This window comes from Suricata suricatta, chromosome X (genome assembly GCF_006229205.1).
Source record: "Suricata suricatta isolate VVHF042 chromosome X, meerkat_22Aug2017_6uvM2_HiC, whole genome shotgun sequence".
Taxonomy (NCBI): domain Eukaryota; kingdom Metazoa; phylum Chordata; class Mammalia; order Carnivora; family Herpestidae; genus Suricata; species Suricata suricatta.
This window is the reverse complement of record NC_043717.1, coordinates 65,087,312-65,159,400: the sequence shown is the minus strand read 5'-3', so window position 1 is coordinate 65,159,400 and position 72,089 is coordinate 65,087,312. Positions and strand designations below refer to the sequence as shown.

The 72,089-nt window shown below is 37.2% G+C and overlaps 1 pseudogene; it reads left to right on the top strand.

The window, feature by feature from the left end:
* Positions 1-47,725: 47,725 nt before the first annotated feature.
* Positions 47,726-64,073, top strand: LOC115283437 (annotated as a pseudogene).
* Positions 64,074-72,089: the final 8,016 nt, after the last annotated feature.

Here is a 72,089-nt window from a genome sequence, read left to right as displayed (position 1 = left end):
AAAATGATATTCTTTTCAGACTCAGAAAACAAAGGCAGAAGACTCATCATTCTGTTGTTAATTTTTGTTTGATAACTGAAAATGGCACTGTACTTTGAATTTCGTGGCCCATCTGTGAAAAGAACCTGCAATGTTTATCAATGTCTGATGAATGTTTAAAAAATGAACATAATAAAAAGATAACTTAAGTTGGAGTGTTCTCTGTAAATGTAACTTGACTGGAAATTCTCACATTTGTAGTCAAAGTAGGTTGAGGCTAAGAAGCCAGGCTGCCAACATGGGTAACCTCTCACCCATATCTCTCCCCCTGACTGGCTATACACATTTAGACTGCCCATTGTCCTTTGTTGTCTATGCCCCCTCTTTGTTTTTCTATTCTTCTTTTCTTCTCTTTCTTCTCCCTTTCCTTTTCCTTTTTTACCCTTTTTGATTTGTTTGTTTGTTTGATTTGTCTGTGCTTTTGCATGCTTCTATTCCCTCTGTGTTTGTCTGTCTGTTTCCCTTCTTAGGGCTACCCCAAGAAACAAGCCAAAGTGCACATGACAGTGAGTCCCAAATATCTCTGAGTAGGGAAATAAAATAATCAAAGGCACAACAAGAGAAGCTGAGAGACACCATTAAAAGAATATTTCCTGAAATTACAGGCCCTGGACAGTCAATAAGCCTCCTTTAACAGAGCAATATTAACACGTGCACAGTGCACGATGAGTTTTTTAAAACTGACAAGAGACAGAAAACTAGCAAAAATGTCAAAAGGAAGGAACTCTCCCAAGAAGAATCTCCAGGAAGAAATCACAGCCACAGAAGTGCTCAACACAGACCTAAACAAAATCATTGAAAAAGAAATAAAAAAAAAACTTGTCATAAAATTAATTGCTGGGGTTGAAAAATGCATCAGAGAACCAACTGAGACAATGACTAGGGACTTTGAAAATAGGTGTGATGCGTTAAGAAGGGCTATAAATGAGGTGAATTATAAAATGGAGACAGCAACCTCAAGGATTGAAGAGGCAGAGAAAAGAATAGGTGAATTAGAAGATATAATTATAGCAAAAGAGGAAACTGAAGAAAAAAAAAAGAGAGAGGAATTGATCCAGGAGCAGGAAAGGAGAAATCGAGACCTGAGTGATACAATAATCTTCATAGCAGCACTGTCAACAATAGCCAAATCAGGGAAACAGCCTAAATGACCATCATCTGATGAATGGATCAAGAAGAAGTGGTATATATATACAATGGAGTATTACATGGCAATGAGAAAGAATGAAATATGGCCTTTTGTTGCAAGGTGGTTGGACCTCAAGGGTGTCATTCTAAGCAAAATACGTCCAGTGGAGAAGGACAGATACCATATGTTTGCACTCATAGGGCTAACAGGAGAACAGGAGAAACCTAATGGAGGACCAGGGGGAGGGGAAGAATGAAAGAGAGTTGGGGAGAAAGAGGGATGCAAAACCTGAGAGGCTATTGAATACTGAAAATAACCAAGGGTTGAAGGGGGAGTGGGAGGGGGGAAAGAGGTGGTGGTAATGGAGGAGGACGCTTGTGGGGAAGACCACTGGGTGTTATATGGAAACCAATTTGACAATAAACTATTTTAAAAAAAAGAAATATAAAATGCCTTTTGGAAGGATGAAATAACAAATAAAAGAAACTACAAAAAAAGAAGATGTATTAGAAACACTAAGAACATTTATCCATTTCTTCTCCTCCACAATCTCTTCCATCTTCTGTCAGATACTTGAAATCTACCACTAGACATTAATGGCATGAATGGGATATTAGAGTTTTAGATTTTTGGCTTGTGGTATTGATATATGTTAAATATTTTAATGATGCTGAGAAGGGTAATTCAAGTGGTTTGCTAAAGTCATTTAGCAATTACTGAGAATACAGACTGTTGTAAGAGTTGGAATAGAAAGAAAGAGGACTCTAAGTGCTTGGGGAAGAAGGAAGACTGAGGACACTGAAAAAATTGTGCACAAGTCACAGTTTCTCCTATAGCCAGCCCTGCTACAGTAGTAAAACAACACCATGGTTCCATCAAAATATTCATTTCTTTGTCTCCATGTAATTCCCATTTCTACTCACAGCTTTTTCCAAATTAGGATGCAAATGAGCTCTGGGGTTTTTATTTCTTTTTGTGAGCATTTTTAAAATTTTATTTTTAAGTTTTTATTTAAATTCCAATTAGTTGACATACAGTGTAACTAAATTAGTTTCAGGTGTACAATATTGTGATTCAACACTTCCATATAACACCCTCTGCTCAACACAAAAAGTACAGTCTTTAATCCCTATCATCTATTTAACCCAGCCCCCCACCTATCTCCCCTCTGGTAAACATCAGTTGTTCTCTATAATTGAGAATCTGTTCCTTGGTTTGCCTCTTTCTTTTTTCCTTTCGTTCATTTGTTTTGTTTCTGAAATTTCACATATGAAGAATATTACATGGTATTTATTTGTCTTTCTCTGACTTATTTCACTTAGCTTCATACTCTCTCGCTCCCTCCATGCCATTGCTAATGGCAAGATTTTATTTATTTCTATGGCTAATAATCCATTATATGTATACCACATTTTCTTTATCCATTCATCAGGTGATGGATACTTGGGTTGTTTCCATACTTTGGCTATTGTAGATAATGCTGCTTATAAACATCAAGGTGCATGTATCCCTTTGAGTTAGTATTTTTGTATTTTTGAATAAATATCTAGTAGTGCAGTTGCTGGATCATAGGGTAGTATTTGTATTTTTAACTTTTTTAAGAACCTCTATACTGTTTTCCAGATTGGCTGCTCCAGTTTGAATTCTCACCACCAAATACTGCAAGACAGTTGCCCTTTCTCCATATCCTCACCAACCCCTGTTGTCTCTTGTATTTTTGATTTTAGCCTTTCTGACAGATGTGACGGGGCTATCTTACTGTAGTTTTGATTTGTATTTCAATGATAATGAGTAATGTTGAGCATCTTTTCATGTGTCTGTTGGCCATTTGTATGTCTTCTTTGGAAAATTGTCTATTCATGTCTCCTGCCCAGTTTTAAACTGGATTGTTTGGTTTGGTGGGAGTTGAGTTGCATCAGTTATTTAGACATTTTGATACTAACCCTTTATCAAATATGCCATTTGTAATTATCTTCTCCCATTCCATAGATTGCCTTTTAGTTTTGTTGATTGCTTCCTTTGCTGTGCAGAAGTTTTTATTTTGATATAGTTCCAATAGTTTACTTTTGCTTTTATTTCCCTTGCCTCCGGAGACAAATCTATAGAAAAGTTGGTATGGCTGATGTCAAAGAGGTTAATGCCTGTGTTTTCCTCTAGGATTTTAATGGTTTGCCATCTCACATAAAAGTCTTTAATCCACTCTGAGTTTATTTTTGTGTATGATGATAAAAAGTGGTCCAGCTTCATTTTTTGCATGCAGCTGTCCAGTTTTCCCAGCATCATTTGTTGAAGAGACTGACTTTTTCTCATTGGATATTCTTTCCTGCTTTGTCAAAGACTAATTGACCATATAGTTGGGGTTCATTTCTTGCTTTTCTATTCTGTGTGTGTATGTTTGTGTTAGTATTATACTGTTTTGATCACTACAGTTTTGTCATATAACTTTAAGTCTGGAATTGTGATGCCTTCAGCTTTGTTTTTCTCTTTCAAGGTTGCTTTGGTTATTCAGGATCTTTTATGATTCATACAAATTTTAAGATTATTTATTATTTTGATAAAGATTACATTAAATGTGTCCATTGCTTTGAGTAATGTAGACATGTTAACAATATTTGTTCTTCCAATCCATAAGCATGGAATATATTTCCATTTCTTTGTGTCCTTTTCAATTTCTTTCATCAGTATTTTATATTTTTCAGAGTACAGGTCATTGACCTTCTTGGTTAGGTTTATTCATATTTATCTTATGGTTTTTGGTGCAATTACAAATGGGATTTTTTCCTTAATTTCTCTTTCTGATGCTTTATTATTGGTGTATAGAAATGCAAAATCTTTCTGTACATTGATTTGGTTCCCTGAAACTTTACTGAATTTGTTTATTAGTTCTACCAGTGTTTTGATGGAGGCTTTCTGGTTTTCTATATAAAGTATTATGTCATCTGCACATAGTGAATGTTTTACTTCTTCATTGTCTATATAGAAACCTTTTATTTCTTTTTGTTTTCTGATTGCTGTGGCTAGTCTTTCCACTAATATGTTAAATATCAATGATGAGAGTGGACATCCTTGTCTTGTTACTGACCATAGAGGAAAAGCTCTCAGGGTTTCCCCATTGATGAAGATATTAGCTGTAGGCTTTTTGTATATGGCCTTTATGATATTGAGGTATAATCCTTCTAGCCTTACTTTGTTGAGAGGTTTTTTTTTAAATTAAGAATGGATATTGTATTTTGTCAAATGCTTTTTCTGCAGCTATTGAAAGGATCATATGGTTATTATCCTTTTTTTTATTCATGTGTTTTATCACCTTGAATTACGAATGCTGAAACACCCTTGCAGTCTAGGAATAAATCCTACCTGATTGTGATAAAGAATTTTTTAATGTATTGTTGAATTCAGTTTGCTCATATTTTATTTATAATTCTTGCATCCATTTTCATTAGAGATATTGGCTGTAGTTCCCTTTTTGGTGGACTCTTGATCTGATTTTAGTATCAGGGTAATACTGGGTTCATAGAATGAGCTTGTAGTTTTTCTTCCCTTTTTCCGTTTTTCAGAATAGTTTGAGAAGAATAAATATTAACTCCTCTTTACAGAAATGTTTGGTAGAACTTACCTGTGAAGCCATCTGGCCCTGTACTGATATTTTTTGTGTTTTCTGATTGCTGATTTATTTTTTTTAATGTTTATTTATTTTTGAGAGAGTGAAAGAGAGAGAGACAGAGAATGAGCAGTGGAGGGGTAAAAAGAGTGGAAGTCACAGAATCTGAAGCAGACTCCAGGCTCTGAGCTGTCAGCACAGAACCCGACACAGGGTTTGAATCCACAGTCCGTGAGATCATGACCTGAACCGAAGTGGTACACTTCACCAGCTGAGCCACTCAGGTGCCACTGATTACTGATTTAATTTCTTTGCTGGTTATTGCTCTGTTAAAGTTTTCTATTTCTTCTTGTTTCACTTTTGGTTGTTTATATACTTATAGGAATCCATCCATTTTTTCCAGGTTTGCCCATTTGTTGACATACTGTTTTTTCATAATATTCTTGTATAATTGTTTTTATGTCTGTGGTACTGGTTGTTTTTTCTTATCTCTCATATGTGACTCTATTTATTTGAGTCCAGCTTTTTTTCTTTTTGGTAAGACTGGCTAGAAGTTTGTTAATCTTCATAATTTTTTTAAAAGAACAATTCCTGGTATCATAGATCTGTTCTATTTTTTTAAGTTTCTATGTCAGTTTTTTCTGCTCTAATCTATATTATTTCCTTCCTTCGACTGGCTTTGGTTTCATTTGTTGTTATTTTTCTAGTTCCCTAAAGGAGAGACCAAAAATAACAAGTTAAGAAAGGATAAATGTTTCTCCACCTGCTCACTTTCAATCTGCAAGTGTCTTTAGGTCTAAAATGAGTCTCTTATAGACAGCATATAAATGGGTCTTTTTGATTAAACTCACTCAGATTATGAGTCTGTTTTCAAGAAAACCACAGAAGAGAGGATACATATACTCTCCTCAGTGAACCATATTATTCCTTCTGTGTTTATTAGTTTGAAATGGACTGCAAGAAAGAACTTAACTTTTTTCTTTCTTTCTTCCTTCCTTCCTTTCTTTCTTTCTTTTTCTTTCTTTCTTTCTTTTTCTTCCTTTCTTTCTTTCTTTCTTTCTTTCTTTCTTTCTTTCTTTCTTTCTTTCTTTCTTTCTTTCTTTCTTTCTTTCTTTCTTTCTTTCTCTCTTTCTTTCTTTCTCCAGACATTTACCTATATTAGTATTGACTTCTCTAGTCTCATTTTATTCTATTGATGAATCCATTGTTATAATTTCCTTTTTCTTTAAATTGTCTCAGATTTAGTCAGTGGAAGTCCTTCATGTTGGATCTTGTGTCCTCTCTCATTTTCTACTTCCTCTGCCCCAGCTTTAAAATCAGCTCCAAGAGGCTTTGAAACCTTTTAATAGAATTGTATATTTAGTAGCTAAGATTGGACACTAGTTTTGCTCATTATTATGGGGTACTATTGTTTCTATCCCTTTTCTACAAAGATAGGAAATATATTTGTATATACATATATACACATATATATGTATATGTATAAATATATGTATCTGTCATCTTTCTATCATCTATTTATGCATCTATAATTTATCACTTACCTGTCTAATCTATGCTACCTATCTATCAAAAGACATGAGTAAATGTCAATACCTTTACTTCCAATCCAATACCTCAGAGTTCATTCTGCTCTTCCCCCTTTCTATATTTGACCTCTTTTCTACAGTGAAAAAGTCTCATTATCCACAATACATTTACTTCTTTGCTCCATCCTAGAATATGCATAAAGTGTTTTCAGATTTGCTAATTATAACACTGTGAAGAAACAAACTCACACAACAAGGTTTCCTATTTATTTTTAGTTCTTTTACTTCTAACTGGAATGTATGTAGTTGAAATAATGTATTCAAATGTTACATAGGTTTGTTTGTTTTCTTTTTCCATTCAGAGTGATTGCCTTATTCATTCGAAATGACATTAAGTTCATTTATTTATGTTTGTTGTGGTGAACTGCCAGAAGAACAAAGATCTGCCACCTGCAGGCAGGGCCCTGTTTTGGCCCCTGAGGCGCTGTGCTGAGATTGCAGTTCCGTTTCCCCTTAATCAATTGACCCTGTTTCCTAGCAACTGACCTAGGTCAGCTGCCTTGCTTCCCGCCTTGAACCTTTTATAAGATGTGTGTATTTTCTCAATAAATGAGGCTTGATCAGAGACTTTGTCTTCCCTCCATTCTCTGTGCTCCCTGCCCTACGCCATTCTCACTCCCTCCCTTAGGAACCTGCATTGACCGACCTGCTGGGGGGCAGGGGGCAGTTTATATTCCAATTTGGGTTCTCCCATATTCTTGTTGATTTCATTTATTTATTTTTTGACCATGTGAAACATTATCATTGTTGCAAGTGAGAAATCTACAAAAAAGCATATTAGAGTTGTGACGCCATTTCTTCTATTTCTTTCTCCTCATCCTTCCTACCCCATTAACACATCCATCTTCTAGGTAATAAATAACATTTTATGTTTTATTTCTGCATTTCCTTTTGCACAAATTAGTATCCTAATGTCTATATTTTTTTCATGGATACAGAATGGAGGGTAAAAGCTTACTTTTTATTGTTCAATTTAAAACTCTTGGATACTCTCCTAAGTAAACTCTTTGCCTGAGTTCTGTAATCGCTCTCTTCCTGGATACCATTAGGGCTTGAACACATGGGCATGTTCTAATCTGCTTATTATAGAGAGCAAAGACAGCCATGCTGCTTTCCATCTTGGCCTCACTTAAGGCTAATGTTTTTAGTAAAGATGTACACAAGGCAGCCAAGACTTTTTTGAGGCAGAAATGATCCAAATTACGAGAGTTAAGCAGAATAAAAACTAAAAATCTAACTAACTTCATTCAAAAAGATATAAAATTGTATAAAGCAAGTAAAATGAATCATAAGAAATGAAACTGCTTTTGACACATGTCACTTTCCTTGTATTTAAATATATTATTTATTTTGGTAATGGCAGCTCTTATTTCAATATTAGAAAAATGTTATTTGTTTTAAGCATAAAATAACTCTCAGGTGGAGTTGACACATTGATTTTTTTAAGTGGATTTCAAATAAATCCAAATGTCTTCTTAATGAAAACACACAACATTCACCAGAACGTAGTAGTTACATAGACCAGTTCCTTCCAAAGGAAAGAGAAAATTGCATTTCCTTCTCTTTCATTAGTTTTTGTTGAATACAATTTGTCCATTCCACTTGACTGGCCAATTGACACTAGTGTTCTATAACTCAGTTAGGTACAATATAGATTCACAGGCTTGACTTAGGAAAACCAAGCCCATACAACACAATAACTGGATCCACACATTAATTAGATCCAGAGATAAACCTCAGCTTATTGTCACTGGACACTGGGCTAAAGGAATCTAGAGATAGGATGTTCGACTGACTGTGTACACTATTTGGTACCAGAGAGCAAGTTATGAGAAAGCATAACGTCTGTGCAACAACCACAAACGAATGCAAATGTCTAGGAGCCTCCACAACAAAATAACAATAACAAAGAGAGTAGAATGATGTCCATTTTGATCAATAATAGCGAATCTTGCACAATGGAGAATTTTCATGCACACTAATCACTATGAAAGCTGTTTCCTTTTTGTCAAATTGAAACATTCAGTGTATAGGTATGGCATGCAGGATTTTATTAATCATGCAGCTAAATGATCTGAGTCTCCAGTGAAATTATGTAAAATAACACCATTTCTTTTTTTTAATGTTTTATTTATTTTTGAGACAGAGAGAGACAGAGCATGAGGGGGGAGGGGCAGAGAGAGAGGGAGACACAGAATGTGAAGCAGGCTCCAGTCTCTGAGCTGTCAGCACAGAGCCTGACACAGGTCTTGAACCCATGGATGTGAGATCATGACCTGAGCTGAGGTCAGAGGCTTAAACTATTGAGCCACCCAGGCACCCCTAATATCATTTATGTATGATTAATTAATTGAAAGTACCTTTAAAAAGAGAAGTGGGGAAGGACGCCTGGGTGCTTCAGTTGGTTGAGCATCTGACTTCAGCTCAGGCCATAATCTCACGGTTTGTGGGTTCGAGCCCCTCATCAGGCTCTGTGCTGGTAGATCAGGAGCCTGCTTTGGATTCTGTGTCTCCCTCTCTCTCTGCCCCTCCCCCATTCACACTCTTCTCTCTCTCTCTCAAAAATAAGTAAACATTAAAAAAGTTAAAAAAAAACAAGTGGGGAACAAAATAGTTTATGCTCTTGCAGTGAGACTATATTGTAACAGGTTCACACTACAGTAGTATAAAATATATATAATGCTGATGGTGGTAAAAGTATTCACAGATGGGTATCTGAGCATGCATCCAAATCCTCAGCTAATAGTTTCATATGTCCCTTTATTTTCTGCTCTCAGTTCAATGCATTTTTCAGTAAATATCTTTTGAAGACTTACTATGTGCCAGGTGGTTGTGCTATGTACCCCTTTGGCTAATATCTTGTTTTATTGGATGCATTCTTGATGTGGTTACTAGATCAATATTGTCAGAACACACTTTGATTATTTCAGAATCAGCCTCAAAAATTTTGCTGACTCTCTCAGCATGGATCTGCTGTATTGGTAAAGTCTGTGAGCCCGAGCTTAGGCTTGGCCAGCCTAAGCCCGTAATAAAACCACCCTTCCTTTGCTTTTGCATTCATGACTCAGTCTCCCTGGTAGTCTCTGTTTCTTGGGGCGATACTAAAGTCTGGGCATAACATAATGGAGGCTCGTCCAGGATTACCACCCCCCCCCCCAGAGCTCCAGGGACCCCGACACGTTGTGCCTAATCGCCGGCTGGTGAGTGCACTCATTTTCTTGTCCATCTGTGTCTATGTCTTTCTTGGTTGTCTGGATCCGTTCTTTGTGTGCACGGGCCCAGGCAGGAGGTGGCTGAAACGACCTCTGTGGGGCCTCAAAGGAGCCAGGTGGATGTGCCGCAGAAAGCTCAGGGCTGTGGGTGCCAAGAGAGGTCTTGGACCTACTCTGAATTGGGTGAGTGGGATCTAGGATCCCACCGGGAGGCCAGAGAGCCGGCTCATCCGTCTGAAGTAGGTGAGTGGGGTCTAGGATCCCACCAGCAGGCCGGAGAGCCAGTTCATCACCTATAGTAGGTTGGGTGAGTGGGGTCTAGGACCCCACTGGGAGGCCAGAGAGCTGGTTTGCCTGCAGGGGGTTTCGCTGGTGGCAGCAGCAAGACCCCATTAGGAACAGGGGGAGACTGGTGTAAATCTCCTCTTGCCAGGATTCTGGTGGCTCTGAAACAGGTCGCACTAGCCAGCAGCGACAGGAGAAGACTGGGTCCCCCTGTCTCTCTGTTAGGAATCCTGCTGGTGGCAGCAGTAGGGTTTCCTTTCTGTTGGAGACTCTTGTGTATACCTCTCTGTGTATCTGTTTGCTGTGCATCTGTTTGTCTAAGTCCTCCATGAGAGGGAGGCAAAGTGTGAGTCCTCACTGGGACGAAGGCAAAGTGTAATTATCTGTTGGCTGTGCGTCTAAGTGTAATTTTGATTGTGACTCTGACTGACAAGGACATGGGACAATCTACTTCAAATGCCTAGATCTTTTTTTGCAGGAACAAATGGCTGACCTTCAATGTTGGATGGCCAGAAGATGGAACCCTCGACCTCCCCACCCTGGTTAAAACCTTTTCTTTCTCCTAGGATCTTAGTGGCCAAGAAAATTACTGCCATCCGAGAAACCAAAAGTATTGGAGCTCTTCAGTAACATTTCTGGCTTCCCCTCCCACTCTTTGTTTCTGCACCTACTTGGGTATGATATGCCTCATTGTCTCCTCCCAGCCTCAGGGGCTAGGAGCAAAGGCACTCCCAAGGACATCTAGGTCTTAGGAGCCAGGGAGACACTTTTGTCTTTTCTGCCACCCTGAAAATGGCACCAGTAGTCTGTAAAAGTCACCTGTTAGAACCTCCAGAAGTAAGCTAGTTTATCATCTAAATTTTAAATGCACATGTGCTTTTGTCTGGGGTATTAAGTGGAAGCTTGGACATGCAACTTCCCACCCCAAGGCCACACAGAGACTTTAGTCGGCCTTTTAGTAAATCTGTAAACCTCTGTTTTATGGCCACTTCTGTACTTGTTTGTCCAGTTGTTATTGTCATTGTTTTTGGTCTTGTCTGTGGAAATTTTTTATAGGAAGGAATGTAGTAACCTCTGGTGTGTATGTGAGTGTAAATGTGCGGCTCAGTCAGTCTGGCTTGCCTGCCGAGTTGAGTCTGTGGCTCCACGAGTGGGCGTCCTTAAGATCCCCAAAAAGCCTTCGGGATTGTGCAGAGAAGGCGATCTTATTGGTCTGACTGAGATAAAATCATACTAAAGGGGACACTGACTCTCTGTGTTCCTCTGAAAAGTTTAAAACTGAAAACTCTCCTCCTCTGCCCCTCTTACTCTCCCTTCCCCCATTCTTTCTTCTGTGCCACCTGGGTGGGGAGAAGCCAATTTGCATAAATTGCCAGAGGCAACAGGTTCCCCTCCCTCTTCCCTAGGTAGTAAGAAACAAAAGACCACAGAAGTCAGATTTTTGAATCAAATTTCCAGGTCAAAATTAACTAGGGAACAAAGTGTCTCACATGGGCTCATCCAGTGTTTGAATTAATCTAAGTCTGTTGGTTTGCTACAGTAAAAATAAGTTCCTGTTATCTCTGCTCCAAATGGGTAACAAAGTAATAGTTAATTTGGTCTGTCTCCGTTTTCATGAGTAATTGTTAAGATCGTTTTAAAGGTTCTTGGTAACTTAAAATGTTAAGGTTTTACTTCATAATAAATTGAAATTAAATTCATTGGCTGTCTAACAAGAAAAAAACTAAAGCACAAGCCACAACTAGTGATTGGTATAGGATGAGGTCTGTAAATGCTTGTGCTTTGGACTTGTGGCAAAACAACTGGGGATATTTGAAACTGTTAAAAAGCTGCTTTGTACTTAATTGGTTAATAAAATTACCATCTAAGAAAACTCTGGTATAAACATCTTTCAGTTAGTTACTAAGTCCTCAATTGGAAACTAAGTTTTCTAAGAGTTAAAATTCTGCTAAGTGTACTTCAAACTAATGGGAAAATAAGAAAAGCAACCCTATATGCAGAAAATTGGGGATATATAAGTAAAATATAAAAAAATAAAAGTACATTTTTGTTGAAGGTAAAAGAAAGTAATTTTGTTGTAAGTGAGACTAATTGGAGAGAAATGAATGGTTTTGGGAAAAGTTTAAAGGCCAAGGAAAGTTGCCGAAGGTTCCTGTAAGGAAATCATTAAAAAGAAATTTCATGTGAGAGGTTGAGATAAATGGAATATTAAAAGTATATTATTGTAAGTTTGAAATTCTGCTTTTCTCTCCATTCGGAAGACACGTTTTTCCAGACCTTTGGTCTGCTCTTGTTAAGACTATGTAAATAAAGAGTTTCTCTTTTGTTAAGAAGACAAAAACTTTAGGTCTTATCCTTATCAGGTCTTTGATTGCTTAGTTAAAACTTCTCTGAGGTTACAAAAGGAGTTAGGTTTTGCTAAGGAATCCCAAAGGAAGATCTTTTATTGCCACATTGGTTAAATAAATAAAGTTTTCATATTTGTAACAATTTGTTATTCTATTTAGGATGTGCTTTGTAATTTCCTAAGGTTTTTAACAAATTTCCCAGTATTCATATGGTAGAGAAGTCTTTTGACCAATTAGGCCCTTTCATTTAGGATGCCAAGTTACTTGAAAAGCACTATTGTACAGTAGTACACCTTAGATTGTATTGCATGGGTAAATGCTGCAACTGCTCAAATATATGTGCAGTTCCTAAAGTCTTAATGTTTTGGTATAGGATCATTACTTAACACCTTTAGCAATCAAAATGATAAGTGTCCCTAAATTTCTTTGTTAAAGTGCATCATAATGATCTTTAACAATGTCCATTTCTGAGATCTTGTCACAGAACATGTTTCTTTTTCAAGGGAAGTTATAAAGGGGACTTCTGGGACAAATACAGTATTTGACACTTTTTAGGTTAGTACTAAAATGGTTAGAAACTTCCAGAGCTAGAAGCTGCATTGAAGCTAAACAAAAATTAGAAACATAGGAGATTATAGTTTTGTTACTCTTGTTGGAAACATTGTTGTTCCTTTAATGTTTGCTTATCCAGATTAAGAAACTTTCTTGTGAGATATCTGTGATATTCAGAAGTGTCAACGTATTTGTTTGTCTAGAGCATTCAACTTTTCTCTCTACTTAAACCATCTGAAATTCAAAAACTCACTGAGTATTCTTTCTTTCATGGCCATTACAATTGTTTGCATAAGTTCAATAAGAATCTGTTTGTTTTATAGTAGGACACCATTGGAAATAATGGTTGTTTGACCAAGGCTTTGACTGGAATGTCCTATTTGAGAGCCATGCATAGGCCCAGATATGACGTGACAGCTTTAAGGAACTAAGGTTAACTTTATAGAACACGGAGCCATAAAGCCTTGTGGAAATGTTGGCTGGATACCTTGCTCACAGAGTTCCCAGCAGCCTCCCCAGGTGAGTAAGGAAGGTCACTTCCTGGCAGGTGCAGGAACCTCAGCATATGTTGGGAACCTCGGGAAGAGGAATTGGCCCAATTTAACAGGTATTGCAGGCCTGTCTGATGGAAAGTGCTGGCTTGGCTAGGCTTCTGGCCCAAAGTGGCTACTAAAAGATCAACCCTTATAAAAGGACCCAGCAAAGTAAGCTTTATAAAGTCCTCATGAACAATCTTTATTCTTGCTGAGCTTATGTAAATAATTAGGCCAGGATTGTTAAGATTGGACTCATTCCACCAATGCATTAGTCTTGATTTGGCTATCTCTGATAATGGAGGTTTTTTTTAGAGAGAAAAACTATGTTTCAGCAACACACTACTGTAAATGTAATTCTAGTTCTGAGTGTCTTTAAATATGTTGTTGGATCTCAGGCTTGTTAGTCTGTGAGGATGATATTTAAAATGGGGTTACGCCAAAGATTTAAAAGTGGAATTCACAGATATGCAACTAAACAAAAAGTTCAGCCTCTATTAAAGTTTCTGGTATCTCTCTGGAGTTAAGTGGACCAACTCAGAAAAACCCTCAACCTGGTAAGGTGATCCAGATCCAGTCAATCAGCTTGAACTGATCCTCAAAAAGACTCTGACTCCAGGGATCTCCAGCCCTGCTCCAGGCACACCCCAGAAGCTGGCTGGTCTAGCACGGCAGAAGCCTGAGGAATCATCGGTCCAGTAAAATAAACTGTCTTGTCTCTTTGCCATCGGACTGGCAAATGTTGCCCCAGAAAGCTGGGGAAACAGCAAAAGTTCCTGATAGGATGTCCTGTTGGTATTAATTGCCAATGATCTGGGCATGGGATTTCAACACGGCAAAAGGTAAGGGGAGCCTACGCCTCTACCGTCAGACTCTAATGGGGGGTACTCAAGTGGCCACTAGATGGCCCACCAATTTGGCTAAGGTTAGTAATGTAGAAAGAATTATAAAGGCGTATTGCACTTATACGCCCAAGGATCCTAAACAAATTGGCTGTCATTCTTACTTTTGTAAACCAGGCAGCACCAGATATTAGAAACCCTAAAAGAGACCCTTACCAAATTAACCATGGAGACTGGCGGAAATTGGGTAAACTCTCCTTCCCTATGCCCTTTGCAGGGTAAGAAATTCCCCTTACACCACGGAGGGATATGCCAGGCTTTAGGGGTACAATGGTAACTCAGCTGACCCAGGATTGGGTCAGTTATAAGACAGGGGGGAATTTAAGGATGCAGGTCTGAAACTGACTCCATGAGACAATAGAACAGCACACATTGCCCAAGGCAAGAGGGACCACCCTTGTAATGCCCAATCAGGAAAGGCCAGCTAACACCCTTAACATTTCTAAGGGCAGACCTAAAGATGGAGGCTAAGACTAGTCACGCCCTACGTGAGGATCCTGGGCCCACTCTGTGATTGGTCAATACTCTAAATGTTGTGATTGGGTCCCGCCAAAAGTAACCAATACTCTAGGCAATGTGAATGGTTAAACCTGCTGTCAATAATATTGTATAATAATAATTGGATCACTGTACCATGTCACAATTTCCTGTAACTCCCCTTTCCCAAACTCATAAAAGCCCTACCCCCCCTTTGTTTGGGGGCTCTCAGCATGGATCCGCTACGTTGGTAAAGTCTGTGAGCCCAAGCTTAGGCTAGGCCAGCCTAAGCCCGTAATAAAATCACCCTTTGCTTTTGAAAAAAAAATTTTTTTTAGTTGACACTCCATTGCCTACCAATATAATCCTAACATTTTCTCTTGACATTTGTATCTCTGAGATATGTTTCTTTCCAGTTTTAGCTCCACAGTTTTCTCACTAGACTTAGTTGAGGTTTAGTTAATTTTAATGAATATTTATTGAGTATTTTCCATGACTGTTGCGTGTGCTAAGCAAAAGAAACACATGGTAAACGAGACAGGAAAATTCTTGTTATTTTGGAGGATTCTGACACAGGAATCAAATACTTAGAATACAATGTAGCTAAGAGCAATAATAAGACTTAGCAGAAAGTACTAAGGGAACCACAGATTAAGTGCTCCTAATTCAGCATGGGAGTTGGGGGAGGGTTTCTTAACGGAGTACAGACCCCACATCTTATTCAACTTTACATTCCCAGTGTCTAACATAATTTTTAGCACATAGTAACTTGAATACATCTATGATCCTTATAGACTCATCTTTCCCAAACAACTGTTTTTCTTTCTTCTCTTTGCCTTTTTATCAACATCTTTGCCTTTCAGAAGTCCAAATCAAATGCTAGGCTCCATAAGAGCTTTTTGACTACTGAAATCAATAAATAGTCATAAAATAAGAGTATTTTCTAAAAAAGTAAATCATTAAAATTTGTTTAAAGTGGATAATATTCACAATCTATAGAAGTAACTGAACAGATTGTCATTAGTGGGCCTGAGTCTCTCAAGTAGAGCTCACTAGCCTAGCCTCTACCCTGAACCGTAGATATGCATATTCAACTGCCAACTTGTATTTCCATTTGGATATCACACAAGCAACTGAAATTCAACCTATCCCAAACAGAACTCATTATCTTTTCCATCCTACTAGTCTGTGTTTGTCCCAGTGTTTAACACACCAGTGCATAACATGACCCACCCAGTTGTTCAAGCCAGATACACAGAGTCATTTTAGACTATCTCCACACCTGTATTCAATTAGTTGCCACATTTTATAGATTTGATGCTTAAATATTTTCTTTTTGTTTATTGTCACTTCCCACTGTCACTTCTTGCCTGGAGAATACTATAAGAGCCCTCTGTCTGGTCTCCCTGCCTTCAGTCTTGTTTCCTTCTAATACCCCTCCAACCTGCAGCCAGAGTGATCAAAAAATGAAAAATTGATCAAGTCAGACATATCCATAAAACAATTCAACAAGCTTCAGTTGGCTTCATTGCAAAGTACAAAATCTTACAATGGCTTATACAACTTCTCAGATCCAGCCTCATGCTTCTCCACTTTCTGCATCACTCTTTCTTTCTCAGTCATGTGAGATAGGCTTCTTTGAGTTCACACTGAGCAATTTCTCACAACATGGCCTTCAATCATGCTGGTTCCTCTATCTGAAACACTCTTTTTTCTTTATCTTTGTGGTTGATTCTTATTTATCCTCTAGATCTCACTGCTTCAGGAAGGCTTTCCAAAAATTCAGAGACAGTAGCTGTCTTAGTCTGTTTGGGCTACTATAGCAAAATATCAGAAACTGGGTGTCTTATAAACAACAGAAATTTATTTCTCACAGTTTTGGAGGTTGGAAACTGGCATGGTTGGGTTCTAGGGAAGGTACTCTTCTAGGTTGCAGACTTCTTATTGGGTCTCCCATGGTGGAAGGGGGGTTAATTCTCTGGGGCTTCATTTATAAGGGTGCTAATTCCATTAATGAGGGCATTGCTGTCATGACCTCATTCCCCTCAAAAAGTCCCACCTCTTGATACTATCACCTTGGCCATTAGGCTTTCAATGAATTAATTTTGGTAGGATACAAACATTCAGACTGTAGCTAATAAGATGACCCAATTAATTCTCCTATTACAGGCTGCATATTCACCTAGCAGCCTCCAGGTAATGATAATAGCTTACCTTACATATTTTTCTTCATCAAACAGACTAAGATATTGTTTAAAATTTCTGGAATATTTTTTCTAACAAAAACCAAAATTTTCAAGCCTTACATTGTGGTTTATGCATCAGTCTGTATAAAATGATTCAGGTATCATCTCTATCTTGCTTCTCCCTATCTTAACAAATTACCTCAACTAGAAGTGATTCTGCCTTCCTCACCACTTTGACAAAACATAGCTTGTAGCACCATTCCTGCCCTTCTTTCTTGCCTTAGACATCTTGTTTCATTTTTATTCTTAAGCAGGGACATCTTGTCTTGCTCTTTTTTGTATAAATAGAATGCATATGTGCTCAATAAGTATCCATCGACTTAATAATTAGAAATAATTAGAAACAACATACCTAACCTCATTGATTCTACTTCCAAACTCTATTCAGTGCTTTCTCTCTTCTCTAGCATCACTGGCACTACTTTCAGGTCTCATCCATTCTCCTCATGGGTTACTATAATAGTTTCTTTACTGGTAAACATGCCTATAATTTGTCCCTCTAATAGTGTACTCTCCTTCCTGATATCAGGGTTCTTAAATCACTTTCACCACTTCTTATTTTCTTAAAAAAAATAAACTCATCAAAATGGCTTCTAAGGACCTTCATGATCTGTTCCCTACTTATGTCTCAAGTCTTACCTCCCCCAAACCATTTTCTTATTCTTCAGCCATACTGATACTTGTTTTTTAAAAAAAATGTGTTCTGGCATTTCATAACCCACATCTAGAATAACATTCTCCTGTCTCTGGACATAGTTACATACACATTTTTTTTTAATTTTTAATGCTTATTTACTTTTGTTTTTAGAAACATAAAGAGAGAGCATGAGTGGTGGGGGGGGGGGAGTGAGAAATCAAGACACAGAATCGAAAGCAGGCTCCAGCCTCAGAACTGTCAGCACAGAGTCTGATGCGGGGCTTGAACCCACAAGCCATGAGATCATGATGTGAGCTGAAACTGGACACTTAATTGACATAGCTACCAGGTGCTCCATAATTTTATATACATTCTAAGACACTGGTCTAGATACAATTACTCTGGAAAGTCTTCGCTGACCCACTCTCACTTCACAAAAGCTGTCTTATGCTCTTACTGTCTTAGACTTTGCTGCTAATTTCTATAACTCTTACCATATCCATCTTTTTCTCTTTATTTACATCACTCCTCCTAAGAAACAAAACCAAACTGAACTCTTCAAAGTTAAGGACCATGTCCATTCTGTTTACAAATGGAACTCTAGGACATACTACAACACACAGTATATACTAGGTTCATTTGATGAATCAATGTTTTTTATTCTTTTTTTTATCTTTTCAAGTTATTTTTGAGACACAGAGAGAGAAAGACAAGCAAGAAGGGTCAGAGAGAGAGAGGAAGACATAGAATCTCAAACAGGCTCCAGGCTCTGAGCTAGCTGTCAGCATAGAGCCTGACACAGGGCTCAAACCTGTAAGGTTAAAGTTGGTGGAGTAAAAAAGTCACAGAACAGAGACTAGGAAAAGAAATCAGAGCATCCTTTATTATAGAGCTCTCGGGTGAGGTTCCCAAGTCCGGACAGAATGGACCAAGGAAGTTGCACAGGAGAACAAAGAGCTGAGACTTATACGGGACAGCAGCCTCTGATGTGTTTCCAGGAGAGGAGGACCCCTGTAAGGCAGAGAGACACAGCCGGAGCAAATTACATGCTTCCAGAGAACCAGCAGCTTTCAGAGGGTGGCCAGGGCAAATGACATGCTTCCAGAAGCAGGCAGCCAGCAGAGGGCGGCCACAGTAAACGACATGCTTCTAGCAGCAAGCAGAGAGCAGGTGGGTGCTCCTTTCCCCAAGCCTGCCAAACCTGTCAAAACCCATGAACTGTAAGATCATGACCTGAGCTGAAGCCGAACGCTTAACCAACTGAGAAACCCAGGCGCCCTGATGAATCAATGTTCTAGAGTGCTGGTGCTTTACGGTAGGAACAAGCAGTTCTAGGAAGTTAGAATAGAACATAATCAAATGTGTGGTATAGGAACAACAAACCAGCAACCATACTAGGGCTAAATAGTTGATTCTAAGATGTATACTCTAGTAGGGCTGGTTTGGTGATCCTAAGAAGGACTATATGAGAAAAAGGTAGCAAGGAATATAAGACACCGGAGACATCAATACAAATATGAGCCATACAGAGAACACAATGAATCTAAACCCACATTTTTCAACAATAACACTGACTGTAAATGGACTGAATGCTCCAGTCAAATGACACAGGGTAGCAGAATGGATGAAACACCAAAATCCATCTATTTGCTGTCTACAAGACACTCACCTTAGACCTGAAGACATCTCCAGATTGAAAGTAAGGGGATGGAGAAATATCTACCATGCGACTGGACCCCAAAAGAAAGCTGGAGTACCCATACTTATATCGGACAACCTGGACTTTAAAGTAAAAGCAGTAACAAAAGATGAAGAAGGACATTATAAAATAATTACAGGGTCTCTACATCAGGAAGAGTTAACAATTATAAATATCTATGCGGCGAATTTGGGAGCTCCCAAATACATAAAACAACTAATCACAAACAGAATCAAACTTATTGATAAGAATGTGCTAATTGCAGGGGATTTTAATACCCCACTTACAACAATGGATAGGTCAACCAGACAAAAAATCGCTAAAGAAACAATGGACCTGAATGGAACACTAGAACATATGGAATTAATAGATATATTTAGAACTCTGCATCCTGAAGCTAGGGAATTCACTTTCTTCTCAAGTGCACATGGCACATTCTCTAAGATTGATCACATAAAACAGCCCTCTATAAGTATAAACAAATAGAGATCATATCATGCAGACTTTCAGATCACAATGCTATGAAACTTCAAATCAACTACAGGAAGAAATCTGGAAAACCTCCAAAAAAGTGGAGGTTAAAAACTACCCTACTGAAGAAGGATTGGGCAAACCAGGCAATTAGAGAGGAAATTAAAAAATATATGGAAACAAACGAAAATGACACTACAACAATCCAAACTCTATGGGACTCACAAAGGCATTCTTAAGAGGAAAGTTCATTGCAATCCAGGCCTATTTTAAGAAACTAGAAAAAGCACAAACTCAAAACCTAACAAAGCACCCAAAGAAACTAGAAAGGGAGCAGCAAGAGCACCCCAAACCCAGCAAAAGAAGAGAGATAATAAAGATCAGGACAAAATTAAATAAGATACAATCCACAAAAACAATTGAACAGATCAATGAATCCAAGAGTTGGTGTTTTGAAAAAATAAACAAAATTGATAAACCTCTAGCTAGGCTCCTCAGAGAGAAAAGAGAAAACACTCAAATAGACAAAATCATGAAAGAAAATGGATCGGTTACATTTTCTGAGGATTACAGATCCCTTGGAAATATAAGCAAACATCAGAGAATACTATTAAAAATTATATGCCAACAATCTAGAAGAAATGGACAAATTCCTAAATGCACATACATTACCAAAATTGAAACATGAAGAGATGGAAAATCTGAAAAGATCCATAACCATTGAAGAAATCGAATCAGTTATCAAAAATCTCCCAAAGAATAAAAGCCCAGGGCCAGATGGATTCCCAGGGGAATTGTACCAGGCATTTAAAGCAGAATTAACACCTATCCTTCTCAAGTTATTCCAAAAAATAGAAATGGAAGGAAGACTTCTGGACTCATTCTACAAAGCACATATCACTTTGATTTCTAAGCCAGACAGAACCCAACCAAAAAAGAGAACTACAGGCCAATAACCTTAATGATTACAGATGCAAAAATACTCAACAAGATACTATCAAATCGAGTTCAACAGCATATAAAAAGAATTATCCATTATGATCAAGTGAGATTCATTTCTGGGTTACAAATATTCACAATCCATCAATATTTGCTGGTTCAATATTCGCAAATCCATCAAAGTGATACATGACATTAACAAAAGAAAAAAAAAAACATATGATCCTGTCGATTGATGGAGAAAAAGCATTTGACAAAATACAATATCCTTTCTTAATAAAAACCCTCCAGACAGTTGGGATAGACAAAACATACTTAAACATCATAAAAGCCATTTATGAAAAGCCCACAGCCAATGTTATCCTCAATGGGGAAAACTGAAAGCTTTCCCCCTGAAATCAGGGACACGAGAGGGATGTCCACTCTTACCACTGTTGTTTAACATAGTGTTGGAAGTCCTAGTATCAGCAATCAGACAACAAAAGGAAATAAAAGGCATCAGAATTGGCAAAGAGGAAGTCAAACTTTCCCTTTTCGCAGATGACATGATACTCTGCATGGAAAACCTGATCGACTCCACCAGAAGCTTTCTAGAACTGATCGATGGATTCAGTAAAGTTGCAGGGTACAAAATCAATGTACAGAAATTGGTTGCATGCTTATACACCAAAAATGAAGCAGCAGAATGAGAAATCAAGAAATGGATTCCATTCAAATTTCCACGAAATATCATAAAATACCTAGGAATAAACCTAAGCAAAGAGGCTAAAAACCTGTGCAGTAAAAAAAAAAAAAATAGTGAAAACTTATGAAAAAATTGAACAAGACACAAAGAAATGGAAAAACATTTCATGCTCATGGATTGGTGGTATACACAGTGTGAAAATGTCCTTACTACCCAAAGCAATCTACACATTCAATGTAATCCCCATCAAAATTGCACCAGCATTCTTCTCATATGTAGAACAAGCTATCCTCAAATTCCAATGGAACCACAAAAGACCCCAAATAGCCAAAGTAACATTGAAGAAGAAAAGCAAAGTGTGAGGAATCATAATCCCAGACTTTAGCCTCAACTACAAAGCTGTCATCATCAAGACAGTATGGTGTTGGCACAAAAATAGGGGACTAATGGAATAGAACAGAGGGCCCAGAACTGGACCCACAAGTGTATGGCCAGTTAATCTTTGACAAAACAGGAAAAAGGATCAAGTGGAAAGAATACAGCCTCTTTAACAGGCATTGTCAGGAGAGCTGGACAGCAACGTATAGAAGAATGAAATTAGACCACTTATATCTATAAAAATAAACTCAAAATGGACAAAGGACCTGAATGTGAGACAGGAAACCATAAAAACCCTAGAGGAGAAAGCAGGAAATAGCCTCCTTGACCTCAATGGCAGCAATTTCCTCCTCGACACATCCCCAAGGCAAGGGAATCAAGAATAAAAATGAACTATTTGGACCTCATCAAGATTAAAAGCTTCCGCAATGCAAAGGAAATAATCAAGAAAACTAATAGGAAATCGACAGAATGGGAAAAGATAGTGGCAAATGGCATATCCGATAAAGGGCGAGTATCCAAAATCTACAAGGAATTCACTAAACTCCATACCTGAAAAACGAATAACCCAGTGAAGAAATGAGCAGAAGACCTGAACAGAGACTTCTCCAAAAAGGACATCCCGATGGCCAACAGGAACATGAAATGATTCTCAGCGTCACTCATCATCAGGGAAATACAAATCAAAACCACACTGAGATACCATCTCACGCAGGTCAGAGTGGCTAAAATGAACAGATCAAGAGACTATAGATGCTGGCTATGATGTGGAGAAACAGGTACCATCTTACACTGTTGGTTGGAATGTAAATGTTTGCAGCCACTCTGGAAAACAGTATGGAGGTTCCTCAAAAAACTGTCAATAGAACTCCCCTATGACCCAGCAATAGCATTGCTAGGGATTTACCCAAAGGATACAGATGTGCTGATGCATAGGAGCACATTACCCCAATGTTCACTGTGGCACGTTCTACAACAGCCAAATCATGGAAAGAGTCGAAATGTCCATCACCTGATGAGTGGATCAAGAAGATGTGGTATACACACACACACACACACACACACACACACACACAATGCAGTACTACATGGCAATGAAAAAGAATGAAATCTGGCCATTTGTAGCAAAGTGGATAGACCATGAGGGTGTCATGCTAAGCGAAATAAGTTAGGCAGAGAAGGACATATACCATATGTTTGCACTCTAGGTCTAACAGAAGAAACCTAACAGAGGACCATAGGGAGGGGAAGGGGGAAAGAGAGTTGGAGAGAGAGGGACACAATTCATGAGAGACTATTGAATACTGAGAACGAATCGAAGGCTGAAAGGGGAGGGTGATGGGGGAAAGGGGTGATGGTCATGGAGGGGGACACTTGTGGGGAGAAGCACTGGGTGTTAAATGGAAACCTATTTGACAATAAACTATTATAAGAAAATAAGATGTATACCCTAACAAGTCAGAAACTTTCATCATCTGTCATCCCAACACAGTGCGAAAGGAAACTGGAAAAAGAGCCCTATTTTATATGTTTTTAGTAACCAAGAAAATAACAACAGTCATAATAATAATAATAATAATAATAATAATAATAATAGCAGCCACAACCACAATAACAAAATGTATTAACAGCATATTTGGGACTTGGCTTTTTAATACATACTATATGTTGATTACATAATTTAATTCATAATTTTATGACATAAGGAGTATGATTATTCAAAGTTTACAGAGGAGAAAACTAAATCTTGTGGTGGAGGATAAATGTTTCCTCTAAGCTACACAGCTAAAGCATGGTAGAGCTTTGCTTAAGTCAAGTTTCTATCTGAATTTAAATCCCAGATTCTTCAAACAGAAGTATATGATATATTCAAAGAGCTGGGTAAGAAAAATCTGCAAACAAGAATATTGTATCCAGCAAGGTTATCATTCAGAGTAAAAGAGATAAAGTTTCCCAGAAAAAGAAAAACTAAAAGAATTTGTGACCACTAAACCAATCCTTTTGGAAATATTAAAGGGAATTTTTTAATGTGAAGGAGAGAACAAATGTGACAGCATAAAGGTAGGAAACAGAAAAGCACTAAAAATGAATTTTTCTGTAAAAAAAACAGTCAAGGAACTCACAAAAAGGATATAAAACATAATAACTTATACCTAAAATGTGGAGAGAGGAGATAAAAAGTATTCAAATTGAAGCAACCATCAACATATAGAGACTGTTATATGCAGAAAAGACTAAATACAAATCTAACTGTTATCATATATTGAAATCCATAAATTAACATGCAAAGAGTAAAGAAGTAATCCAAATATATCACTAAAGAAAATTAGCAACATATGGAAGAGAGAAAGAAAAAACAGATCAGAAAATATATTCAGAAACAACAACACAAGTAATAACATGGCCATAAATATACATCTAGCTTCAATTACTTTGAATGCAAATGGACAAAATATTCCAATCAAAAGACATAAGGTTACAGAATAGATGGGGGGGGAAAAGACCAACATATATGCTGCTGAGAGGAGATTCATTTTACACCTAGGGACACATGCAGATAGAAAGTGATGGGACTGAAAAACATCTATCATGAAAATGAATGTCAAAAGAAAGCCAGAGTAACAATACTTATTTTGGACAAAATAAAGTTTAAAACAAAGACAGGAACAAGAACCAAAGAAAAAAACTATATAATAATAAAGAGTACAGTCTGAAAGAAATAATTGTAAGTATTTATGCAACCAGTATAGGGACACTCAAATTCATAAAAGGGTTAATAACAAACATAGAGGAACTAATTAATAATAGCACAGTAACAAGGGACTTTAACACCCCACTTACTTCAATAGACAGATCATCTAAACAGAAAATCAACTAAGAAACAATGACTTTGAATGACACACAGGAACTGAGAGATTCCACATATGTGTTTAGAGAATTTCATCCTAAAACAGCAGAATACACATTTTTTCCAAGTACATGGGGAGCATTCTCTGGAATAGATCACATAATATTCCCCCAAACCAGCCCCAACAAATTCAAGATTCAAGTCATAGTGTAGTGTCCTGCCCCAGCCAGCAGGGCAGAAAATCCTTGTGGGTTCTTGATCCTGAGGGAGGGAAAGAAAGGGCAGGAGGGAGACGCACAGAGAGTAAAGACAGGACACGGTATCTGATCAAGCCTCTCTTTTTATTCAGAAAAACTGTCTCTCATAAAGGTTTTTTAGGCGGGAGAACATGGCAGCTGACCTAGGTCGGTTGCTTGGAAACAGGGTTAAGGGATTAAAGCTAGGGTAAAGAAGGAAATAAACTAAAGTTTTTAGCACAGCACTGAAGGGCTGATACCACCCTGCCTGTAGGCAATTGATCTTTGTTCTTCTGGCTTCTCCTGACAGGGAGTTGGGCTCCCCTGCCTATTTTTGCAACTCCCCTCAGGGAGTGACATATCTGGCTAGCAAATGGCCAAACAGCTGAATCTTTGCCGCTTCCCACATCATAGCATACACCTTTTCTGACTATAACATGATGAAATAGAAGTCAATAACAAGAAAAAATCTAGAAAGACCACAAATACATGGGGTCTAAACAACATGCTACTAAACAATGAATGGGTCAATCAGTCTATGGTTATAGAAGAAATAAAACCATACATGGAAGCAAATTAAAATGAAAACACATTTGTCATAAACCTTTAGGATGCAGCAAAAGTGGTCTTAAGATGGAAGTATATAGCAATCCATGTCAACCTAGAAAAGCAGGAAAAATCTCAGATAAACAACCTAATTTCACACCTAAAGGATCTAGAGAAAGAAGAACAAACAAGCTTAAAACCAGAAGAAAGATGGAAATAATAAATATTAGAGTAGAAATAAATTATATAGAAATTTAAAAATAGAATAGATCAATGAAACCAGTTGCTGATTTTTAGGGGAAAAAGTCAATTAAATTGATGAAACTCCTTTTGGGTTTATTAAGAACAAAAGGAGAAAGAACTCAAGTAAATAAAATTTTAAATGAGAGATAAAAAGTACCGACCAATGCCACAGAGATAGAATTATAAGAGAATATTTTGAAAAATATATCCCAACCAATTGAAAGATGTAGAAGAAATGGATAAATCTCTAGAAATATATAAACTACCAAAACTGAAATAGGAAGAAACGGAAAATTTGAACAGACTGATAACCAGGAAAGAAATTGAATTAATAAAAACAAAACAAAACAAACAAAAATTCTCAACAAACAGTCTAGGATGTCTTTACAGGTAAGATCTAGCAAACAATTAAAGAATAGTTAATATCTATTCTTCTCAAACAATTCCCAAAAATAGGGAGGAAAATATAGCTTCCAAACTTATCATATGAGACCAGCATTAGCCTGACACCACTACCAGAAAAAGACGCCACAAAAAGGAGAACTACAGGGCAATATCTTTAATAAGCATAGATGCAAAAATTTCTCAACATAAAATTAACAAACCAATCCAACAACAGTTTTAAAAAATTGTTCAGCACAATCAAGTGGGATTTATTCTGGTGATGCAAGGATGGTTTAATATTCACAAGTCAATGTGATACATCACATCAATAAAAAAGATAAAAGTCATATAATAATTTCTTTTTTAAATTTTTAGGTTTGTTTATTCATCAGAGATAGAGACAGACCATGAGTGAGGGAGGGGCAGAGAGAGAGGGAGACACAGAATCTGAAGCAGGCTTCAGGCTCTGAGCTGTCAGCACAGAGCCCAATGCAAGGCTTAAACCCTGGAACTGTGAGATCATGACTTGAGCTAAAGTTGGATGCTTAACCAACTGAGCTACCCAGGCGTCTCCATATTATGATTTTAATAGAATCAGAAAAGCATTTGACAAAGTACAACATACATTCATGATAAATGCCTCAACAAAGTAGGGGTAGTGAGAACAACCCTGAACATAATAAAGGTCATATATGAAAAACCCACAAATAACCTCATATTCAATGGGGAAAAATGAAAGCTTTTCCTCTAAGGTCAGGAACAAGATAGGGATGTCCAATCTTACCACTTATATTCAACATAGTACTGAAAGTCCTAGCTATAACAATAAGAAAACAAAAAGAAATAAAAGGCATCCAAATTAAGAAGGAAGTTGTCAAACATTCACTATTTGAAAATGACATGATATTCTCTATTAAAAAACCCTAAAAGACCACCAAAAAGATTCTAGAACTGATAAAGAGCTGATGGAGTAGAGTTGCATGTTACAAAATCAATATACAGAAATATGTTGCATTTCTATACATTGTTAATGAAGCAGCTAAAACAGAAATTGAGAAAACAATCCATTTACAATTCCAACAAAAATAATTAGAAACCTAGGAGTAAATCTAGCCAAAAAGATACAAGACCTATACTCTGAAAAATATAAATCAGTGATGAAATACATTGAAGAGGACACAAAGAAATGGAAGAACATTCCATGGTCGTAGATTGGAAGAAAAATATTGTTAAAATGTCTACACCAAAAAAACAACACATGTACTGCAATCCCTATTAATATATTCACAACATTTTTCAAAGATCCAGAATAAATAATTCTAAAATTTGTAAAGAGCTACAAAGTCTCCTTCAATAGCTGAAGTATCTTTAAAGGGGAAAGAAAAGGTGAAACCATCACAATTCCAGTCCTCAAGTTACATTTACAAGTTACAATTACATCCTGCAATTGTAATCAAAGCAGTATGGTACTGGCACAAAAATAGACACATAGATCAATAGAACAGAATAGAAAACCCAGACATTAATCTACTACTATATGGTCAATCTTTGATAGAGCAGGAAAGACTATCCATTGGGAAAAGGACAATCTTTTCAACAAATGGTTCTGGGATAACTTGTCAGCAATACGCAAAAGAAAAAGTAGACCAGTCTTACATCATACACAAAAATAAATTCAAAATTCATTATAAACCTAAATGTGAGTCATGAATCTATAAAAATTATAGCAAGGGAAATAAATAGTAACCTCTTTGACGCCAGCCATAACATCTTTTTTCTAGATCTGTCTCCTGAGGGAAGGGAGAGAAAAGCAAAAATAAACTATTGGGATTACATCAAGATAAAAAGCTTCTGCACAGCAAAGGAAACAATCAATAAAATTAAAAGGCAACCTATGGAATGGGAGAAGATACTTGAACATGGCATATGTGTAAGGGGTTAGAATTCCAAATATATAAAGATCTGATAAAACTCATCACTCAAAAAACAATCCAATTAAAAATGGGCATTAAATATGAATATGTTTTTCTAAAGAAGACATGCCAACAGGCACATTAAAATGTTAATCATAACTTACAGTAGGGAAATGCAAAACAAAGCTACAATAAATATAACCTTTATAGAGTGGTAAAACCAACAAGACAAGAACCAACAGGTGTTGGTGAGAATGTGATGAAATGGGAAAACTCTTGTGTTGTTTGTGGGAATGCAAACTGTTACATCCACTCTGGAAACAGAATGGATGTTTCTCAAAAAGTTGAAAGTAGAACTACCCTATGATCCAGCAATCACACTTCTAGGTATTTACCCAAACCACTAATTCAGAGGGATACATATGCCTCTATGATTATAGCAGCATTATACATAATAGCCAAGGTATGGAAGCAGCCAAAGTATCCAGTGATGGATGGGTAAGGAATACACACACACACAGAGAGAAATATTATTCAGCCATAAAAAGAATGTACAGGGACCTGGGTGGCTCAGTTAAGCATCTTACTCTTGATTTTGGCTCAGGTGTCGACTTCAAGATTTGTGAGTTTGAGCCCCACGTCGGGCTCTGTGCTGATGGTGCAGAGGCTCCTTGGGACTCTTTCTTTCTCCTTCTCTCTCTGCCCCTCTGGAACACATGCTCTGTGTCCCTCTTAAAATAAATTAATAAACTTTAAACAAAATTTAACAAATAATGTAATCTTGCCATTTGCAGCAACATGGATGGATATAGAGAGTATAGTGGTAAGATAAGTAAGCCAGTCAGAGTCACCAATGGCATATGGTGAATTTATATGGAATTTGTTCCACTCATATGTGGAATTAAAGAAACAAAACAAATAAGCAAAAGGAAAAGAGAGAGAGAGAGAAAGAGAGGAAAGGGAGAGAGAGAGAAAGAACAAACTGATCATTATCAGAAGGAAGGTTGGTGGGGAGATGGGTTACGTGGGTGAGAGGATTAATAAGTGGACTTGTGATGAGCACCGGTTCATGTATGGAATTGTTGAATCACTATAGCACACCTGAAACTGATATAACATTGAAAAAATAAGAATAAAGTTTTTATTGCACCAAACACACACACACACACACACACACACACACACACACACACACACAGGTTCTTAATTGCGATTCTGTATTGTCTATAAAACTTTAATTTCAAAGCACTAAAACAGGAACATATACACACAGCTACATACACTGTGCTGCTGAGAATGCCGTAAGGAAAATCCAGACCTTACCTTCTAGCGCTAGTCTCCTTCCTACTCATTCCTTTAACATGGAACAAAAGAAATCTCTAAGGACAGAAACTAGAATGGTCAATGTGCAGTTTCTTTTCTAACATTTTTTCATATTTATAGCTTCTTGTTAAGTTGGTTTCCATATAACACCCAGTGCTCTTCCCCACAAGTGCCCTCCTCCATGACCATCACCCCCTTCCCTTTTCCTCCTCCCCCACCAGCCCTCAGTTTGTTTTCAGTATTCAAGAGTCTCTCATGATTTGTCTCCCTCCCTCTCCCTAACTCTTCCCTCCCTTTCCCCTTCCCATGGTCCTCTTTTAGGGTTCTCCTGTTAGATCTATGAGTGAAAACATATGGTATCTCTCCTTCTCTGCCTGACTTATTTTGCTTAGCATGACACCCTCGAGGTCCATCCACTTTGCTACAAATGGCCATATTTCATTCTTTCTCATTGCCATGTAATACTCCATTGTATATATATACCACATCTTCTTGATCCATTCATCAGGTGATGGACATGTAGGATCTTTCCATGATTTGGCTATTGTTAACAGTGCTGCTACGAACATTGGGGTACAGTAGAACTCCCCTATGACTCAGCAATAGCACTGCTAGGGATTTACCCACGGGGTACAGAAGTGCTGATGCATAGGAGCACACGTACCCCAATGTTCATAGAAGCACTGTGAACAATAGCCAAAACATGGAAAGAGCTTAAATGTCCATCACCTGATGAATGGATCAAGAAGATGTGGTGTATATATATACAATGGAGTATTACATGACAATGAGAATGAATGAAATATGGTTATTTGTAGGAAAGTGGATGGACCTGGGGGGTGTCATGCTAAGCGAAATAAGTCAGGCAGAGAAGGACAGATACCATATGTTTGCACTTAGGTCTAACATGAGAGCATGAGAAACCTAATGGAGGACCATGGGGAGGAGAAGGGGGAAAGAGAGTTGGGGAGAGAGAGGGACGCAAAACCTGAGAGACTACTGTATACTGAAAAGGAACTGAGAGGATTGAAGTGGGAAGGGGAGGAGGAAAAGTGATGGTGGTAATGGAGGAGGGCACTTGTGGGGAAGAGCACTGGGTGTTATATGGAAACCAATTTGACAATAAACTATTTTTTAAAAAATCCTGGCTTAATAACCTGGCAGGGAAACTTGTCAAATGCAGTCTCTGTTTCTTTCTCTCTCTCTCTTAGTGTCTGTTTTTCTCTGTCTCTGACTCTCATTCTCTGTCTCTTGGATAGTCACAGCATATGCCATCTAGTCAAGGTATATGGGCGTGCTGTTGGGTATGAGTGTGGGTCCAAATTACATTCCCTCTTACGTATTGAAATTATGTTTCCTCCTTCGTACTCAACTTCCATATTCCTTGACTGTTTCAATTTTCCACTTTCCTTTATGACTTCTCACTTTTGTATGTCAGTAATATACCAGAGAGTACTTATTTATGCCATGGCTTGAGCTATAAGATTTATTGTTGTGGAGTGCATTTAAATGTAAGGAGGATTTCAATATTACTGCAGTCAGCCAGTAGAGAGGTGAGAAGAATTCAAAATAAAGATTTGATTCTGGAAAAAGAGAGGGATAAAAAGTTGCAAAGGGTATTTTCTGGAAATCTTGCTTCCATATTCTGTACTATTTATTTTTTATATGCTATCACAGTTTATTTTTTTCAATTATAGTGAGATATTTTTACATACAACTCATTATTTTTTTATTTAAATTCAAGTTAGTTGACATATAGCGTAGCATTGGTTTCAGGAGTAGAATTTGCTGATTCATCACTCACATCTAGCACCCAGTGCTCTTTCCAAAATGTGGCCTTCTTAATGCCCATCACCCGTTTAGCCCATTCCCCAAGTTTTGGAAAGAGCTATTACAGTTTAAAACTAGGATGACCTTAATTGAGAAAGAATTGCTGTTTAGATACTTGACAAGAAAATCTGGATGCACATGAAATCCTGCTGCAACAGACAATGCTAAGCATCTTATTGTACTACACACCAGCATTAAGGGAACCCAGCTTAATAGGGGTCCTTAGCTGCAGATTGGCCATTTTGGTGTTTGGCTCTCTATTGTGATGGTATTATAATAGTATTAATTGAAACCAGAATTGCCCTGAAGCAGTCAAAATGTATCTGGCATTCCTGTTTTTTCTTTAGAGTGTAAGCCTCCATTATGAGCATTCATTTATTAATGTGATAAAGAGGGATGACTTTCTCATTACCAGAAGAAAATGGCCAAAAGTTGTGACACTGGGCAATTGTGCTTTTAATGGATAAGTGAAAGCATCAAATAAACTCCTTTCAAATGGAAGAGATCATCCTCAAAAATATGCTGTTGGCCTCTACTCACAGTTGCTGAAATATGATATTTCGTACAGGTCATTTTAAGCTCTAATTACATTTAAAAATTGAGGATAAAATCACCTAATCTGAACTATTATTTGTAGACAATGTACAAACACATTTCCTCCCAAGAAAAATATAAAAAGAAAATATGTCTCATTTTTAAATTTTATTATTTTATTTTATTTTTTTACTTTTTAGATGTTTATTTATTTTTGAGAGACAGAGACAGCCAGAGTGCAAGTAAAGGAGGGGCAGACAGGAGACACAAAATCCGAAGCAAGTTCCAGGCTCTGAACTGTCAACACAGAGCCCAACACGGGGCTCTAAGTCACAAACCATGAGATCATGACCTGAGCTGAAGTCAGACGCTTAACTGACTGAGCCACCCGGGTGCCCCAAGTCTAATTTTTTTTTTTTACTGTATTGGGGACTGGTGAATGAAATCAAGTATCATAATCAGAAAGAAAATCTAAAGAAATGGAGGGGCACCTGGATGTCTCAGTCTCTTCAGCGTTAGATTCTTGGTTTTGGCTTGAGTCATGATCTCACTGGTTGTGGGATTGAGCCCTGTGTTGGGTTCTGTGCTCACAGCATGTAACCTCCTTGGGATGCTCTCTTCCTATCTGTCTCTGCCCCTCCCTTGCTTGTGCACATGCGCATATAATCTTTCTCTTTCTCTCAAAATAAATAAATTTTAAAAATGAAATGGTAAGAAGATATAATTCAATATTAAATAGCTAAATTATTGGACTCAGAAGTTCCTATTTCAGAAAGACCTATTTAAATATGAAATGCTAATAATTATATATTTGCCTACTCATGGTTCTGTGGCTACCTGTGACCAGTCATCAGTCATACAGAGACATAAGTTAGATTCTAGCTTTGCCCTCTGGGCAGTCTTTAGCAAATTATTGAGAAAGTATGAATGCTGAGACTGTAAATGACTGGAAGAAGAGATGACTGGGGAATACTAACAAGTCATTCAAGGATATGATAATCATAAAACAAGAAACCTGGCAATATTCTTTTAAAAATGTCTCCATTAGGGTTTATCCCTAAGTTAAAATTAAGAGACATAATGTATATATATCTAAAAGACTTTAAAATATGCATGCTTTTTGATCTAGAAATTCCATTTTAGGAATTTATCTCAAGTAAATAAATAAAGGTGTGGGCAAAAGGAGAGTTATGATCAAGTTTATCACAGGATGATTTGTTATAGCAAAACCTTGGAAACAGCATGAAAGTATATAAAAAAAGGATCAATGAAATAAATTATGGCATAAGCATAAAATAGAATATTAGGGAGTCATTAAAATTATTATGCTAAAGTTTTTCAACTGAAGTATATATATAATATAATATATTAGTTACACGTGTACAACCTAATGATTACTACAATAAGTTTAGTCTTTCCTCTCACCATATACACTTATGCAATATATATTGATTATAATCACCAAGCTGTACATTACATCCCCATGAATTATGTATGTATGACTAAGAGTTTGTACCTCTTTATCCCTTCTCCCATTTTGCCCTTGTTCCAAACCCCAGGTAACCACCAATATGTTCTCTGTATCTAGGAGGGGTTTTTTTTTTTCATTTTTTTTAGGATCCACATAGAAGTGTAATCATATGGTGTCTATTTTTCTCTGTCTTATTTCACTTAACATAGTAACTTCAAGTTCTACCTATGTTGTCACATGGCAAGGTTTCATTTTTTTATGGCTGGGTATTTTCCACATTGCATATATATGTATATGTATATATATGCATATATCATGTTTTTTATCACTTTATCCACTCACTCATTGATGGACTTTGCAATGAACATATGGGTGCATACAATTTTTTGAATTACTGTTTTCATTTTCTTTGGATAAATACCTAGTACTGTATTTGCTGGATCATATTATAGTTATTTTTTTCAGTTTTCTTTTTCTTTTCTTTAAAAACTCATTTATTTACTTTTAGAAGGAGGGAGTGCAAGTGGGGAAGGGGCAGAGAGAGGGAGAGATGGAATCCCAAGCAAGCTCCACGCTGTCAATGCAGCGCCAGATGTAGGGCTCCAACTCACTAACGTGAGGTCATGACCTGAGTTGGACGCTTAACAGATCAAGCCAGCCAGATGCCCCATTTTTTAGTTTTCTGAGCAAACTACATACTGGTTTCCATAGTTTCTGCAACAATTTACACTTCTACCAACAGTGCATAAGGGGTGACTTTTCTCCACATCCTCACCAACACTTGTTTCTTGTCTTTTTGATAATCACCATTCCAACAGGTATATGGCAATATCTCATTGTGATTTTGATTTGCAATTCCCTGTTGATTAGTGATGCTGAGAATCTTTTTATGTGCCTGTTGCACATCTGAATGTCTTTATTAAATGTTTTATTTATTTTTGAGAGAGAGAGAGAGAGAGAGAGCATGAGCAGGGGATGGTCAGAGAGAGAGGGCGACACAATCTGAAGACAGGCTCCAGGCTCTGAGCTAGCTGTTATCACACAGCCTGATGCAAGGCACGAACCCACGTATTGCAAGATCATGACCTGAGCTGAAGCCAGATGCTCAACCGACTGAGCCACCCAGGTGCCCCATTGATCTGAATGTCTTTGGAAATGTCTATTCAGATCCTCTGACCATTTTACAATCAGATTGTTTTTTTTTCCTGTTATTATGTTGTAGGCATTAATTATATATTTTTAATATCAAACACTTGCTAGATATATGATTTCCAAATATCTTCTCCCATTCAGTAAATTGCAGTTTTATTTTGTTGATGGTTTCCTTTGCTGTGTAGTAGAAATGTTTTTGTTTGTTGTCATCTGATTTATTCATTTTTGTTTTGGTTGCCATTGCCTGTGTACTCAGATTTTTAAAAATTCACCAAGTGTGATGGCAGGGAGCTTACTGTCTATGTTTTCTTCCAGTAGTTTTATGGTTTCTGGTGTTATATTCAAGTTTTTAATCCATTTTGAGTTAATTTCTGTGTATTATATAATATGATGGTCCAATTTCATTCTTTTACATATGTCTGTCCAGTTTCCCCAACACTATTCATAAAAGAGACTATCCTTTCCTCATTGCATACTCCTGCCTTTTTTGTCATAATCTAATTGACCATATGTGCATGGGTTTATTTCTGAGTTCTCTATTCTGTTCTATTGCATACATGTCTGGTGTTTTTATTTATTTAAAAAAAATTAACATTTACTAACTTTTGAGAGAGGGAGAGACAGAGTGCAAGCAGGGAACAGTCAGAGAAAGAGGGAAACACAGAATCGGAAGCAAGTTCCAGGCTCTGAACTGTAAGCACAGAGCCCCATGCAGGGCTCAAACTCACGAACTGTGAGATCATGACCTGAACTGAAGTCAGATGCTTAACTGACTGAGCCATCCAGTCACCCCTGTACATGTCTGTTTTTGCACCAATACTATACTGTTTTGATAAGTACAGCTTTATAATATAGTTTGCAATAGGGGAGCATGATGCTTCTACCTTTGCTCTTCCTTCTCAAGATGCTTTAGCTATTCAGGATTATTTGTGGTTCCATTCCAATTTTAGGACTGTTTGTTCTATTTCTGTAAAAAATCCCACTGGAATTGTGATAGAGATTGCATTAAATTTGTAGATAGCTTTGGGAAATATAGACATTTTACAATATTAATTCTTTTAATCCATGAGCACAAAGTATCTTATTTATTCATGTCATCAGTTTCTTTCATCAGTGTCTTGTAGTTTTCAGTGTACAGTTTTTTGTCTCCTTGGTTAAATTTATTCGTAAGTATTTTATTCCTTTGATGCTATTGTAAACGAAATATTTTTAAATTTCTGTTTCTGATAGTTTGTTGTTAGTGTATAAAATGTGATAGATTTTTGTATAGTGATTTTGTATCCTACAACTATTAATTTTTTAATCAGTTCTAACAATTTTTGTTGGAGTCTTTGAAGTTTTCCATATATAAAATCATTTTGTTCACTAATAGTGATCACTTCACTTTTTCTTTTCCAATATGGATGCTTTTTATATCTTTTCCTTGCCTATTGTTGTGGCTAGGACTTCTGATACTATATTGAATGGAAGTAATGAAAGTGGTCATTCCTGTCTTGTTCTTAATCTTAGAGAAAAGGCTTTGAGTATTTGACCGTTGAGTATGATATTAGCTGTGGCCTTAACATACATGGTGTTAATTATATTGAGGCACATTTACTTTATACATGCTTTGTTGAGTGTTTTTTTATCATAAATGGATGTTGAATTTTGTCAAATAATTTTTATGCATCTATTGAGATTATTGATTTTTATTTTTCTTTTTGTTAAATGTGCTATATTACATTAATTGATTTGCAGATGTTGAACTATCCTTGAATCCCTGAACTAAATCACACTTGATCATGGTGTATGATCTCTTTAATATATTGTTAAATTGGTTTGCTAATATTTTATTGAGGAACTTTTCATCAGGGATATTGGCCTGTAAATTTGTGTGTGTTTGTGTGTGTCTGTGTGGTGTCCTTTTTTTTTTTTTTTTTTTTTTTTTGGTATCAGGGTAATGATAGCTACAAAAAAATGAGTTTGGAAGTATTCCATCTTCTTCAAACTTTTTGGGAAAAGTTTGAGAAGTGTAGATATTAAATCTTTGAATGTTTGAAGTCAGTAAAGTCCATTTGTCTTGGACTTTTCTTTGTGAAGAGGTTTTTGATTCCTGATTCAAAGTTTTTGTTGGTAATCAGTCTATTCATATTTTCTATTTCTTCATGATTCAGTCTTAGAAGATTGTATATTTCCAGAAATTTATCTATTTCTTCTATGCTGTCAATTTATTGGTGTATAATTGTTCATAGTAGTCTTTATGTTTCTTTGGTATTAGTTGTAACTTGCTTGCTTTTATTTATCATTTTATGTACTTGAGGCCTGTCTCTGTTTTTCTTAGTGAATCTAGCTCAAAGTTTATCCATTTTATCTTTTTAAATAACCACCTCTTAGATTCATTGATTCTTTTTAAGTAAAGCTCAGTTTTGCTTTCTGTATTAACAAACATTTAAGCTCCAAACAAAACAAGTGGACCCTGAGTGCCCAAGGGTCAGTACCGGCAGACAATTAGGCAGGCGCTCAACCTCAAGTGTCAGCTACTGCAAGAATCACTGCCCTAGTAAGGACGCACAGCTTAAGGAGGGACACAAGGTTAGACCTCAGTCCCTTTTCTTCAGCATAGGCTTAGGGACCCCGAAGCACTGTATGGTCCACATCACCAGGGAAAGCGGGTGAAGAACGTTGACAATGGAAGTTTGCAGGAGGCAAAGACTTTCAGTTCTCCAGTGGACTGCCAGGACGCAGCTGCTCAGTGTGAGATGCTTCTCAACATCCCCTCTGTGGGGTTGGGCATCTGGGACCAAGGACCCACAGGTGATCTCCACCTCCAAGCCAGAGGGGAAACATGCAGAGGGCAAATGCGTGTGCTTGTTCTCTGGCCTTCCAGCCATGGAAATGCCAGCTCCAGGACATGCTGTGGTCTCACGACTTGTGGAACTCTGCAGGCCGCTGCCTCTGGTACTCCTGGCCCACATCAGGACTGCCTGTGTTGCTGCCTGTGCCTTAATCCTGTTGATTTTTTCTATTAAAATGTTAGTTTCTCTTTCATTTATTTCTACTGTGATTTTTATTATTTATTTTCTTCTACAAGCTTTGGGCTTTGTTTGTTTCTCTTTTCCTAGTTTGTTAGGTGTAAAGTTATATATATGTGCGTGCGTATGAGCAGGGGAGGGTCAAAGAGAGAAGGAGTCACAGGATCCGAAGACAGGCTCCAGGCTCTGAGCTAGCAGTCAGCACAGAGCCTGACGGGGGGCTCGAACCCACGAACTATGAGATCATGACCTGAGTTGAAGTCGGACGCTTAACCAACTGAGTCACCCAGGTGCCCCGATATTTTTCTTGTTTCCTGAGGCATGCCTGTATCACTATAAATTTCCCTCTTAGAAGTTTTGTGCTGTGTCTCATAGATTTTCATATGTTGTAGTTTTATTTTATTTTGTCTAATGGTATTTCTTTTTTTCTCCTTTGATATCTTTGTTGACTCATTGGCCCTTCAGTAGCATGTTGTTTAATCTCCACCTATTTGTAATTTGTTTAGTTTTATTTTTGTGTTTGATTTCCAATTTCATAGCATTGTGGTCTTGAAAGATGATATGATTTCAATTTTCTTAGATTTATTGAGACTTGTTTTGTGGCCTAATACATGATCTACTTTGGAAAGTGTTCTATGTGAACTTAAGGACAATATGATTTCTGCCAGTTTTGTATAGAAAGTTCTGTATATGTCTATTCAGTGACCTGGTCTAATGTGTCATTGAAGGCCAATATTTCCTTACTGATTTTCTTTCTGGATGATTTAACTATTGATGTAAGTGGAATATAAAAATCCTCTACTATTATTGTATTTCTGTTGATTTCCTCCTTTATGTCTATTAATACACACACACACGTGTGTGTGTGTGTGTGTGTGTTTCTATGTTGGGTATGTAAATATTTGAAAATGTTATATCTTCTTGGTGGATTGACTGTTAATCATCATGTAATACACATCTGTGTTTTATATTACAGTCTTTGTCTTAATGTCTGTTTCCCTTGATACAAGTATAGCTACCTCAGTTTGCTTTTTTGGGTTTTCATTTGCATAAGACATCATTTCCCATCCCTTCAATTTAAGTTTTTGTGTGTCTTTACATCTGAGATCAAACTCTTTTAGTAGCATATAAATGTGTCTTTTTTGGGGGGGGTTGGCTGGGTGGCTCAGTCAGTTGAGCGTCCAGCGTCGGTTCAGGTCATGGTCTCACGGTTCGTGGGTTTGGGCCCCACATCGGGCTCTGTGCTGACAGCTCAGAGCCTGAAGCCTGCTTTGGATTCTGTATCTCCCTCTCCCTCTGACCCTCCCCTGCTCGTGCTGTGTCTCCCTGTCAAAAATAAATAAAAAAAATTTTTTTAAATATGTCTTTTTTTAAATTCACTCAGCCATTCTAGATCTATTGATTAGAGCATTTAGTCCATTTAAATTTAAAATAATTATAGACAAGTATGTATTTATTGTCATTTTGTTCATTGTTCTCTATTTTTAGTTTTTCTCTGTTCTTTTCTTACTCACTTGCTTTTTTCTGTTGTGTTTTGATGCCTTTTTTTGGTGTTACATTTAGATTCCATTCTCATTTTTTGTGTGAGTATCTACTATAGGCTCTTGTTTTCTCATTACCATGAGACTTATATGTATCAATCTTTCTCAATAGATTGATAGATGATAGATAGATAGATAGATAGATAGACAGATAGATAGATAGATAGATATAGACTGGTATGTGTATAGTTAAGTCAAAGAAAGTTAAATGTTAACACATTCTAACATTTTTACTTCCTTCTCACATGTTTTGTGTTTTTGATGTCATATTTTACACTTTTTGTTTTCTGTATTTCTTATCAAATTATTGTAGTTATTGTTATTTTTACTAGTTTTCTTTTAATATTCATGCTAATTTTATGAGAGTACTACTACTTTTACTATATATATTTACCATTACCCATGAGATTCTTACTTTTATTTGTTTACTTGTTATTAATTAGTGTCCTTTTATTTTCAACTTAAAGAATTCCCTTTAACATCTTTTTAATTTAACTTTTTAAAATGTTTATTTATTTTTGAGAGAGACAGAGATAGAGACAGAGAGTGAGTTGAGGAGGGGCAGAGAGAGAGGGAGACACAGAATCCCAAGCAGGCTCCAGGTGCTGAGCTATCAGCACAGAGTCTGATGTGGGGCTCAAACCCATGAAACATGAGATCATAACTTGAACCAAAGTCGGACACTTAACTGACTGAGCCACTCAGTTGCCCCAAAAGTCTTTTAACATTTCTTGTAAGACAATTCAGTGGTGGTGAATTCTTAGTTTTTGGTTATCTGGAAAACTCCTTGTCTTCTTCTATTATGAGTGATAATCTTACTAGATAGAGTATTTTGGGTTGGAATTTTTTTCCCCCCATCACTTTTGATATATCCCTTTAAGCTTGCAAAGTTTTTCTTAAAAATCTGCTGATGGTATAATAGAGATTCCCTTGTTTTTCTCTTGTTTCTTTAAAATTCTCTCTTTATCTTTACTTTTGAGATTTTATTTATAATGTGCCCTAGTATGGATATCTTTGGGTTAATCTTATTTGTAACTCTCTGTGTTTCCTATATGTGGATGTCTATTTCCTTCACCAGGTTAAGAAAGTTTTCAATCAATCTTTTTTTTTCTTCAAATAAGTTATCTGTCTCTCTTCTCTCCTAGTGGGTCCCCTATACTGTGAATATTGCTCTGCTTGGTGTTGTCCCATAGGTCCCTTAAGCTATTTTTAATTAAAAAAATTTTTTTTGCTGCTCTGTTTGTGTGAATTCTACTCTACTGTCTCGCAGGTCATTCATCCTTTCTCCTGCTTTTCTAGGCTGTTGCTGAACCCCTCTAGCATATTTTTTCAGTTTAGTTATTGTATTCTTTAACTCATGACTTCCGTCTGGTATTTTTTAATATTTTCTATTACTTTGTTGGAGTTCATTCTGTGTACATCCATTCTTCTCCCAGAAATCAGTGAGCATTCCAATTACCTTGGAATTTCCTCCAGATAAATCTCTTATTTCTGTTTCAATACGTTTTCTGAGTGTGTGTGTGTGTGTGTGTGTGTGTGTGTGTGTGTGTGTTTGTGAGAGAGAGAGAGAGAGAGAGAGAGAGAGAGAGAGAGAGAGAGAGAGAGATTGTTATCTTGTTCTTTCCTTTGGGACATATTCCTCTGTTTCTTCATTTTTTTTTTTTTGGATTGTCTGTGTTTGTTTCCATATATTAGGCTGAAGAGCTATCTCTCCCAATCTTAATGAAGTGCTCATAGGAAGACAGGGGAAGTGTTTCAATCTGCTGTCTGTACAGTCCCCTGAGGGGTGGCAGCCTGCCAAAAATCATCCCCTAATTGCTTCAGTTCTGTGGGTCCCAAAAACATTAGTACCCCTGGCAACCAGAGTCAGGCATTGAAGGAGCATTCCCTGTTTGAACTGTATGCACCAACTGGCCTTGGCAGAATCATGGGAGAGCACGAGGCTGAAGGCGCACCTGCCTGCTCAGGTTAGCAAGGGAAGATCATGGAGGAGCACAGGGGCAGGACAAATGGTACTAGTAAGGTAGAGGAACAGTACAAAAATTGTACCCATCAGCACCTGTATTAACAAGGTAGAATTTGGAGGGCCTGGGTGCCTCAGTCAGTTAAGCAGCTGACTGCAGCTCACGTCATGATCTCACAGTTTGTGAGTTCAAGACCTGCATAGGGCTCTGTGCTGACAGTTCAGAGCCTGGAGCCTGCTTTGGATTCTCTCTGCCCCTCCACTGCTCACACCCTGTCACTATCTCAAAAATAAATAGACATTAAAAATTAAACTGTAAAACAAGGTAGAATGGCAGTGAAAACAAAAAAGGTGCCACTGGAATCTGTATTACTGGAGAGAGTTCCAACAGGACTCTGCCCCTGTGGCAGATCTTTTAAGATTTGTCAACAAATCTCCTTACATATGATCTGAGCACTTTTTATCCTGCTGCGTTAGTTCTATGTCCTGCGGTAAATGAGTCTATGCATGAGCTCTTCAAAAGCAGTCTCTGTTTCCTACAGCTCTTTCAGTCTCTCGAAGTAAGCTCCATTGGTTTGCAAAGCCAGTTTGGGGGATCTTCTTTCCAGTGCAGGTCCCAAGGTTGAAATGCCTGATGTGGGAGACAAACTCCTTGCTCCTCAGGTATACACTCCATATTCGTGATATCCTTCCTGCTTATGGGTCACCACACCAGAGGTAGACTTTTTGGTGAAACCACATCCTTTACTCTGCTACTCATCTTGATGTGGCCTTTTTTGTTAATAGTTCATTCTCAAATTCATTTCCATAAAACACGCAGTGCTCGTCCCCACAAGTGCCCTCCTCCATCATCACCACCTCTTTTCCACCCTCCCCCTTCCCCTTCAACCCTCAGTTCCTTTTCAGTATTCAATAGTCTCTCAAGTTTTGCATCCCTCTCTCTCCCCAACTCTCTTTCCCTCTTCCCCTCCCCCTGGTCCTCCATTAGGTTTCTCCCGTTCTCCTGTTAGACCTATGAGTGCAAACATATGGAATCTGTCCTTCTCTGCCTGACATTTCTCTTAGCATGACACCCTCGAGGTCCATCCACTTTCCTACAAATGTTAATATTTCATTCTTTCTCATTGCCACGTAATATTCCATTGTATATATATATACCACATCTTCTTGATCCATTCATCAGGTGATGGACATTTAGCCTTTTTCCATGTTTTGGCTATTGTTGAAAGTGCTGCTATGAACATTGGGGTACATGTGCTCCTATGCATCAGCATTTCTGTATCTCTTGGGTAAATCCCTAGCAGTGTTGTTGCTGGGTCATAAGGGAGATCTATGGATATTTTTTTGAGGAACCTCCACACTGTTTTCCAGAACGACTGCACCAGTTTACATTGCCACCAATAGTGTATGAGGGTGCCCGTCTCTCCACACCCTCGCCAGCATCTATATTCTCTTGATTTGTTCATTTTAGCCACTCTGACTGGTGTGAGGTGGTATCTCAGTGTGGTTTTGATTTGTGTTTCCCTGATGATGAGTAATGTTGAGCATCGTGTCATGTGCCTGTAGACCATCTAGATGTCTTCTTTGGAGAAGTGTCTGTTTATGTCTTCTGCCCATTTCTTCACTGGGTTATTTGTTCTGTGGGTGTGGAGTTTGGTGAGTTCCTTGTAGATTTTGGATACTAGCCCTTTATCTGATATGTCATTTGCAACTATCTTTTCCCATTCTGTTGGGTGCCTAATAGTTTTCTTGATTGTTTCCTTTGCAGTGCAGAAGTTTTTATCTTGATGAAGTCCCAAGAGTTCAGTTTTGCTTTCATTTCCCTTGCCTTTGGGGATGTGTCACGTAGGAAGTTGCTGCGGAAGAGGTCAAGGAGGTTGTTACCTACATTCTTTTCAAGGGATTGAATGGTTTCCTATATCACATTCAGGCACTTCGGCCATTTTGACTTTGTTTTTGTGTATAGTGTAAGAAAGTGGTCTAGTTTCATTCTTCTGCATGTTGCTGTCCTGTCCTCCCAGCACCACCTACCAAAAAGGCAGTCTTTCTTCCATCGGATACTCTTTCCTACTTTGTCAAAAATTAATTGGCCGTGCATTTGTGGGCCCAGTTCTGGGTTCTCTATTCTATTCCATTGGTCCATGTGTCTGTTTTTGTGCCAATACCATACTTTCTTGATGATGACAGCTTTGTAATAGAGGCTAAAGACTTTGGCTATTCCGAGACTTTTGTTTCAATACGAATTTGAGAATCGTTTGTTCTAGCTTTGAGTAGAATGTTGGTGCAATTTTTATGGGGATTGCATTGAATGTGTACATTGCTTTGGGTAGTAATGACATTTTCACAATGTTTATTCTTCTGATCCATAAACAGGGAATGTTTTTCCATTTCTTGGTGTCTTCTTCAATCTATTTCATAAGTTTTCTACAGTTTTAATCATATAGGTTTTTACATCCTTGATTAGGTTTACTCCGAGTTATTTTATGGTTTTTCGTGCAATTGTGAATGGGATGAGTTTCTTGATTTCTCTTTCTGCTGCTTCATTACTGGTGTATAGGAATGCAACCGATTTCTGTAAGTTGATTTTGTACCCCGCAAGTTTACTGAATTAATTTATCTGTTCTAGAAGGCTTCTGGTGGAGACTGCTGGGTGTTACATGAAGAGTATTATGTCATCTGTGAAAAGTGAAAGTTTAATTTCTTCTTCGTCAAATCTGATGCCTTTTATTTCCTCTTGTTCTATGTTGCTGATGCTAGGACTTCCAGCACTATGTTAAACAACAGTGGTGAGAGTTCACACCCCTGTTGTATCCCTGATCTCAGAGGGAAAGCTCTCGGTTTTTCCCCATTGAGAATGATATTAGCTGTGGGCTTTTCATTTTCATAATGTTTAGGTAAGTTCCTTCTCTTCCAACTTTCTCAAGGGTTTTTATTAAGAACGGGTGCTGTGTTTTGTCACATGCTTTTTCTTCATCTATTGACAGGATCATATGGTTTTTATCCTTTCTTTTGTTAATGTGATGTATCACATTGATGGATTTGCGAATATTGAACCAGCCCTGTAACCCAGGTGTGAATCCCACTTGATCATGATGGATAATTCTTTTTTTATGCTGTTGAATTCGATTTGCTAGTATCTTGTTGACTATTTTTGTATCTGTATTGATTAAGGGTATAGGTCTGTAGTTCTCTTTTTTACCTGGGTCTCTGTCAGGTTTAGGTATCAAGGTGAGGCTGGCTTCACAGAATGAGTTTGGGAGTTTTCCTTCTATTTCCATTTATTGGAATAGTTTGAGAAGAATGGGTATTAGCTTGGATTTAAATGTCTTGTAGAATTACCCTGGGAAGCCATCTGGCCCCGAGCTCTTATTTATTGGGACATTTTTGATAACAGATTCAATTTCTTCTCTGGTTTTTTGGTCTATTCATGCTTTCTATCTCTTCCCGTTTGAATTTGACAGTGCATGTGCATTTAGGAATTTGTCCATTTCTTCTAGGTTGCTCAATTTGTTGGCATATAATTTTTTATAGTAATCTCTCATGATTGCTTGTATTTCTAAGGGATTAGTTGTAATAGATCCCATTTCATTCATGATTTTGTCTATCTGGGTGCTCTCTCTTTTCTTTCTGAGGAGACTGGCTGGAGGTTTATCAATTTTGTTAATTTTTTCAAATAACCAGCTCTTGGTCAATGATCTGCTCTACATTTTTTTGGATTTTATATTGTTTATTTCTGCCCTGATCTTTATTATTTCTTTTCTTCTGCTGGGTTTGGGGTGCTCTTGCTGCTTCCCTTCTAGTTCCAGTAGGTGTTGTGTTAGATTTTGAATTTGTGCTTTTCCTAGTTTCTTGAAATTGGCCTGGATTGCAATATACTTTCCTGTAGTACTGCCTTTGCTGTGTCCCAGATATTTTGAATTGTTGTATTTTCATTTTCATTTGTTTCCATATATTTTTTAATTTCTTCTCTAATTGCCTGGTTTGCCCAATCATTCTTTAGTAGGGTGGTTTTTAACCTCCACATTTGTAGAGGTTTTCCAGACTTTTTCCTGTGGTTAATTTCAAGTTTTATGGCATTGTGAACTGAAAGTGTGCATGGTATGATATCTATTCATTTATACTTATGGAGGGCTGCTTTATGCCCCAGTATGTGATCTATCTTGGAGAATGTGCCATGTGCACTCGAGAAGAAGGTGAGTTTCCTAACTTCAGGATGCAGAGTTCTAAATATATCTATCAGTTCCATCTGTTCCAATGTGTCTTTCAGGTCCCTTGTTTCTTTAGTGATTTTCTGTCTGGTAGATCTGTCCATTGCTGTCAATGGAGTATGAAAGTACCCTCCATTTAGTACATTCTTATCAATAAGATTGTTTCTGTCTGTGATTAATTGTTGTATGTATTTTGGCACTCCCGAATGTGGTGCATAGGTATTTACAATTGTTAGCTCTTCCTGATGGAGAGACCTTGTAATTATTATATAATTATCCTTCCTCATCTCTTGTTACTACCTTTACTTTAAAGTCCAGTTTGTCTGATATAATTATGGCTACTCCGTGTTTCTTTTGGCTTCCAGTCGCATGATAGATATTTCCTATCCCTTTACTTTCAACCTGAAGGTATCTTCAGGTCGAAAATGAGTCTCTCGTAGACAGCAAATAGATGGATTTTGGTTTTTTTTATCCATTCTACTACCTGTGTAATTTGGTTGGAGCATTCAGTCCATTTACATTCAGTGTTATTATTGAAAAATGTGGGTTTAGAGTCATTGTGTTCTCCATCGAATTCATGTTTATTGTGGTGTCTCTGGAATCTTGTATTCTTTGCAACATTTCTCTCATAGAGTCCCTCTGTAGGGCTGTGTGGTGGTCCTGAATTCTCTCAAGTTTTGTTTATTTGGGAACACCTTTATCTCTCTTTCTATTTTGAATAACAGGCTTGCTGGATAAAGGATTCTTGGCTGCATGTTTTTTCTGTTCATCACATTGAAGATTTCCTGCCATTCCTTCCTGGCCTGCCAAGTTTCTTTAGATGGGCCTGTAACCACTCTGACAGTTTCCCCTTTGTACATGTGGGCCCTTTTCTCTCTAGCTTCTTTCAGAAATCTCTCTTTATCTTTATATTTTACCAGTTTCACTCTGATATGTTGTGCCGAAAGTCAATTCAAATTATGTCTTAAGGGGTTTTTTTGTGCCTCTTGAATTTGAATGTCTATTTGTTTCCCCAGATTTGGGAAATTCTCAGTTATAATTTGGTCTAGTATCCCTTGAGGACCTTTCTCTCTGTCTTCCTCTTCAGGAATTCCTATGATACGGATGTTGTTCCGTTTGATTGTATCACTCAGGCCTCGAATTCCTCGAATTCTCCTTTCCTGCTCCTGGATCAATTTCTGTCTCTTTTTTTCAGCTTCCTCTTTTCCATAACTATACCTTTTATTTCACCTATTCTTTTCTTTGATTCATCAATCCTTGAGGTGGCTGCCTCCATTTTATTATTCACCTCATTTATAGGCTTTTTTGACTCGTCACACCTATTTTCAAAGTTCCTAGTCATTGCCTCAGTTGCTTCTTTCATGCTTTTTTCAACCCTGTGATTATTTTTATGGCAAGTTTTTAAAAATCTTGATCCGGTATGTTGTCTAGATCTGCCTTGATCCATTCTGTGGCTGTGACTTCTTCCTGGAGGTTCTTCAGGGGAGGGGAAATTTCCTTCGTTTTGTCATTTTTGCTAGTTTTCTGTCTCTTGTCAGTTTTAAAATGTTCATTGTGCACTGTGCACCTGTTAATATTGCTCTGTTAAAGGAGGCTTATTGACTGTCCAGGGCCTGTAATTTCAGGAAATATTCTTTTAATGGTGTCTCTCAGTTTCTCTTGTTGTGCCTTTGAATATTTTATTTCCCTACTCAGCGATATTTGGGACTCACCATCATGCTTTGGCTTGTTTCTTGGGGTAGCCCTAAGAAAGAAAACAGACAGACAAACACAGAGGGAACAGAAGCACACAAACGCACAGACAAATCAAACAAACAAAAATTTAAAAGAGGGAAAGGGAAGAAAGAAAATGGAGAGGAAAGAGACAAAAAGAAGAGAAGAAAAACATTAAATAAATAAAGGGGGTCAGAGACAACGAAAGACAATAGATAGTCTAAAAGTGTATGACCAGTTGAGGGGACAGATAAGGATGAGATACAAAAGAGTATATCTGCATTGCAAGAAAGAAAAAAAAAGAGGAAGAAAGGAGAAAGAAAAATAAGGAGTAAAAATTTTTAAAAATTTTTGAGTAAAAATATAATAATAAAAATAGTTACAAAAAAAGAAAAGAGATGAAAAAAGAAAACGAAAAAAAGTAGCAGCTCCCCCTTGCAGATAGGTGTGATTTGGTGTAGTAGGTCTTGGGGGCTGCTCTCAGAGGCTCCGCCTTGGTAGCTGCAGAGAGTAGAATGGTGGCACACCAAGCTCCGCTGGAACTAAGCACTGTAAGCCACTCTAATGAGTCCAATCTCTTTGTGAAGCAGCTGAGCCTAGTTGTATTTTCCAGGTCCACCTCAGTTCAAAGTCCTAGTCCATGCACTTTTATGCTACCACAGATGAGATGTACTTGCTTTTGGCTGGCTTCTTAGGGAGCGGGATCAGTTTCTCTTGGCTCAGGCTGGGATTTGCGCTGATGCTGCTTGAGGCGAGGTGTGCTGCTTGAGGCGAGGTTGGCAACAGGAGGTGAAGTACATGCCCTACATACACTGCTGCAGACTCCCAGCTCCCAGGCAGGATAACGATTGCTAGGGGGAGGGAGCAGCTTCTCTTGGTGTCAACTGGGATTTGCGCTGCTGGTGCTGTGGTGCCAGGCTGTGCCAGAAATGAGCTGCAAGATCCTGCAGCCAGTAGCGTGAGTCCCGACTTCCCCGTCTCCAACCCCCTATTGGGATTGTGTAGGGGTATGGGCTATTTTTTCCCTGTTGGTACCTGGGATTCGGGATTCGCATGGCCAATGCTGGAGGTGAGATGTGCTGTGGAAATGAGGTGTGTGCTCCCGCTCCTGCGGCTGAGGTCCAAGTCAGCGGTCCTGGCGCCGCCACCAAGGCCGCTGCCTCCCCACCGGGATGGTGCAGGGCTTGAAATTGTTCTTTCCCTTGTGCCACCCGGGTTTGGGATTTGGACTACCCAGCAGTTATATATTGAGTGAGACTTTCTCTCCATGAGGGAGGTTAAACGTTCTTTATCTCTTCGCCAGAGACAGTACTATGTGCGTGTTCAGTTTCTCTGTCTCTTCCATTTGTCTATCGGGCTCCACGTGTTTTCCCCATGTTGGGCTGGGGCTCCCACCTCCCCTGCCCTTCTAGGTCTGGCCCGTTTTCCAATCTCTCCAGTTCACACTCACTCACTCAGGTATCTTTGAGGTTGTCTTCTTTCTGGAGTCCGTATTTTCTCCTTCCACTCTTGCAGATGGGAGTAATGTCCTTCTCAGTTTGATAGATGGGGCAGACGAAGTTTACAGTGCTCCCTTCCTCTCCGCCATCTTGGATCCTCCCTTGATGTGGCCTTTTTATCCTTTGGTGTGAAGGGGCTGTTCAGAGAGTTTTCAGGTTTTTCCAGAAAGAATTATTCTGTATGAAGCTGTACATTTGGTGTGTCCATGGAAGAAGGTGAGTTCAGTCTTTCTATGCCACCACCTTGAACTGCCTTCTTTGGCATTTTTGTTGACTAAAACTATAATCATAATTCTTAATTGAGAAAAATAAGTATGGAACTATTGCAGTATGATCCCTTAAAAATCTACATAGGAGAATTCTGCAAGACATATAGACATATAGCATGACATTACCAGTAGTTGTCTCTAAATGTTTTTTATTGAGGCACCTGGGTGGCTGAGTTGGTTAATTGGCCAACTTCAGCTGAGGTCATTATCTCACCATTCAGAGTTAGAGCCCTGCATCAGGCTCTGTGCTGACAACTCAGAGCCTGGAGCCTGTTTCAAATTCTGTTTCTCCCTCTCCCTTTCTGCTCCTCCCTCCACTTGTTCTTCCTCTCTCTCTCTCTCTCTCTCTCTCTCTCTCTCTCTCAAAAATAAATGTTACAAAAATTAAATAGTTTTTATTATGGTTGCTTTTTGCTTTTTATTTTTTTTTAATTTTCCTTTTTTTCTTGTTTCTATGATAAGATATTTCTATCATGAAAATGCATCATTTCAGTAATACTATAAAATGAACATGACGAACTTCATTTTAGAATAATAATGTAGTTACCAAGGCACCACTAATTCCAGAAGCATGGAATGCCACCTTGTACGACTATGTGAAAGTTAGATACTTCCCTTGAGCCTCAGTTTACTCATTTGTGATATGCAATAATGGCACCTATTTCACAAAGTTGTTGAGATGATTAAGGCAAAGTGTGTAAAAGTGTCTGACATCACATTCAGCACATTTATAGGAAACCAATATGTATTGAAGCTGCATCTGAATGATAGGTCAATAATCTGTATTTTACATAGGAATTAATAGACTAGAAGATATGCTATAGCATACTATTTAATAGAGAATTTTGCTCTTCAAACATGAACAATGTAGATTCCAGTATGGGACATAGTGAGACCACTCTTACACTGCTGTCTGGAGAGCTGGTAGAATATAAAAGCTTGGAAGGGCATGACCAGCCAAGCTCAGAGTACTCTAGACACCCACTCCACCAGCAGACACCAGAGCCCATGACCTCCCCTTTATGAGTGCAAAGACAGAGTAGTGTAACAACCCATGGTTTGCTCATTCTTTGTTAAAATGGAAAATGTCAACTAAAAATAATTGTCTTTAAATACTATTAATAAAACCTAAGATTTTTTAGCAAACAAATATCTAAAGAGACACTTATTTTCTAAAGCTTAGCTGGGACAATACAACTCACCAAATTGCTATATATTCAGTTTCCAAGACACTGATATTGGCAAGTTCTATATTGCCCTCTATTGGTAGTTGGAAGAAAATCCAGATGATAAATGAAGATGGCACTTCTGAGCCTGGAAAAGATTGGTTTGCTCACTCACTTAACAGAAAGTTATTGAGCAAGCACTATGTGACAAGTTCTGTGGCTCTAATGGGAATAGGATAGGACCCCTGCCCTCAAGGAATTTTCCACGATTATGGTAAACTAAGAGTAGATATGAAGAGATATGAAGGAAACCTCAGTTCTATTTCATTTTCTGTTAAGAGTGACTTTTATAATGGTACACAACAATACAGGGCCTTGATTCTTCAATTTTTAAATTATGGAAACATAATTGTCTTTCTTGATGACTATATATATGGGTGGTTTGAAACTGTATCAAGATTTTGTTGGAAAAAATTCGTTTTGAAAAATGCTGGCAATATTTAAAGCAATAGTGTAAACAAATAATTTCCTTTGTCTTGTTTCTTTCCCTGTGAATCCTTGAAAATCAACAAATCAGAATGCTCTTCATTTTAAGCCCATTTATCTTCATTTGAAGCTTTCGAAGGTGTTTTCTTTTTTCTGTTCTACAGTTTGCTAATCTTCAGCCTCTATGAATATTTTAAAATATATCATTATGGAATGGCAAATATGTAACTTGCTTTTTTTCTTTGTTCCCAAGTTGCTCACCAAATGATTTTATTTTTCAAAAGCAATTTAAAGTTTCAACTGATTAATCTATGCAAACTATTTGTTGACTTTGGTCTCTCAGCTGTTAGGTAATAGTTTCTGGATTCAAGAAGAGAGTTGTCTTGTGGCAGAAAATGTGGATAAGACTCTTGTCTTATGCAGTTGCACCAGTGCACCTGAGATTCTGCCAATAACACATTTTTTTTCTCTGCACCGTGGTATCTCCTTGGCTACCAGCTGCCAAGCCAGGTCTGATAGACTTTAGTGATCACTTAGTGGAAAACACAAACTTATATTTACCTAAAACAAGGGTGAAACTCATTTTTTAAAATTTGAAGTAAGAACCAAATTATAGTTTATAAAAATAAAGGTCTAATAATTTCATTCATTTATTTATTATCACTTTCAAATTCCTTATTGTTATCTACAGCCTCAGTGTACCTTAACATTCACCTCCCTGTTTTGGCCTCAACTTGTATTATTTTCCTGCTTGCTCATTACACTTATGTCACCCTCTTTCTTTTATAGAACATATGAAGTTCTTTTCCTCTCTAGGACTTTGCTCAGTCCATCTGTTCCCTTGGACTGGAATGATATCTTCTTCTTTCCCAAATTACTTATCACTGTCTCTCCCCACCCCACCCCACCCTATGCCCTACTACACATCAAGATTTGCCATCAGTTTAACACTGACTTATGCTCAAGCTCCTCAATCCAAACCTCATTTTCTTTAGGAAGACATCCCTGACTTTTCAGCTCAAGTCGTCGTTTAAAATACATTTTTTTCTGAAGGGGAAGAAAGTCAGTGTAGGTGAAGCATAGGAGAAAGACTGCAGTGGTGTGATACGGATTTGGCAAGGTAGGCAGGGGACACACCAAGCAGGGCGTTCCAAGCCTAGTTGACAGTTTTGTTAGTGGTAGTGTAAGAACAAGAGAGAGCTATTGAAGAAAATAATAGTGATGAGATTTGAGTTTTGAAGAGATCACCTTGGCTGTTCTGTGGACAATCTCCCTAAAAAGGGGGGATGGGTTACACAAGGATACCAGTTAAGAGGCTATCTGCAGGAGTGCCTGGTGGTTCAGTCGGTTAAGCATCCGACTTCGGCCCAGGTCATGATTTCATGGTTTTTGGGTTGGAACCCCATGTTGTGCTCTGTGCTGACAGCTTGGAGCCTGGAGCCTGCTTTGGATTCTGTGTCTCCCTCTCTCTCTGTCCTTCCCCTGCTCATGCTCGCGCTCTCTCTCTCTCTCTCTCTCTCTCTCTCTGTTTCTGTCTCTGTCTCTCTCTCTCTCTCTCAAAAATAAATAAATATTTAAAAAGAGGCTATCTGCAGTAGTTTATGAAGAGAAAATGCTGGCCTAGACCAGTGTGGTGACACTGGAGGTACAGAGAAGTTACTAAGTACCAAATATATTAACAAAGTGAAATCAAATTAATAAACTTTTCTGAAGGATGAGATTTGGAGAATGAAAAAAGTAGTGTCCAAAACTCTGCCTCATCCTGGCGTGTGCAATTAAAGGAATGGTGGAAATAACCGTTTTTAGGAGTAACTGTGTTTGTGGCAAGGGTGTGTGGAAGGATCGTAGGACAGTGGTGGGATTGTGGGCTAGCTCTAGATTTGGTTTAAAGTTTGTAAATTGCCTAGTAGAGTGCTTTATTTTACTATTACAACATTATGATAATTATAACTGACAGTAAATGCATACTTGTCCTGGGCATTGTTCTACGTCCTTCACATATATTAACTCACTTAGGCATCAATAAATAATAATGTTTCTTATTCCATAATTATCATTATCATTATTGCAATATATACTGCCTGTTTTCCTTGACAGAGTTAGTTAACATAAACAATTTCTTTTCCAATTCTGCTTTTTATTGACTCCACACACACAACTACCATATAGTGTAGGCACATTCTTCAGAGAAATTATAGCACAATTGATTAGATTATATCTGCTTTCAGTTCTATGCTAATCCTGAGAGCACATCTTGGACTAGTGATTTTGTTTAGTCTTGGAAATTTCCATGTATATAACCTTTCTTTAAACCTGTATTCAGAATGGGTTACTTTTGTCTGTGTATTGATTCCTATTAACTTCATTGCTATAAAGTGGCATTATTCACAATTCTCATGGTTATTTACTAAAGCCATATGTGTACTGACTAGAGAATTGTTGCCCAATTTAAGATAAAAAAATTGAATAAGGTTAGAAATAAAAGGTTGAGTTTTTGGAATGTCTGTTCACCTAAAAAAACAACTGGCAGCGTTTCTATTTTACTTTTGACAATTCAGGTTTATAAACTGAAGAAGAAAACCTATTAGAACTTTCTCTGGGCTAATGCTGACAATTTGAGGACCTAAAAATGCTTATGAATAGCTCATTTTGGAAGGCTGGCAAACTAGCTGAACTATTCCACATTTGAAATATCAAAATATAAGAAATTTGCAAGGTGTTTTGGAAATTGATTCAAGTTATCAGGTTGCCTAATGATGTCACTTCTCATCATCAGTACAAGCTTTGCTTTATCTGTAAATAGATCTGTACTTACCAAGTTGAGCGGTACAAAACAGAACATGTTATTTTTATTGTACAATAAAACACCATTAGCAGATATCCATTGCACTGAATAGGCAAGAGTATCAACAGTACGTGTTTCTCTCTAAGCTTGATTTTAGGTAGAAACACTTGGGCCAAAATAAAACAAAACAAGACAAAACAACAGTGGCATTAGAGATGATCTTTAGATTTTATTGGAGACATGAAAACATAGATTACTGTATAGACTTACAACATTTTCATTTGGTTTCAAAATCTGTTGCAGTGATCTCAGAACTTTAAATTTTGCCAATGGTGGTGAAAAAAAAAAGAGACATGACTAAAACAACTGACAGACTGAAATGCTAAATGAGATTTGGGATACAATATAGTCTGTGGAAGTTCGTTCAGTCTCACTTGCCACATTTACTTCTTTTTACAAAACAGGAGAAACATCCAATGAGGGATTGACAATGAAGACACTTGTTAGAATTTATATTCAAAGAAAACCATTAATTTGTAGAGAAGATGATACAGGAAGCTGAGTAACTGTAGTTGCCCCAAACCTGGATGAATAGTAACTTACAATTGGACTACAATATATGGTAATAGGAAAAGCTGCCTTATTATCTTCACAATAGCTGTTGCACTTTGGAGCTATCCACACCACCAAGGAAGAAATCTGATTGAGCCCAAGAGGCAGCCTGTGCCCTTACTATGAGGTTGATTTTTCCAGCCAGGCAAATGTACGTGGGAAGTTTGACTTTGTTGTTCACAGTGGTGCAGATGGTGCTGTCCGAAGCCAGAATCTCTGTGCCACCAGAGCAGCATGGAGAAGCTTTCAGTTCCTCCTGAATCAAATTCTGGCTCTTGCAGCAGGCAAGTCATGGAAGAGTGCCAAATGTTCCTGCCAAAAAGCTACTGAATTTTCTTTCTTTCTTACATTTATCCAACTTTTTGCTTGAAATATTAGAGTTGTACAATGTGAGTTAAGAAGAATTTTTTTTCATTTTTAAGACTATTTCTGATGCTTTGAATCATAGCAACATGCAAAATTAAGTTTTAAAATAAACACTCTTCATTTCTATTTTTCTTTAAACTGTAGTTGATTTAGAAATAAACGCTTAGCTTAAAATGCAGAGTACAGTCTCAAAATAATTTTTTAATGATAAGCCCATTATAATTTCACATGGCTTGCCAATTGGTACTGACTGAAACTTGTCACTGGAACAAGGTTTACAAGTGATCTTTCCACACCACATTACAGGGATTTTGATACATAACTTTCAGAACTGTCATTACCTCTCTTCTAATCCTATGTATGGATGGTAATCTCTACCAATAACAAGCTTCTCTGAGAGCAGAGGCTGTGCCTTTGCCATGTTTGTATGCATCTATTCTCCTTCCTTTCAATATAGTGCAGTGCTTTGCAGAGTAAACATTCTAAAATGTTTACTAAAAGTAGAGTAAATTTTATTCTAGTCACTTATTTCACCCTTTAAAGCAATTCTGTGTTATTTTTTCTTATCCCACATCACAAGCTAAGAGAGTTAAATGTTTTTCTATAGTGATGCCCTAAGAATTTTCTCAGAAACAGGGTCATGTAGAACTGATAGAGAAAGAATAGAAAAATGTTATTAAGTGGTTCAGTCTAGTGCTTACTGTTTAGGGTCCAGGCTAATGAGGAAAAATTCATTTTCTTGGTTGGAGAAAGATATTATTGTTATTATTGTTTAATTTGTCCTTATTAAATTAACCAAATAGAATAATTATAATATACTGTAATAAAAGTTATGTGAAGGTGGTCTCCCTCTCAATATATCTCATTGTAATGTACTCACCCTTCTTGCAATGATATGAGATGATAAAATGCCTTTGTGATGAGATGAAGTCAGCTGAATGACATAGGCACTGTAATTTAGTGTTAGGTTACTAGTGACTTGGTAATATGATATGTCAGAAGGAAAATCCTCTACATCTGGACTGCAGTGGACTTAAGGTAACTGAAACTGCAAAATGCTAATCTTTGGACAAGGAGGGAATACTATATGTCTTTTTTACTCACAATTTTGTTTATCATTGCCATTCAAGTGACTTCTCACTTCCGTTAAAGGTGAAGTTCAAACTCCTGCACAGCTGCCAAGATCTTCTATATCTAGCGTTAAACAACTTTTCTAAATATGTCTCATGATTTCCTTTAAGAAACACGTGAATCTATTCAATATTTCTAAGATATGCTTTGCATTTACCCTTGTTTGTACCTTTGTTTCTACTGTTTACTCTTAGGAATGCTATTCATCTTCTCTTCTGCCAGTACTATTATTATTTGTCTTTTCAGGTGCAATTCCAGAGTTAAACACAATACTTGGCACAGTAATGATTTGTGGAATGAATGGGTGGACTCAAGTTAGACCTCACCTAGGGCTTGTTTGAGCCCATAATGATCCTTTCCTTTTAGGATTTATATTATACTGAATATCTCTAAATATAGTTTGCTATTTAGCAAATTTTCCTCACATTGTTTAATTTGAATATGTCTTTCTAGAGTTTAGCTAATTCTAAACTCTTTTTGGACAAGTACTACCTTCATCTTTTACATTCAGTATCTGTCACATAACCAAACGTAGTCCTTTTAGACAAGTACTAACTACATCTCTTGAACAAGTACTAACTACATCTTTTACATTCAGCATTTGTCACATAGCCAAACATAGAATTTTCCACATAGTCAGTTTACAATTTACATGTGTAGATTACTCACAGTAACTCAGTAACTACTTGGTGCCAAATCAAATATGAAAGTAGAGATAGTGATACGGACTGAAGATTTTAAGTCCTTTTTACCCTATGAATTGACTGACCCTTCTCTTTTAGAGCCTCTATAATTTTAAGTCAAAATGGATATTATTTAGCTTTTTTTTGTGAGGGGGAAAAGCCTTCAGTTTTTCCAGGATTTTAAGTTAATTGTCTTCTGAGATAATATTATGTTAATATATTTGAATTATATATGAAGAAATACAGCAGAAGTTAAGTCTACAATACTAGAAAAACCAACAACACAAATATTGATTTGATCATTTACAAATCAATTGCTGAGAAAATTTAAAAAAACAATCAACCAACCCAGCAAGTCTCCATACCATGAAGATTGTAACACAGCATATTACTTCCACCTTTGTAATTATATAGCTGAAGAAGGATGTTTTGTTTAAATATTAACCTAAAGATGCACAGTAACATTGCTGCTCATAGATAACTAAGAAGATACAGCTTCAAAGTATCTATTTGATCTTCACATTGGAATTGGATGCTATTAATTTCAATAAATACATATACTCTATAATTAAAAATATGACCAAGACTAAATCAGGAGGTATAATTACTTATTAAATGAGAAGCTAGTGAAGAGAGGGGAAGTTGGATAATGTATTACAATTCTTTGAGGACAGGTGTTCCTCAATACTCACTTACTGTCGTTTTTATAGATCCCTAAGAAACATTCAAGCTGAGGGGTACCTGGGTGGCTCAGTTGGTTAGGCCTCCGGCTTCGGCTCAGGTCATGATCTAACAGTTTGTGGGTTTGAGCCCCGCGTTGGGCTCTGTGCTGACAGCTCAGAGCCTGGAACCTGCTTCAGATTCTGTGTCTCCCTCTCTCTCTGATCCTCCCCTGCTTGTACTGTCTCCCTCTCTGTCTCTCAAAAAATAAGTAAAAAACATTAAAAAAATTTAAATAAAAAAAGAAACATTGAAGCTGATGCAAATAATAAAGTTATAATGTAGCAAAGGATAGAGATACACAGTCATTTGAGTCATTTAACATATGGAATTCTAAAATTCTTATAATTTAAATTAATATGTATATGTGTGAATGTGTAAGTGTATGTATATGTGTGTTTGCATGTTTGTAGGAAAAAGAAAGGAAGAAAAGGAAAAAGAGGAAAAGGGTCTTAGTTATAATGTATGTAGTTAAGTAACAGAGGTACACTAAGACTAGCATAAGTGAAAAAAGGGAATTTATTGTAAGAAACACAGTGTTCCAAGGAAACCCAAGTAGAAAGGGAAGTTTCAGCCTCATGAGTAACAAAAACATAGCCTCTGTGGAGTTTATGATTTTCTATGCTCTTCATTTACCCGAACAGCTGAGGCTGACCCACATCCCTTCATTACAAGCCCAAATTACAAGGAGAAGAATCTGTTTGATACAACTTGAGGTAAATGTTCACTCTCATTGATCAGCTGTGGATTAGGGGAGGGTCCATAAGAAAAATCAGCCCAGCTTACATCAAATATTTCCACACATCCAATCATCTTGGACTCAGAAGACATTGCAGTATCAGTTACATATTATACAAATAACACCTGGCACCCACCCCTGTTGGGAGATTATAGGAAATGTGTCCTAGGATAGGCAGACACCCCAAAAAGTAAATATTATAGTTAGAAATAGGGAATAGGAAATAAACTGAAAAAAGGGAAATTTAATCATCTTAGTGTTATATGGTAATTTAGTTTTGATATATTTAATGCAAAATTCAGGGCAATTGCTATTTCTCATTGTATCCTTTATTGTTACTATTCTTCCTACCATATCTGATAAGAATTTAAAAAATTTTTATATTGATGATTTATGTGTAATTATAATGCAATGGTGGTTTACTACACACAAACTCTAATTATCATCCTAAATAAAAAAAAATCTAAATGAAAACCTAAATAGACCTTTTATATACTCATTAACATGATATGTAAAATCAAGATGGTGCATAGAATCCTCTACATAGTGCCCTACTTTGATGAAGCAGAATTTACCAATTAACGTCCAGTTTCCTTACATTTTAAAAAGTGTCTGTATCCATTAGCTGAAATTAAGATGACATATTTAATAGATTAAATAATTTTCCATACAGTCTTGTAGCATCTATATTTTACAATGCTCCTGTCTAAAAATGCTTACTCTTCTTTCAAACTCATTACAAGTGTATTTTTAACTAACTGAATTGTTGCATCATCTTTTGTTTCTTTTAACAATATCCATTGAGAGTTTACTATGAATTTTGACACTAAGCATTGAATTTTATGAGCTCTGTCAGTCCTGTGGGGTATTCAAACAATTTAGCCTGATATGGGTAAGGTGACTGTAACATATAGGAACATAGGGGTTGTAAGGCTGGCAAAATTTAGGTTGGTAGTAGCTAATAGAAAAAAAATAAAATATTTAGGGGGAAATGTCTAATATTATAAAATACATTCAAATGTAAATATGTGTTGAAAATGAAACAGGTATGCAAATTATATTTTTAAGGGGCCGAAAAGGGGTAAGGGTGAATGCACTGATGAAATGATTACACTGAAGCACTCTGCTTAATTTATAGTAACCAATTTGGTGATGTGGAAAATGTACTGGGCTGGAAGTTAAGTGACCTGGATTCTAGCTCTGGGTGAGACAATTATGGGGCATGTGAGTTTGGACAAGTCACCTTTCTTTCCTCAGTCTCAGCTTCCTCAATGACAAAATTAAAAAAAAGTAGGACAAATGGTCTTTAGGGTACCTTTCAGCCATCTGATCTTATTATCTAAAAAATTTGTAAAATTTTCATTTTTGATTCTGCTAATCCATGCAATTACATTCTGTCAGGGGTTGGTATCAAGAACTGATGTGATTCAATGATACCTATAAAGACTGTTTAGTTTGCATATCTCCTTTCTTTTCCCTGAAGTTGCAGATCTTGTTGATGCTGCCTTGGCTTCTCCTGGCTGAGGAGAAAGGAATTTCATTTTCAGGAAGAAGCTGAGGTAGGCTGGGTCCTGATGAATAGGAAACCATGGGAAGGGTAGCAGCCTAGAACATGTTGTGTTACACGTCTTTCTTTTGGCACTCTCTCACTGTGTAATAGTGTTGTTGAATCAGGGATAAGCATTATACAAATTTGAAAATTGTGCAGAACAAAAATGCAAACTAAAAGCAATGAGGTTATAGGGTGGCATCCTCTTCACTCCATCTCAGGCAAGCTTCAGGATTAGAAAAAAAGGTTAAAAGTGTGAGGCAGGTTATAATTTGGAGATTGAAGAATTCATTTTCTAATAAGAAAGCTAAATCGCATATTTAAAAAGAAACTTTTATTAAAGTAGTTCCACTAGGATGACTGAATAAGAAGTAGAGTGGGGTGCTTGGGTAGCTCAGTCGGTTAAGCGTCTGGCTTCAGCTTAGGTCATGATCTCACAGTTCGTGGGTTTGAGCCCCATGTCAGGCTCTATGCTGAGAGCTAGCTCAGAGCCTGGAGTCTGCTTCAGATTATGTACCTCCCTCTCTCTCTGACCCTCCTCTGCTCATGCTGTCTCTCTCTGTCTTTCAAAAATAAATAAAAAACATAAAATTTTTTAAAAAGTAGAGCAATTTTCATCAGTAAATTATCTTGTTAAATTAGATATAAATAATATTTTCATTCATGCAATCCACCATTTAAAAGAAATAAATTACTTGGATAACTTCCTGCATTTTCACAAGGTGAAATTCCATCACAATACTTGAGTAATTGAAACTGTGGTGATTTTTAAAGCCATCCAATTATAGGAATTCTGTGCAATTATTTTTCTATTAAAATTAACTTTTACTTACATGTGTCTCATTTTCTGTCAATGAGGATGTTTTAAAAAGCTTTTTCTAATAAATCTTTTTTCTGAATATTATTGTACTTATAGAGGGATATTTATTGATACTGTCAGATAATTGTAGAGCCCATAAAAGAAGGCATGATTATAAATGGTAGTATGTCTACTTATCTTCATTTTTCTGAGAGTATCAATAAACAATTGTGAAAGTGTCTTTCAGTGACCTATTGATCATAGTGCATTGAGTGGAACTTTGGAATTTTATAAATAATTTAATGAAAATGTTATGCAAGCATATTCTACTTAGATAGCCATGCATAATAAATATAGGACTAACTAGACCAGTGTGTCTTAACATTTTGAGAATTATATCTTTCTGTGATTTCACAGAATAAAAATTGAGGGATTCAGGCCAGTGTGATTGTTAGACTTTGCCCTCTATCCATGCTTAACTGTAGTTTTAAGATTAGAGGGAAAAAATGTAAGAGCATCAGAAAAATTTAAAGTTCAATTAACTATTTAACTGATCCCTGTCCAGACATTTTTTCAGTGAGCCCACACATGTCTAAGGTACCGTGTTAGACCTTGGGGATGCAGAGATTAAGCTGGTCTCAACTCTCAAGTAGGTCACAGTCCTATAAGTTGTTTGTGAATAGCACAGAGTGGGAAAGTTATATAATGCCCTGGGTCCGGATGTGTACTTAGGGGTTGGCAGTGCTGTGGGGGGAAGAATGAGGAGTTTATAGGAGCAAGCTGTGACAATTTCTACCTCAGCAGAATCAGTTTACTGACTCAGATCCACAATCAATAAAAGTTATTTTGGAAAAATGGTTCCTTTCTCCACAGGTTTCCTGCTTTTTAATTGTAAGTAATTAATTTGCATCATCTCTTAGGGGTGAGAGATGGACAAAAATTAGAATGGAATTTCAAAGACAAGGAGAAAGAGAAATACATTTATTTTAGGCCAAAACCATGCTGTTAAACCATGGACCCCTGGATAGAGTTATTACAAGTCTAAATATTGTTGTCCTATATATCCAAAGGTTTGGATTAAACTTTAAAATTTTTTAATGTTTTATTTATTTTTGAGACAGAAAGAGACAGAGCATGAGTGAGGAGGGGAAGAGAGAGAGACACACAGAATCAGAAGCAGGCTCCAGGCTCTGAGCTGTCAGCACAGAGCCTGATGCAGTACTTGAACTCACAAATGTGAGATCATGACCTGAGCTGAAGTCGGAGGCTTAAACGACTGAGCCACCCAGGCGCCCTTGGATTAAACTTTTAGTTTCATTAGAAAATCTATGTTTAAAAAAAAAGATTTAAACTGTGCATGGTAGATTTTTGCATTGCTCTTCCATTTCAGCGAAACAAACAATCCAGTGGAGAAGGCAATGTGCTTGATGTGTAATGAAATCAGGTTGAAATCAGGTTCTGTTCTCAAGCAGGCTTTCCTGAAAATTTATAAGGTTGAAAAGGAAAAAAGAGTGTACTCAGCTTTTTTAGGAGTAAATTTGGGCTGTAGTTACACAATTATAAAATAGTTAACTTCAAAGTGAAAAATGCATTTAAGTATGGCAAAATTACAGTTAACAATGTGAGTGCTCATTGAAATAAACAGAAACAATGCAGCAATCTATAAATTTAGTGCAGTTCTTGAAGTCCATTGTGAACTGGATGTGGAAGGGATATATGTGAGGAAGACTGGCACTTTTGAGTGTGTTAAGAAGTAGACAAGTGTTAAGAAGTAGACAAGGAAAGAAGAAGGCCCAGAGAAATCATAATTGTGGTAAAATAGGCTGTAAATGTTTGAAAAAGAAATGATTGCCAGTGAATCATCTGTTAATGACCAAGAAAATAGAGAAAGTTAATTTTGACAATATCAGATAGTTTGAAAATATATTTAAAAAAAAAAGCTAGAGTCATTTAAGATATTAACAACATTGAGGGAAAGATATCAGTGAAGTGTTATACAGTTTGGTAAAATTAGGTCTCTTTTTGTTTAACATCCTTATTAATAAGTGAATAACATTAAATACATTCATAGCTGATACTGAATTATTATTAATTATTACAAATATGAAGAACTAAGATTTGCCAGGTTACAAACATGGTAGATAGACAAAGACAGATTTAAAAATAAATGCCATACGTGGCAATGTAATGCTTGTACATATTGAGTGGTAAAGAAATAAAAGTAGGTAATATCTTTCTCTATCTGGCCGCTGACAGATCCATTTCTGAATAGCAACAGTAGAAACAATCACACCAGTAAAAATGTTAAGAGATGTCCTATTAAAATATGTCAAAGGACAACATTAAAATGCAATAAAAAAATAAAGTCCAAGTGGTAAATCCATAAGATAAGAGAATTTGAGAATATTTGTACAAAAGACATCACACCTAAAACAGTGGTTGGAAGAGAGGGTTGGTCTACAATACAAAATATGTGAAATCAAGAGACGCTCTTGATTAGCATTTATAAGAACAGTTTATAGAAGATTGAGGAAGTGATTACGTGGATCTGGAGTACTGTTATTTTTCAAAGGGTCAGAGAATACATTTAATGAGCAGGAATGAGCCATTCCCCCAAACAGGACTTACCTATGAAGGGTTGTCAGTCATTTTTGCCTCATTTGTGCGAGGGCCACAAGAATGAGGAAACGTCCCCTCTTGAAATGTCATATCTTTTACAAGCATACTACTTTAATTATCACAATCTAAATTTCCCATGGAGAGCAGATCCCTGACTGTTAGCAGATCCCTGGAAAGTTAACATTCCAACATGGTCACTTTAAGGAGGGAAATACTAGTCATATTTTGTAGTATATATGCAGTAGTAGACAAAGACTTTGCAGCCAATTGTGTAAGCTTGTATGTAATTAAACATTGGTGTTCTTAGGGACAATTGGTGCTCTTTCTTTGAGGGAAAGTGCTCATATGTTTGAGTTAAATTCTTTCTTCCAGAAAGGCCATTTTGCTCTGTGAAGAAGTAATTTAGTTCAAAAGGGAATGAATTCAGTACCATTAAACTTTTCAGGAGCTACATTTTTTTTAATTTATTAAAGCAAATCGTGGATAAAGTAATTTGCCTCAATTAGATATCACTTTGAATCTCAGAGAGAGTGTATTGTACTTACCATACTCATACTCATGAATTTTCTTTTGATTTTCCAGTTATGGAAATTTGTTATGAATTAGATACAAGTTTAATAAGATAAGGCCCACTCCATTGTTCAAAATAGCTTGTGTTCAGCAATAACTTTGCACATGTCTCAGTTACTGTTAAACACAGAATACATTCTCAAGATTTACACCCTTGTCTATTGAGGATATAGAAATTATGGTCCTTCATTAAAAGGAGTTTATAAAGTTCTTAGTTTTGACAGGAAGGCACCTGAGGCAGACAATAGAAAACTTTCATGGAGGTGTTAAGGACTGACTTTTTAACAACTATGAAAGTGCTTTAAATATTAAACCTTATGAAACCAGTAATTACATTTATTATTTAAGAGGTATAATGAGAAGAAATAAAGCCAAGAAAACTTTAGGAAAAAATACCTAGAATTAGTGCCAAATAAGCAACTCTTCTGATGACTAAAGTGTAGATGAAGTTTATTGGTAAAAAATCTATTACTGCTCTGACTTAAAATGAGAATACAAGAAATGTGCCAGAGGAAAGCAAAAAACATTAGGGAGCTGCAATTTAAACATTAGGCAGTGACCATCTGGCCACCCTCTTGGCTCCTTGGCTCATACCATTTCCATAAATCTCACATTAACCAATACTTATTGTGTTTTGCCTACCAAACAGTTGAAGTAGTCACGTTTTTCTTTTCATACCCCTCTTAGGGTGTATTGCTGCACTTCAACTGCCAACAATGGAACACTACTTTGTTTGCTTGTGATCCAAGTCATTTGTCAAACATAACATGGACCTTCTTATGTTATAAATCAGTTGCTCTAAGAATTGAAATGTGAGTCAGAATAAATTGTTTCCAAAAAAAGTATTAGTTTTATTATTTATCATGTATTATACTCAAGGCATTTCTTACCCCATGAAACAGAATTGGCTTCAAAGGGTAACCAGTTACAACCAAACACCTCACTACCACAACAAAATCAAGCCTAGCTATATTTTCCTTCTGCCTTATTTATCTTATCCAGTATCTTATACATATTTAGGAAACTAGATGAAGAAAAATCTTTTTGATGCCTGATTTAAAAGTTTCGTTTCACTCTGTGGGATTATATACACAGGCAACAATTCTTTGATAACCTAATCAACATATGTTTATTTTTGCTATGACTCTTTATACAGTAACTTTAAGAAAGCTGAGCAGCTAGTAGAGATGCCTGACACTTTGATCTGAGGACCAGTCAACAGCTGGATAGAGCGGACCAAGGACCACTTATACCTGAGATGGACTACAGATCACCAAGTACCAGCAGTGAAAATCCAAGTAGAATGTAGTAGGACAGTCTCATTGACTAACCAAGAATGTTGCCTGTACCTGAGGTGAGCTCATCATCAGCAAGCACGTGTGGTGGATTTCAAGGTGCAACTGAGACAAGCATTCTTAGCTGAGACGCAAAGAGGTGGGTAAATGCAGTACTGGAACATTAAGGTTGCTGATTACAAGAGAAAAGTAAGCTAACAGTATGTTGATGTATTTGAAGCAGCTGACACTATAATAAAGATGTTGTACATAAGGAAAAAGATAACTAACTATATTTGACTGTTCTATTGGAGTATTGTTACAGGTATATTTGCCTATCACAGACATTTTTATTGACTGAAAACAAGGAATTATCTTCATAAAAATACATATAGTTCCTAGTTTGTGATTATTTCACTTATGAGTTTTTAACTTTATGATGGTGTCAAAGCAATACTCATTCAGTAGAAAATGTACTTAAAATTTTGAATGTTGATCATGTTACAGGCTAGTGATATGCAGGATGATACTCTTTTATGATGTTGGGCCAGTGGCAGTGAGATTTAATACCCAGCAATCCAAGTGAACACTAGGGAAAACAATTGATATATATATACATAACCATTCTGTTTTTCACATTGAGCATAGTATTCAATAAATTATTTGAAATATTCAACACTTTATAGTAAAATAAGCTTTGTGTTACATGAGTTTGCCCAATATTAGGCTAATATAAGTATTCTGAGCATGTTTAAGGTGAACAATATCTGTAAATCAACCTAATTTCAATACTCCCTTTATGAAAAAGTCCAAGGCCCTATGACCCAGGGATCTTGACATAAAACTATATTTTATTAATTTATTTATGTACTTGACTTCTTGGTAGTTCTAATAAACTCAGGTTTAAAATACAATTGAGGAAAGTTTCCAGGAGAGGGACAAGATGGTGGAGAAATAGGGAGTTCTGTACTTCCCGCCTGCTTCTCTCAAACAGAGAAGGGCTAAAACCAAAGGACGCTGAACTGGAAGAGGCTGGGAGAAAAAGTGACAGAGTCCACTAAGAAGACAGCCTCATAGGTGAGTGATTGTGAACTGAGGAAGGTAAAAACGGGCTTGGACACGGAGGCATGAAAGGGAGGGAACCCCTTCTGCAGACAGTCAAGAGGAAGAGAAAGAGTGGCTGAAACTGCTCTTAGAACTGTCCCAGGAGAAGAGAAAAACCTCAGCCCATCTATAACTGCAACTCATTCAAAGAGAGATCCTATCACTAACTGAAGAGCTTTCTTTGAGCTGGGTGTACCAATCTGGAAATCTGCCCCTTCTCTCCCCCCAAAGCTAGATGGTATGCAAGGGACTCAGTCTGCAACAGGAGGAATGTCTCCCCTACTCAATTCCCAGATAGAAAGAGCCCTGGCTTGAGGCATTACATTTCAGACCCTATTATTAAGGCTCTTAAAGTAAGATCTGGAAACGAGGCTGGGCATGGGACATAGAACATGGCCCACGTTGACTGCACCCGTGCCACAGGGAGATCAGACACAAAAGAGTGATTTGCAACACTTGCTTTGAGAAGGGACTGGGGCACTACCATTTTCCTTCACACAACCACCAAAGTGGGGCCTCGGGGAGCAGACCGTGGAACCCACAGTGGAGGCCAGAATTGCCTACAACAAACCATGCCCATATGCACTGGAGAGCTGCATTTTTTTTTAACCAGAGCCTGAGGCAAGACCAACATTGATGCATTGCCTTGATTAACTTTAATTCAATTCTTACTATTCAGATATATTCTCCCTGATCTCATTCTTATATCTCCTCTCCACTGGACTGTGTGCTCTGGTTATAGGTTTGCATAAACAATCACATTTAATACACTCTCTTGAAGTATATTCTATACCTCTGTCAATACCTTCCTATCTCTCTCTTTCTGGAATAATCAGACTACATAGTTTCTCTGGGTAACATTATCGTCATTTCTTTCTCCATGCCTCCTACCATATTCTCCTCTTTCTCTGAAATAAGCCTGTAAGACTTTCTGCCTGGTCAATATACAATTCTCTTTCTCCCCACCCCTGTCGTTTCTCTCTTTTTATATGCTCTTCCATCACCACTACCTCCACCCAGCTCTTTATTTGTAACTGGGATTTCTGGATTTATGCCTTTATACTGCCCTTTGTCTTTTGCGATTTTGTTTTTGCTTTGTTTTTGTTTTGTTTTGTTTTCTCTTTCGGCTTGGTTCTTTATTTGATTTGTTTGTGCTTTTGTGTGATTTTGTTCCTTATTTGCCTGTCTGTTTTCCCTTCCAGGACTACCTCAAGAAACCAGCCAAAGTATACATGGTGGAGAGCCTCAAATATCACTCTGTGTAGGGAAATGAAATGATCAAAGTCTCAACAAGAGAGACCAAGGGACACCATTAAAAGAACACTTCCTGTATGGACAGGCCCTGACAGTCAATAAGCTTCCTTTAGTATAGAAGAACTCGCAGGTGTAGAGCACATAACAAGCTTTTAAAACTGACAAGAGACAGAAAGCTAGGCAAAATGATGAAATGGAAGAACCCTGCTCTAAAGAAATTCCAGGAAAATGTGACAGCTAAAGATAAAGAATTGATCAAAACAGATATAAGCAACATAAATGACCAAGAATTCAGAACAATAGTCATAAAATTAATCGCTGAGATTGAAAAAGACATAAAAGACAGTAGTGACTCCATTGCAGCAAATATCATGGAACTTAAAAATAGTTGTGCTGAATTAAAAATGCTATAAATGAGGTGCATAATAAAATGGAGGTGGCCACTTCATGGATTAAAGAGGCAGAAAGAATAGGTGAATTAGATAACATAAATATAGAAAAAGAGGAAGCTGAGAAAAAGAGAGATAAATTGATAAAGGAGCACGAAAGGAGAGTTGGAGAACTGAGTGATACAATCAAATGTAATGATATCTGTATCTAGGAATTTTAGAAGAAGAAGGAGAAGAAGAAAGAGAAAGAGGCTGAAGGAGTACTTGAACAAGTTATAGCGGAGATCTTCCTCAATCTGGGGAAGGAAACAGACATTGAAATCCAAGAGGCACAGAGAACTCCCCTCAGACGTGGCTTGAATTGACTTTTGGCATGACATATCATAGTGAAAATGGCAAAATATAAGGATGAATAGAGAATTATGAAAGCAGCTAAGGATAAAAGGGCCCTAACATACAGACATATCAGAGTACTTGCACATCTATCTACTGAAACTTGGCAGGCCAGAAAGGAATAGCAGGAAATATTCTATGAGATGAACAGAAAAAATATGCAGCCAAGAATCCAGCCAGGGGAACTCTATGAGGGAAATGTTGCATGGAACACAAGGCACCAGAGACACCACTGCAAGCAGGAATCCTACAAGGAACACAATGACTCCAAACCCATATTTTTCAATAATAACACTGAATGTAAAACGGACTAAATGCCCCAATCAAAAGACATAGGATATCAGAATTGATTAAAAAAAATCCATCTATTTGCTGTCTAAAAGAGACTCATTTTAGACCTGAAGACACCATCAGATAGAATGTAAGGGAATGGAGAAGTATCTATTAGGCAATTGGAAGTCAAATGAAAGCTGGGGTAGCCTCACTTATAAAGGAAAACTGGAATTTTAAGTAAAGTCAGTAACAAGAAATGAAGAATGGCATTATATAATAATTACAGGGTCTATCCATCAGGAAGAGCTAACAATTATAAACATCTATGCACCGAATTTGGAAGTACCCAAACAGATAAAACAATTAATCACAAACAGAAACAATTTTATTGATAAGAATGTGCTAATAGCAAGAGATTTTAACTCTCCACTTATATCAATGGATAGAACAACTAGACAGAAAAACACCAAAGAAACAATGGACCTGAACAACACATTGGACCAGATAGATTTCACAGGTATATTTAGACCTCTACATCCTGAGGCTATGGAATTCACATTCCTCCCGAGTGCACATGGTATATTCTCCAAGAAAGATCATATACTGGGTCATAAAGGAGCCATCAATAAATATAAAATAACGGAGATTGTACCATGCACACTTTCAGATCACAATGCTATGAAACTTGAAATCAATCAAAGGAAAAAGTCTGAAAAACCTCCAAAAACATGGAGGTTAATGAACACCCTAATAAAGAATGAATGGGCCAATCAGCGAATTAGAGAAAAAAAATAAAAAGTATATGGTAACAAGTGAAAATGAAAATCCAACAATCCAAAGTCCTTGGAATGCAGCAAAGGCAATCATAAGAAGAAATTACATTGCACTCTAAGCCTATTTCAAGAAACTAGAAAAAACACAAATACAAAAATGTAACAGTGCACCTAAGGAACTAGAGGCACAGCAACAAGAATGCCCCAAATCCAGTAGAAGAAGAGAAATAATAAAGGTCAAGCCAGAAATAAACAAATAGAATCCAAAAAAAAATCCACAACAAACAATAAAGAAAAAGTCCAGCAGACCAATGAAACCAAGAGGTGGTTTTCTGAAGAAAGAAACAAAATTATTAACCTCTAGCCAGGCTTCTCAAAAGGAAAAGAGAGAGCACGCAAATAGACAGCATTAGGAATGAAAATGGACCTATTACAACCAATCCCTCAGAAATACAAGCAATTATCAAGGAACACTATGAAAAATTATATGCCAAGAAACTGGACAACCTAGAGGAAAAGGACAAATTTCTAAACACACACACACACACACACACACACACACACAATTACACACACTACAGAAATTCAAACGGGAAGAAATAGAAAATCTGAACAGACACATCACTAGTGAAGAAATTGAATCAGTTATCAAAAATCTCCCAAAAAATAAGAGCCCTGGGCCAATTGAATTCCGTGGAGACTTCTACCAGACATTTAAAGCAGAGTTAAAATAGAAATGGAAGGAAAACATATGGAATCATTCTATGAACCGAGCATCACTTTAATTCCAAAATCAGACAGAGACCCAACGAAAAAGAGAATGACAGACGAATATCCTTTATGAATACAGATGCAAAATCCTCAAAAAGATACTTGCAAATTGAATTCAACAGCATATAAAAAAATTATTCCACCATGATCAAGTGGGACTAATTCTTGAGTTACAGGGCAGGTTCAATATTCACAAATTAATCAATGGAATATATCACATTATCAAAATAAAAAATAAAAACCATGTGATCCTGTAGATAGATGCAGGAAAAGCATTTGACAAAAGACAATATCCCCTCTTAATAAAGACCCTTGAGAAAGTCAGGATAGAAGGAACTTATTCAAACATCATAAAAGACATTAATGAGAAACCCACAGCTAATATCATCCTCAATGGGGAAAAACTGAAAGCTTTCTCCCTGAGATCAAGAACACGACAGGGATGTCCACATAGTGCTGGAAATCCTAGCGTCAACAATCAGACAACAAAAGGAAATAAAAGGCATCAGAATGGGAAAAGATGAAGTCAAACTTTTACTTTTCACAGATGACATGATAGTCAACATGCAAAACCCAACAAATGCCACCAAAAGCCTACTAGCACTGATCCAGGAATTCAACAAAGTCACAGGGTACAAAATCAATGTAGGAAAATCGATTGTATATTTATACACCAATAATAAAGCAACAGAAAGAGAAATCAAGAAACTGATCCCACTCACAGTTGCACAAAGAACTATAAAATACCTGGAACTAAACCTAACAAGGATGTAAAAGATCTGTATGATGAAAACTATAGAAAAGTCATGTAGGAAATTGAAGAAGACACCAAGAAATGGAAAATGTACCATGCTCATGAGTCGTAAGAATAAATATTGTTAAAATGTCATTACTACCAAAAGCAATCTACACATTCAATGCAATCTCCATCAAAATTGCCTCAGCATTCTTCTCAAAGCTAGAACAAAGAATCCTAACATTTGTATGGAACCACAAAAGACCCTGAGTAGCCAAAGTAATATTGAAGAACAACACCAAAACGGGAGACATCACAATACCAGACTTTAGCCTCTACTACAAAGCTGTCATCATCAAGACAGTACGGTGTTGGCACAAAAACAGGCACATAGACCAATGGAATAGAATAGAGAACTCAGAACTGGGCCCACAAATGTACAGTCAATTAATTTTTGACAAAGCAGGAAAGAGTATGCGATGGAAAAAAGACTGCCTCTTTAGCAAGTGGTGCTGGGAGGACTGGACAGCAACATGCAGAAAAATCAAAATAGGCCAATTTCTTACACCATACACAGAAATAAACTCCAAATGGATGAAGGACCTGAATGTGAGACAGGAAACCATAAAAACCCTAGAGGAGAAAGTAGGAAACCACCTCCTTGACCTTAACCGCAGCAATTTCCTAGTTGACACATCCCCAAAGACAAGGGAACCAAGAGCAAAAATGGGAACCGTGGGGACCTCATCAAGATAAAAAGCTTCTGCACTGCAAAGGAAACAATCAAGAAAACTAATAGGCAACCGACAGAATGGGAAAATATAGTTGCAAATGACGTAGAAGTCACCAAACTCCACACCCGAAAAACAATCCAGTGAAGAAATGGGTAGAAGACATGAGCAGATACTTATCCAAAGAGGACATCCAGATGGCCACAGACACATGAAAAGATGCTCGGCGTCACCATCATCAGGGAAATACAAATCAAATCCACACTGATATACCACTTCATGCTGATCAGAGTGGCTAAAATGAACAAATCAGGAGACTAGAGATATTGGTGAGGATGTGGAGAAATGGGTACCCTCCTACACTGTTGGGGGGAATGTAAACTGGTACAGCCGCTCTGGAAAACAGTGTGGAGTTTCCTCAAAAAATTAAAAATAGAACTCTTCTATGACCCAGCTGTAGCACTGCTAGGGATTTACCCAAAGGATACAGAAGTGCTGATGCATAATGGCACATTTACCCCAATGTTCATAGCGACACTTTCAACAATAGCCAAATCATGGATAGACCCTAAATGTCCATCAACTGGTGACTGAATCAAGAAAATGTGGGCTGTCTATACAATAGAATACTACATGGAAATGAAAAGAATAAAATCTGGCCATTTGTAGCAACGTGGATGGAACTCAAGGGTGTTATGGTAAGCAAAATAAGTCAATCAGAGAAGGACAGATACCATATGTTTTCATTGATAAGTATAACGGGAGAAATTCAACAGAGGACCATGGCAGAAGGGATGGAGGAAAATAGTTGGAGGGAGGGAGTGAGGCAAACCAGGAGAGACTCTTGAATACTGAGAACAAACTGAGGGCTGATGGGATTGGCGCGAGGGCACGGGCTTTGATAGGCATGTAGAAGCGCGCTTATTGGGATGAGACCAATTGTTTTCTCACTTCATTTGGTTCTCCAGTGCTATAATCTGTCATTCAGTCTTCCAACTATTCATTCTGATGTGCCTCTGGATTGCATTCATGTCATTCTTAAAATTTTTATTTGTATTTGCATATTTTATAGTATTTGTTTTTACTAAGTGTTCCCACAAATATTCAGTAATAGGGTTTTGACTTTTTATACATACATTGTTATAAATATACATGCTAAAAAATTGTGCAGCCACTATTCTCTTTTTTACAAATCAACTATCTTGAGGCGTAATTTATGCACAGTAAACTGCATCTATTAAAACTGTACTCTTTTATAAGTTTTGAGTTTTGACAGTTATATATAACCATGATAATATTGGCACACTCAAGATACATACCATTTCTTTCACCACCATAAGATGATTTGTACCACTTTGTAATCCATCCCTCATTCTGAATGTCCCAGGCAACAGACGATCTGCTCTCTGTCTCTTTAAATTAATTTGCACTTCCCTTTTTTTTTTCTTTTATAGTTTATTGTCAAGTTGGTTTCCATATAACACCTGGTGCTCATCCCACTAAGTGTCCTCCTCCATTCCCATCACTCCCTTCCTCTATCCCCAACCCCCATCAGCCTTCAGTTTGTTCTCAGTTTTCAAGAGTCTCTTATGGTTTGTCTCCCATCTTCTCTGTAACTTTTTATTCTCCTTCCCCTCCCCATGGTCTTTTCTTAAGTTTAGGATACACATATGATTGAAAACATATGGTATCTGTCTTTCTCTGCCTGACTTATTTCACTTAGCAAAATACCCACCAGTTCAATCCACATTGCTACAAAT